The 51,907-nt window shown below is 44.7% G+C and overlaps 2 long non-coding RNA genes across 3 annotated transcripts, besides 5 other annotated features; one reads left to right on the top strand and one right to left on the bottom strand.

Annotated features, from left to right (window-relative positions):
- Positions 1 to 18,879: 18,879 nt before the first annotated feature.
- LOC105379352 (uncharacterized) lies at positions 18,880 to 26,215 on the bottom strand. 2 transcript variants are annotated; one of them, XR_001745862.3, is made up of 3 exons: positions 26,095 to 26,215; positions 25,136 to 25,478; positions 18,880 to 20,490 (listed from the first exon to the last, which is right to left on the bottom strand). It is a non-coding gene; the product is annotated as an uncharacterized LOC105379352 (long non-coding RNA). The 2 variants fall into 2 exon arrangements; XR_949626.4 differs by having other exon boundaries at positions 25,136 to 25,362.
- Positions 27,026 to 27,205: a silencer, noted in NCBI's record as "silent region_19073". NCBI's record gives its function as "represses an Ori minimal core promoter by ATAC-STARR-seq in GM12878 lymphoblastoid cells {active_cell/tissue: GM12878}" and the evidence as "EXISTENCE:reporter gene assay evidence [ECO:0000049][PMID:35858748]".
- Positions 28,947 to 30,146: an enhancer, noted in NCBI's record as "CDK7 strongly-dependent group 2 enhancer chr8:29449049-29450248 (GRCh37/hg19 assembly coordinates)". NCBI's record gives its function as "activates an origin of replication core promoter dependent on BRD2, BRD4, P300/CBP, MED14 and CDK7 cofactors, with strong dependence on CDK7, by STARR-seq in HCT116 cells {active_cell/tissue: HCT116}" and the evidence as "EXISTENCE:reporter gene assay evidence [ECO:0000049][PMID:35650434]".
- On the top strand, positions 30,363 to 34,711 carry LOC124901925 (uncharacterized). Its single transcript, XR_007060878.1, has 2 exons — positions 30,363 to 30,718; positions 31,530 to 34,711. It is a non-coding gene; the product is annotated as an uncharacterized LOC124901925 (long non-coding RNA).
- Positions 35,973 to 36,672: an enhancer, noted in NCBI's record as "OCT4-NANOG-H3K27ac hESC enhancer chr8:29442523-29443222 (GRCh37/hg19 assembly coordinates)". NCBI's record gives its function as "activates a minimal SCP1, AML or CMV promoter by ChIP-STARR-seq in naive and primed H9 embryonic stem cells {active_cell/tissue: H9 hESC(naive and primed)}" and the evidence as "EXISTENCE:reporter gene assay evidence [ECO:0000049][PMID:30033119]".
- Positions 48,225 to 48,744: an enhancer, noted in NCBI's record as "NANOG hESC enhancer chr8:29430452-29430971 (GRCh37/hg19 assembly coordinates)". NCBI's record gives its function as "activates a minimal SCP1, AML or CMV promoter by ChIP-STARR-seq in naive H9 embryonic stem cells {active_cell/tissue: H9 hESC(naive)}" and the evidence as "EXISTENCE:reporter gene assay evidence [ECO:0000049][PMID:30033119]".
- Positions 51,516 to 51,615: an enhancer, noted in NCBI's record as "active region_27202". NCBI's record gives its function as "activates an Ori minimal core promoter by ATAC-STARR-seq in GM12878 lymphoblastoid cells {active_cell/tissue: GM12878}" and the evidence as "EXISTENCE:reporter gene assay evidence [ECO:0000049][PMID:35858748]".

Here is a 51,907-nt window from a genome sequence, read left to right as displayed (position 1 = left end):
ACAAACGTTTATGCAGCATTTTTATAACGGAAATAACTCAAATGCCTACCATTATGGATCTTTTAAAAACAAATGACAGCAAATACAATCAATGGAACACTATGCAGCTGTTAAAAAAATAGGGAAGCATTTTATAAACAGTTATAAAAACAACCTCAAAAATAAGTTCTTATGTCACAAAATATCAGGGTGTGATTATCTTTTTAGCACCCCCATATATCTGCTTCTGTATGCACTGACCATTCCGAAAAGGTAAGTAAGGAATGGGTGATGCATATCTCCTCTGGAGATGGCTGGGGGTCAGGGACAGGAGGGAAATTACACCTTCAGCACCTTTTTGTGCCTTTTGCATTTTGAATCATATATGTGAATCAACAACGGAAAAAAATTAAAACGCGATTATGGTGTTTCTCTGTTAAGCACATGCACATGTGTGTGCTCTCTCTCTCACACACACACACACACACACACACACACAAACACACACTTCTGTTAGATACCCCACAGCCTGCCAGATACATGACAAATTATTTAGAGTGCCTCACCAGGCCCTTCCCAGTACAACCCCAGCTGATCTCCCAGCCAATCTCAATTTCCCAACCTCTCTCCCTCCACCCTGAATTTCTCACCCTCTTTCCAACCCAGGCAGAGGGAGGGTGATGAGGTGTCATGAAAAAAATGAAGACATTGAATCAGAAAAACTTAGTTATTTCTTCATAACTGACAGGCTCTGTGACCGTAACCACTCTGAACTTCAGTTTCTTCATCTATCAAACGGGAAGAATGATGTCCACTTTCCTGAGGTTCTTGGAAACATGAAACGAGATAACGCTTGCAAAGCATTTGATACATACGGCGCATTCAACCAATGCTCCCTCCCTTCCACCTCCCTTTCCTATTTGTGCCTCTATCTTTGCTCAGTACTCTCCACCTGCCTGGAATCCCTTTCTCCTACTCCTCTTGGCAAACCCCACTCAGACTTTTTTTTTTTTTTTTGAGACGGAGTCTTGCTCTATTGCCCAGGCTGGAGTGCAGTGGCACTATCTCGGCTCACTGCAAGCTCTGCCTCCTGGGTTCACGTCATTCTCCTGCCTCAGCCTCCCGAGTAGCTGGGACTACAGGCGCCTGCCACCACGCCTGGCTAATTTTTTGTATTTTTAGTAGAGACAGGGTTTCACCGTGTTAGCCAGGATAGTCTCGATCTCCTGACCTCATGATCCTCCCGCCTCAGCCTCCCAAAGTGCTGGGATTACAGGCATGAGCCACCGTGCCCGGCCTCAGACTTTTAAGGTGAAATTCAATGTCATCACTGGTCCCTTGCTCTGCACTGTATCTCCTTTCTTATAGGATGTATCAAGCTAGATGTCATTTTCTGCTTCCATTTCTGTCTCTACTACCAGACTAGGAGCTCCACAAAAGCAAAAACTATTTTGCCTTTTTTTTTTTTTTTTTTTTTTTACCCCCAGAGCTTCGCAGAGCATCTAAGTTTAAAGAGCTGGTTCAAGTTCAGAAAACCACTAAAACAGAGAGTCCAGTTAGGGACTTCCTGCTTTCTTATCCATGCTCACCTGGCCCATTACTTTTGGCTGTTAACACTCTCATGGCATCTTGCTCCCTTGTATATTTTTCTACAAAAGGGAAATGGACTTTTAAACAGAAGGAAAGATTCATAAGATGAACACTTTCTTCATGACCATCCACCAGCTACCCATGCTGTGGAGAAAAGTTGCAGGTGGTAGAGTAATGGGAAGGTGAACATTTCTTTAGTGCATTTAACACCTGCTTGAAAAGCAAGAAGCCCTTGCCCAAGCTATTTCTTCATATCAAACCCTCATATAGCATGCTTGCATTTGTTAGCCATATAGCATTTTGTAATTTACTGTGGGGTTTAGCCTAAGCTTTTCTCAATTGATGAGAAAGCAAATGAAAGCAGAATTCTGAAGCCAAGAGGGGTCTAAAGTCAAGTCACCAGCATAGTGTTAAAGAATTCTTGGCCAAAGAGTGCAAGTGGTGTCAGAACATCTGACTCTGTCAAAATATGTGTCAAAATTCATGGCCCATTGCATCCCAAGGCAATCTGCACAGATGAGTTCCTGCTTTCCTTGATCTGAAATTCTTGTAGGAAGCTAACATATCATCCTGTAATAAATGCAATGAGAGGAGTGCTTATGGGAGCCTGACTCAGACTTGAGGGATCAAAGAGACTATGGCAGCTGTGATCTGAGGGTCTAGCAGGGTTGACCTAGGAGTGTGGACAGATGTGTGTGTGTGTGTGTTAGTGTTGGCAGGAGATAAGAATGGGCCTCACCATAAAGGGCCTTGGGAACCATGTCAGTTTATCCATTCAACAAATATTTATTGTGCTTTCATAATGCACTGTGATTGAAATATAACATAGGCTGGGTGCAGGCACCTTGGATGGGCCTGACTTAATCACATGAGCCCTTTAATTCTGGATAGAGAAGCCAGAGACAAAAGTTACCCGTGAAAGGGATTTGATGCAAGGGAGAGTCTGCATGGCTGGTTTTGAAGATGAATGATCTAGAAACAGCATGTAGGAGTTGAGAACGGTCCCCTAGTGGCAGCCAACAAGGAAACAAGCACCTCCGTCCTATACCCGCAAGGAATTCAACTCTGTCAACAACTTCCTTGAGCTTGGAATAGAACTCCAAGCTTCAGATAAGAACACAGTCTGGGCTACATGCTGATTTTTTCTTGTGATATCCTGAGCAGAGAATCCAGGCACACCATGTCCATATTTCTCACCTATAGAACTATGAGCTAATAAATGGGTTTTGTGGGAAGCTGCTAGGTTTGTGATAAATTGTTATACAGCAATCAAAAGCCTATATATGATATTTCACCACAAATTCAGATTTGACCAATATTTGGACATGTCCTCATAGGTTAGGGATGTTCATATGTGCCATATTTTTAAATGTTCCCTTTAATCCTTCATGAACAATGGTACTCTTAGTTGACATCGCCAACATACCCCTTCTCCACCATGAAGCAGTTGTGCTCTTTAGATGGTATGCTCAAAATCCCCAGCTGAAATCCATTAGCAATTCCATCCCACCTGCTATGGTGGTTGGTATAGAGAATGTGTGACTGAGGCCTAAGATGAACAGTGCCTGGTATCCGGGCCAAGCCAAAAAATTGGTTTAGGCGTGAGTACATGATGTAAGTCAGTCCAGTCAGGATGATGTACAATAATTTTGGCCAGTGATTGGAGAAGAGAAGTTCTCTATGCGATATGCCTCTGGGAGGCCTGGAACAGCTGCCACCATCTTTCTTCCAGGAGAAAAGCAAAAGAAGAAGGGCAGAAACCAGAGACTCAGAGAGAAATGCATCTGGAACCCTGATCAAACCATGCCTGAAGCTTATGCCACTTACAAAGTTTTTAGTAGCCACGAGCTAATCATTTCCTTCAGTATTTAAACCATTTTGAATTGGGTTTTCAGTTATTTGCAAATAAAGCCATCCTAACTGATACATTATTATTTTTATTAGGCAGATGAGAAACTGAAACTTAGGAATTATTTGCTAGAAGTTACAAAGCTAGTAAGTGGCAGAGTTGAGATCTAAAATCTAATCCTTTAGCCACAAGTTTATTGCTTGTTCTATTACACAAGTTGCTGCACCTAATTTACCTTTGTCCCTTCCTACTAGTAGATATGCTTTGCTCCCCCAGGAAAAGAAAATCACTCTAGCCTTAGGGATCCCCCCTTCTAGTCACTGCTAGAAAGGGACTCCCAGCTTTACAATCTACATGTTTTCACACCTCAACTTCTGGCACCATGCTATTTTCCCGACCACAATAATTTTACCAGAAAGGGGCCCCAATCCAGACCCCAAGTGATGTTCCTTGGATCTTGCACAAGAAAGAATTTGGGGCTAGTCCATAAGATGAAAGCAAGTTTATTAGGAAACTAAGGGAGTAAAGAATGAGTAGTCCATAGGCAGAGCAGCCCCAAGGGCTGCTAACTGGCTGTTTTTATGGGTATTTCTTGATCACATGCAAAACAAGGGGTGGATTATTCACGAGTTTTCTGGGAAAGGGGCGGGCAATTACCGGAACTGAGGGTTCCTCCCCTTTTGGACCATATAGGGTAACTTCCGGATGTTTCCATGGCATTTTTAAAGTGTCATGGCACTGGTGAAATTGTCTTGTAACCTGCTAATGCATTATAGTTAGTGTATAATGAGCAGCGAGGATGACCAGAGATAACTTTTCATTGCTATCTTTGTTTTGGCCGGCTTCTTTACCTCATCCTGTTTTATCAGCAGGGTCTTTATGACCTGTATCTTGTGATCTCCTATCTCATCCTGTGACTAAGAATATCTGATTTCCTGAGAATGCAGCCTAGTAGGCCTTCGCCTTATTTTACCCAGTCCCTATTCAAGATGGAGTTGCTCTGGTTCGAACATCTCTGACAATGTCAGCATATCTCTAAAGAGAAATTTCTGTTTTTACTCACTGCTTTTTCTCCAAAGGGTCATAACACGAAGTCCTGTGGGAATAGCACAGATCTTTCCAGTTAGGGGGAGAATGGGGGCTCAGGCCAGCACAGCCAGTGAGGAAGAGCTCCCCAAACACCCCGGGAGCCAGTCTCCGGAGAAAGCTTCAGGAGGTGGGCAGTGGGTAAACAAAAGAGAAAACTCAGAGATAAATGAGAAGGTGCCCCCGTCTTTAGCAAGAAAATATCCAATTCATCAATGTCCAGACACCCCCACCTCCTACAGGGCTGACATCTGAAACAAAATTAAGTAACCAAATACAAGTTCCTTCCTGTCAGTAGAAGGCAATATTATTAGCAAATTAGCAAACACATCCATCAGTGGTAAAAGAAAATCAATGGGTTTTGGAGTTTTAAAAAAACAGGAAAAAGGCTAGAACTAACAGCAGAAAGGTAATACACCCCTTAGAGAGCTTGACGTTTCTTCCATGGAGATTATGGTCCCAGCCAGCTTCACACCCCCACTCCCACTTCCTTACCCAGAAAAGAGGGGACCTCGCCCTCTTTCCAGACACTGCAATGGCTTCCCTCTGCTCCCTGCTTTCAGGAGCTAAGCTTTGGAGTTATTTCTTTGCTTGCACAATGGCTGGCCAAAGCCACAAGCCCCCCGGCCCTAAAGGAAGTCTGTTGGAGACATCTCCTTTGAAGACAGGGAGCAAGGGTCGACCTGGTGATTTTTTCTTCTGGTATTCCCCCTCCATGGCAATGAATGGATATGCAGTCAAGAAAGAGCCTTCAGATGGCTAAGCCGGCAGGAGGGATTGTACAGTTCCCTGCTTTTAGAAAAGTATGTAGGATAAGAAAAGTGACAGCAGAGACCTAACAAGGAATGGCTCCACCCTGCCCCTGAGCTGTGAAGCAGCTGGTGGACCTGGGAAAGCGGCTTGATCTCCCCTCCCCTCTTCTCCTCTCCTCTCTCCTCCCCTCCCATGTCTTTTTCTTTCTTCTTCCCTTCCCTTGCCTTTCCCTCCCTTCCCTTCCCCTTTCCCTTCCCCTTCCCTCCTTCCCTCCTTCCCTCTCCTTCCTTTCTTTCTTTCTTTTTCTTTCTCTCTCCTTCCTTCCTTTCTTCCTTCTCCTTTTCTTTTTTACTTTCTCTTTCTTTCTTTCTTTCTCTTTCTTTCTTTCTGTCTTTCTTTCTTTCTTTCTTTTCCTTCCTTCCTTCCTTTTCTTCTTTCTTTCTTTCTTTAAATCTGGTAAAAGCTACAAACACTATCCTCAAAAAAAAAAAAACACACACACACATTTTCTGAGGATTCACACACACAATGGGGGCTCAAGTACCCTTTGCTTTAAGAAAATTCACCATGCCCTGGAGTCAGACCCACCTGGCACCCTTCTGCACTGAAGTGCAGCTGAGGGCATGAACCTGGCACTTTCCATGAGGGCAGCAGAGGTTGCTTTGAACTAACCAAGGGGGGCTTAAGTCATGGGATGGAGCACAGCCTCCTTCCGACATCTGGAATTTTAATGAGCTTGGATCAGGCCGGCAGACCCAGAGAGCATGCTTTAGGGCCCACAGAAAAGTTTTTTTATAAGCATCTTTGTCCATTGTCCAAGCATTCAGTAGGCACTCAATAAAGATGTTTAAGAATGACCTTATTTTGTTGAAGAGCAGATTCCTTTAGCAATGGACATTGCTAAATGCCTTCGCCTCTAGGGATTTGGGCAATGTACTAAAACCCCCTCCCTCGTTCTACTCAATCATCTTATTTTTGCCTCATGTAAAGCCCAGCTTAACTTTCAGAGGAGCACATGACTATCAGAGGCTGAATGGCCCCCTCCACTTCCGGGGGTGCTGGCATAGGTAGAGTACAGCCAGGCACGCACACATCTCCAGCTGGGTTCACTTGTCTTTCTGGAATCCCATTAGGTCCCAGGGGACAAGTAGAGCGCCTGATACCACTTGCCCTAATCCAACCCTGATCCACCATGTGAGGAGAGAAGAAGGCAAAGACTCACAAGACCCCATCTTCCCCCACCTTCAATACAAGCATTCCCGAGTAATACCCATTTCCAAAGTCAGCCCTCCTTTCCACTTCTCTGCTGTGTTCCAGACACTGACTGCCCCTTTTCTTGGAGCCATGAACAGCACCCAGAAGGAGGCTATTTTTGGTTCCCCTTTAATTAACCTCCTCTCTGCTCAGAACAGGCTTCTCCCTCCCCTGTTACCCAACTCAATCCCCCCTCCAGGAGTTTCTCTTCCTTACAGGGATTAGGAGAGTGTGTGGGGAGCCCATTTTCTAATGGTGTCCTTGGGCATCCAGGAGTAGGGAGAACGTCTAAGGGACAGGTGCAGAAAAAGCTCAAGCACCTTCCCCACTTCTGTCCCCTGTACAGGATGGGCCCCTCATCCCTGGTTCAAGATGTGTCCTCCAGGGTGCAGTGTGCATGACTCATTTCCGGAGTCTCAGTCAAGAGAGCTCTTTTCCCTGCCTCCTTGACAAGCTGGGGACTCTGGGGGATTTTCAGTTTCTTCCCTGGTATAGGTATTGCCACAGCAAGAATTGCACCTGTTCCAACAGGAAGTACTGTTTATGATGATACAAAGCTTAGAGAGATTCGAGAACATCAGAATCTGAAAATAACTCTAGAAGATTCCTCCCTCAATATCTGCATTTGACACATAAGAACACTGAGGTCCAAGGGAGTGAGGAAGGAAAATGCATTTTCTCCATTTGACATCACCATCTACCTGACATTCAAGTGCTTTTCAACTCTAGGCCAAGTCGCTGCACCTAGGTCTTTCCATTTTAAAATATTATATTTTTTATTTTTTGTAGAGACAGGGTCTCACTACATTGCCCACGCTGGGCTCAAGCGATACACCTGCCTTGGCCTCCCAAAGTGCTGGGATTAACAGGTTTGAGCCACCACGCCCAGCCAGTAGCTATTTCCATTTAAGAAATGTCCATACCGAACAAGTTTGCTGGAATGACTGAGGGCATAGATATTGTGTCCAGAGTTGTTTCCTTCCAGTGGGTTCGCGGTCTCGCTGACTTCAGGAATGGAGCCACAGACCTTCAGGGTGAGTGTTACAGCTCTTAAAGGTGGTACGGGCCCAAAAAGTGAGCAGCAGCAAGATTTATTGTGAAGAGCAAAAGAACAAAGCTTCCACACAGTGGAAGGGGACCCAAGCGGGTAGCCGCTGCTGGCTGGGTGTGGCCAGCTTTTATTCCGTTATTTGTCTCCGCCCATGTCCTGCTGATTAGTACATTTTACAGAGTGCTGATTGGTCCATTTTACAAACCTCTAGCTAGACACAGAGCGCTGATTGGTGCATTTTTACAGAGCACTGATTGGCGCATTTTACAAACCTCTAGCTAGCCACAAAGTGCTGATTGGTGCGTTTTACAATCCTAACTACAGAGTGCTGATTGGTGCATTTTATAATCCTCTTGTAAGACAGAAAAGTTCTCCAAGTCCCCACTGGACCCTGGAAGTCCAACTGGCTTCACTTCTCAATAGAATAGTGCAAAAAGTTACCTAGCACAGACAGAAGCCAGGCTCAGAAAGAAGTGAGACTTCTGTCTCCATATCACAGATAATATGTGGTAGACAAAAGCTTATGACAACTGGGGCAATGTTAACAAGGACAGCCAGTTAAGCTAATTCCTCTTCCACATGCTGCGTCTCCAGTGGAGTTTGCCAATCCTGGGCAGTTACTGTGGACGTAGATACTTTTCAAATGGAAAGGACAACTCTTAACATGTGAGTAGGAAATGAATAAACAGGGAAACTAATCCATTCCAACAAGGACGATGCAGCTGGCTGTGGCCTTTGGGCCTTTTAAAATCTCTAGATAAATAAAACTAGTTCTAATGTACCAGTTAAGTATTAAAAACAAGCTTTAAAAAAATTCTTATGATTTAGCTAATAGAACAGTGCAATCAAGAACACAGAAGGCTCTGAGCAGCAGTCTCTTCTTTCAAAGATGGCCCCACCATCACCACGACCACCCAATCAGGAAGCAGGGCACATTTCTCTTTGCTCCGCACAGACAGTTCATCTTTTTCTTCTCACGCTACCCACAAATGTTTGCCTGGCTTCAGAATTTTCAAATAATTTTTGATTTTGGTCCACAGGTTCCCTGGTGAAGACTCTAGTCCAATATAAATCACCAGAAGTGCAAGGGAAGTTGGATCTCACTCGTCTGTCCCGTCAGGACTCAGCTTGGGGGTAGTCAAGGCTTCTCCACAGGATGATGTGGGCACTGGGATTCGCTGGGGGCAGTCCGCAGCCTCCGTTCTTCTCTAGCTTGGGAGAGAAGAAAGGCACAGCCATGGCCCTGGCCCTGGCCCTGCATGAGGCAGCCACATGCCTACCCTGGTGGTGACTGTCTACTCTTCTGACAGATTTTCTTTCTCATTCTCTTGATGAGGCAACCCTAAGGTTTTTACTAATAGTGACTCTTACAAATGAGGGGCTTCAAATGTAATCCGGAGGAGAAAAGGTGGTTTAGAGACAGCGTGAGGAGAGCTGTAGGGTACCCCAATGCCAGTCACTGCATTCAGCAAATATCAACATTGATTTAATGCCTGCCCTGTACCTGGTACTATGTCCACAAGTACATGAGTAGGACAAAGTCCCTGTTTTCTAAGAGCTTGAAAGCTACTGGAGAAGACAGGGAGGCAAGCATGTATTTTTAGCATATGATAATGGTTATAATAAAGGATGAACAAAACTTGATAGGGACCCAGAGTAAAGACCTCTTGTCTGTTCTGGATGAAAGGGAGTTTCTGAAGGGGTGACACTTGCCCCCAGAAGGAAAAGATGACCAAGAGATCAACGGGGAGAGGAGATGAGAATGTGGATACAGCAAGGTGTTGGGGGCTTTCCGAGCCCAGGAAACAGCACACAGAAACCAACAGGAAATCAACCTGGCATGCCAACAAGTGTGATCCCTAAATCCTCTCACCTTCAGGTTTTCCTCTAGACAACAGTTCTTCCTCCAAGCTGCCCTCTATGATTATCCCCACCCAACCTCTCAGGGATCCCTTCCTAATCACAGTCCCCCTTTCCTGCCTTTTTGCTGATCTGCATTTTCCACTTAGTGTGAGCTCCATGAAGCGAAATCAATGTTGGTTTTGTTCACAGTTTTAGCTCAAGGCACATTGGATGTAGGAAGTGGTATGTAATAATCTCTCAAGAAATAGTTTCTGTAGGATTAAGTCAAAATTTCTACCAAAATTATATTGCATACATTTTCTGTATATTGCATATTGCGGTGTTTTCTTGTGTACATATGTATATAAGCAGGAAAAAAATCTACAATGTGCTCAAGGAGTTAGTTAATTTTAACTAACATTGTTAGGAGTTAGTAATTGCAAATGAAATTATCCAGCATTTGCAATTCCCGTTATGTGAGATCTAGTTGGAAAAACAGGAGGCCTCGAGACTCAAGGTCTATCTCCGTCACTAAGAAGTTCTGTGACCTCGGATAAGGTACCTCACTTCTCTGGGACTAATTTTCCTTCTCTGCAAAATAAGGGGATTTCAGAATTGTGTTTAACACTTATTCTCATCCTTATCTATGACTCTTATTTCCAGAAGCCTAAAGCAAAACCTGCCTCCAGAATTTAATGCAGCTGAAATTACGTTCAACCACTAACACTCTTGAAATCTTCTCATTGAAACACCTCCTGAAACATAAGCTTTCTTTTTGCCTTTCAAATAAAAGCTTCCTATTGAGCCCGATTCTCTATGAGAACATAGGACTCTGGCTCAAGGAATGACAATGACGTGGCGTGGGTGAGGATGTGGAGAGAACAGAGCTGGTAGAGCTTACTTACTTAATTAGCTGAGAACAGAGGGACGTCTGTGACTGTGTCCTTCTGTTCCCGGGACCTTTAGGAACCACAAAAGTGTGGCACATGCTGAGTTGGAGGATGTAACCTACCAGCAAGCTCTGGACTGAAAGCACATTCTCTTAATTTCACTGTTGTTCAAGGAGTTCAGGTATATTTAAAATAAAACAAACAAAAACAAAACACTTTTATGTAACCACACAGTATCTCCTCCAACTTACTGGGGAAATTGCAGTTGTGTGTTCTAAAACTATAGAAATGACTTCTTTAGCTATAGAGCCTACTGATATTTTAAATTAGAACCAGATTCAACAGATGAAAATTACTAGCTGAATAGAAGGCATTGGCCTTCCAGTGAAACTAAGGTGCCAGCTATATTCACGGTTTTTGAAACTGTGAGATTCAAATGGGTAGTCTCTTGAGTATGGGGATGAAGGTTAGAATCTGTCACCATCACAACTTGAAACTAACAGGCATCCAGGAAAAACTGGGTATTTCCTATCTTCCACTCCCTAAAAAATTACACACCAAAGACAGATGTAAATGTGTTGCTAACGAGGCTAGAGCCTTTTCTAAACATTAGTCAAAGATTTAGAATACCTCTCCAAAAGGAAGACCTTCGTTTAGACAGCAAAATGAAAGATGTTATAATCTTGGAAACTGAAGCATATCTGTTTTGACAAGTAGTATCATTATAGAAGTTTTAATAACTTGGCAGGGTGCAGTGGCTCACGCCTGTAATCCCAGCACTTTGGGAGGCCGAAGCGGGCAGATCACGAGGTCAGGAGATCGAGACCATCCTGGCTAACACGGTGAAACCCCGTCTCTACTAAAAATACAAAAAAAAATCGGGCATGGTGGGGGGCGCCTGCAGTCCCAGCTACTTGGGAGGCTGAGGCAGAATGGCGTGAACCCGGGAGGCGGAGCTTGCAGTGAGCCAAGATTGCGCCACTGCACTCCAGCCTGGGCAACAGAGAGAGATTCTGTCTCAAAACAACAAAAACAAAAACAAAAAACAAAACAACAACAATAACAACAAAAACTGGCCAGGAATACTGGAAATGGAGAGAGAAATTATCAGAATGTGTTGGTGTCTCCAGTGCTGATGAGAGCAGAGCATCTGCCCCTTCTGGACTGCATTCCCTCTAGGGAGAATGGATATATCAAGCAATGATAGCTTGAAGGCCTAATTTCTTTATTAAACTCTATACCCACTAGGCAGCTTTCTCACATTGATTTGGCTTCTTAAGTACATTTCCATATGGAAAGAGAATGTGCAAACCTGCCAACAAGAGCCTTTCAGGACCTCCTTTGGAAATCTAGTTTTCACTAAAAATTGATGATTTGCTATTTTTGTTTCTGTAACTGGTTATAGGGAGAAGGCCTGGAAATTATCGCCAGGCCAATGCAAAATTACAATGGTTATCTGGAATGGTATATTTCCAGAGGTTATATATCTTCTAAGCTATATGTCTATGTGTAAATGTGCATTCTTCTAAAACCATAAGCGATTAACTTCTTTTAATCTATAACTAAGGTCTGAGTCCTGAAGACCTTCCTCTGGAGCCTCAGTAAATTTACTTAATCTAAATGGGTCCAGGCGCTGGGGTGATTACCCTTATCTTGTCTCCTGCTAAACCACGGACCTTTGAGGAGTTTCTTGTTTGTGGAGGCCTGGGGAGTTTCTTCGGACCCCCCATAAAACTTGTTTAATCCTAAATGGATCCTGTTAAGAGTTCCTCCATTATTTTGTCATGCTTTAAGGCACAGGAAAGGCCTAGGCAAAACTCTTGATGGGCTTTTGTTATATCCCAGCCTTTGCATGAGGGCACTGGCTTTCAATATTTAACATAACCACACAGTACTGAAACCGTTGTTAGTGAGACCTGGCCTGCCACACCTGAAGAAACTGACAATAGTTTCTGAACCTTGCAGCAATGCCACTAGGAAGCAGGCATCCTGGGAAGCTGACATTGAAGCTGACATTGACATATTTCCTTACTTCAATTTCGAGCTTTCTGTGCCCATGATATGAACTAGTTTTGGCAGGATGCACATCCCAATGTGTTTCCTCTGAAAGATTTTCTAGAACATTATCCAAAGGAATGATTGGAAATAAACAAATATTTATGGATAGGGAAGACAATACACATGATGCCCTTTTGAGTTATAGATTTGGTAACTTGCAATGAGAGGATCAAGCCAAAACAATTACCATGGAAAGCACTCAGTGGATATTTATTGCTCACGCCTGTAATCCCAGCACTTTGGGAGGCCAAGGCGGGCAGGTCACAAGGTCAGGAGATTGAGACCATCCTGGCTAATATGGTGAAACCCCATCTCTACTAAAAATACAAAAAATTGGCCAGGCCTGGTGGCATGCGCCTGCAGTCCCAGCCACTCCAGAGGCTGAGGAGGAAAATCTCTTGAACCCAGGAGGCTGAGGTTGCAGTGAGCCAAGATCGCGCCACTGCACTCCAGCCTGGGTGACAGAGTGAGACTCCATCTCAAAAAAAAAAAAAAAAAAAGAGATATTTATCTATGCAGTGTCTACCATGTGCGAGGTACTGTGAGGGATGTGAAAGGAAAATAAATCTTGAGGCCCCCAAATCACTAAGCTAAAGGGAAAAGCCAAGCTGGGAACTGCTTAGGGCAAACCTACCTCCGGTTTTATTCAAAGCCACCCCTCTGCTCACTGAGATAGAGGCATATCTGATTGCCTTTCTTGGAAAGGCTAATCAGAAACTCAGAAGAATGCAACTGTTTGCATCTCACCTGTGACCTGGAAGCTCACTCTGGCTTTGAGTCTTCCTGCCTTTGCTTCAAGTTGTCCCGTCTTTCCAGACCAAACTCGTGTACTTCTTACATATATTGATTGATGTCTCATGTCTCCCTAAAATGTGTAAAACTAAGCTCTGCCCTGATCTCCTTGGGCACATGTCCTCAGGACTTCCTGTGACTGTGTCACGGGCACATCCTCAACCTTGGCAAAATAAACTCTCTAAATTAACTGAGACCTTTCTCAAATTTTGAGGATTCACAAGGATATGGAGCTGAAACAAACACAGGTTTCCTTCCAGGAACTTTCAGGCTAGAAAAGGAGAGAAGATAATTTGTGTAATAGAAAGCAGACATTGATAAGCACTATAAAAGATAGGATTGAGACCGAGTGTGGTGGCTCATGCCTATAATCCCAGCACTTTGGGAGGCCAAGGCCAGTGGATCATGAGGTCAGGAGTTTGAGACCAGCCTGGCCAACATGGTGAAACCCCATCTCTACTTAAAATACAAAAATTAGCTAGGCATGGTGGTGGGCACCTGTAAACCCAGCTACTTGGGAGGCTCAGGCAGGAGAATCACCTGAACCCGGGAGGCGGAGTTTGCAGTGAGCAGAGATCACACCACTGCCCTCTAGCCTGGGCAACCAAGCAAGACTCTATCTCAAAAAAAAAAAAAAAAAAAGATATAATTGAAATGCTAACAGTTCAGAAAAGAAAATATGATTTATTTTAACAAACATTATGTATCCAGTATGGTTCTAAGCACTTACTATATATTAGCTCACTTAATCCTCCTAACAACCTATGAGATAAGTACTATTATTGTCCTCTTTTTACAGATGGGGAAACTATGGCACAGATACAGTAAGAAACATAGCCAAAGTCCCATGGCTAGGAGGTGGCAGAGCTGGGATGTGAATCGCATTGGTCTGGTTTCAGAATCCTTGCTCTCTGCTACTACCCACTGTCTTGCAACTGGCAGCTGGAGGGACCCAGGGAAGCTTTCAGGAAGGTAGGAATATTTACACAGAACCTCGAAGAGGGTGGGTGGCATTTGGATATGCAGACATGGAAGGAAGTACATTCCGGGCAAAGTAAACAGTGTGAAGGAAGGCAGGGAGTCTAGCATGCTTGGAATTATTGTTTCCTAGTAAGCCAACAATAGTCCTAAAGCCTTAGCACAAGTTCAAGTTCAGAAAGAATAACTTGTCAAAATAAAGAATCTGAATAAAAGGTCAAGCATGAGGGCCAAACAATGGATGAGAATCTAGCCTTTTGAACTTCAATTTCCACAATTTCCATTAATTCTCTCTATCCCAATCTTTAGCTGAGTAATTGACTCAAAAAGAAGGCATGACTTTGATAGGAGCAAACTATATTAGAGCCATTCAAATCATATCCTGACATGGCATGGAGCCAAAGGCAGGGCTAACCATTGCCCCAGAACCTTAGAGTTTGGTATTTCCTGATCTATGGGGAGGGGTAAACAGACCACATTTATTTTTATATATCCTACAGCAGAGGAGAAGGCAATACTAGGCAACCAGGGGTCGTGTTCTCTTTCTTAAGAAAAAGTCAACCCTATTTCAAAAGTAAGGTCTCTTCCAGTGTTACAAGGTCATCTCATGAGGCTTTAAAATCAACTGAATCACAATGGTTGCACTCTTCGTGAGCAACGAGATTACTTACTGAGTATTAGCATTGAGTACTGAGATTGAAGAAACAGTTAAAGGAAAATGCATATTATTACCTTTAACTGAATGCTGGGTTGCTTCATTTCTATCTCCTGAATTGGGATCACAATTAAAAACCAGGAAGACTGAATAACAGGTACGTGATCCCTCAAAAGTGGACTCGGGACAAATGAGTAAGAATGCTAAGCCTCTGGACCCAGACTGTTCCCTTCCAGGGCAATGTGTGTATGGTTTTAGCTGCTTCTTCTTTCTTTTTTTATTTTTTATTTTTCTTGAGATGGAGTCTCTCTCTGTCACCCAGACTGGAGTGCAGTGGCACGATCTCGGCTCACCACAACCTCCGCCTCCCGGGTTCCAGCAATCCTTCTGCCAGAGCCTCCCAAGTAGCTGGAACTATAGGTGCATACGACCACGCCCGGCTAATTTTTGTATTTTTAATACAGACGTGGTTTTGCCATGTTGGCCAGGCTGGTCTCGAACTTCTGACCTCAAGTGATCCACCCTCCTCCGCCTCCCAAAGTGCTGGGATTACAGGTGTGAGCCACTGCGCCCTGCCTGCTGTAGCTTCCTTTGACGCATGCACCAGCCTCTGGCTCATGGCTTCAGATTCTTGCAGAAGACACGGAAGGTGCATGAGGATGATGCCAGTAGATCACATTTGACTGAATGTGGTCCAGATGTCAGGCCCTCAGGTTTGCCATCCACGTCCCTAGAGCCTGCCTGATGTGAGGAGAAGCCTGTGAGCTTTGGCTCCAAATTGACCTTGGTGCAAATCCCAGCTCTGCCACATACTTGCTGTGCAGCCTACAGGAGGTGACTGATTGACTTCGCTTGGGTGAATCTCAATTTGCTCACATGGAAAGTGGGGATTAGAACATTTTATTTAAGAGGTGATTTGAAAAAATCAAATGAGGCAATCTGATACGTAACAGATGTTCAAACTCTTCACTCCCTTGCCTTTCTTCTCTGACTCGATAAAGTCACCACATCCTCACAGCACCATGCATTCAGGGCATACAACATTATAATCACTTCTCGTGTCATTCAACAAGAGCCAAAACCTTGAAAATCAGAGACTCAACCCTTGCAAAGTAGAAAAGAAGCAGAGCTAAGCCCTAAAAGTAGAAGTGAAATTGGAGAGTGCATGGGAAATACCAGTAAGAGAAAGCCACCAAGATGTAGTTGTTAGCATCTTACTCATTATTTTCTGCATCTATTCACATAGATGTATTTACATAATTTAGATTAAATTATGCATAAAATATTATCACTTGAAATTTTCAGTTAATTTATCATTAATTTTTCATGATGTTGATTATTATAATATGTATTCAAATGGAAAATAACTGCTTTTCCTCCCAAAGTGCTGGGATTACAGGCATGAGCCACTGCGTCCAGCCTGCTGTAGCTTATAACAGTGCATTCAAAAATAAAAACATGTATAATAAATTCAAGTAAAAATCATGCCATCAATTCATACTTGACAAAGGTGATAGTCCAAATGAGAAAATAGAAAATATTTTCACTTAATGGTGTTAGAGCAATTGGTTATTGACTTGGGAATGTTTTTCAGTTAAATTTTTATTTCACAACATAAACACAAAGAAATAATAGATGTATTATAGTGCTAAATATGAAAAGCAAAACTAACAACCATTAGAAGAACACATAGATACATATTTTCCGGATCTTGAGAAAGAGGAGGTTTTAAATATGTAAGATAATATCAATAATCGAAGTATTTGTTGTTAAAAATCTTGTAAACCATTAATCAAAAGATAAACAACCAAAGAAGAAAATGGACGAAGCTTATGAACATGAATTTTCCAGAAGAAATGTCTTAAAAGCGTAGGTAAAAGTGATCAACTTTGTTAGTGATCGGAGAAATGCAGACTAAAACAACATAAAGAGAAACTCCTTGAGCTCAGGAGTTTGAGACCAGCCTCGTTGGTATAAAAATTTTTTTTAATTTAAAAAAATTATAACAAAAAACATAAAGATATAGTCCTTCCCTGTCAAACCAGCAAAACATTAGAAGATTTGTGATATGATTCTATGTTGACAAGAGGGTAGAGAAATGGCTTTCTCACCTAAGATGAGGGGAGAGGTAAGTTAGTGTCACGTTTGTGAAAGACAGTTCGGCAGAAACTATCAATACTTAAAATGAATGCATTATTTTACCTGGCGATTCCACTTCAAAACATGTATTCAGAGAATACACACAACGTTTACAAAGGGAACCAAACAAGGTGTTCACTGGTGCACCATGGCTTGCGATTGCAAAAGACTGGATGCTGACTAAATGCACATAAAACAAACCAGAATGCATCTATATTTGGTAATACATGCATATTAATGGTGACCATGCAGCAGCTAAAAAGGACAGGAGGCCAGGCGCGGTGGCTCACGCCTGTAATCCCAGCAGTTTGGGAGACCAAGATGGGTGGATCACAAGGTCAGGAGGTCGAGACCAGCCTGGCCAACATGGGAAACCCCATCTCTACTAAAAATACAAAAATTAGCTGGGCATGGTGGCAGGCGCCTGTAAATCCCAGCTACTTGGGAGGCTGAGGCAGTGGAATCGTTTGAACCAGGGAAGCGGAGGTTGCTGTGAGCTGAGATCGTGCCATTGCATTCCAGCCTGGGTGACAGGGCGAGACTCTGTCTCAAACAAACAAAAAAAAAAAGGACAGGAAAGTTATATGTACTGGCACAGAAAGAATTTCAATATTGCCAAATGAAAAAAGCAAATTGCAGAATAATATACATGGACTAGTCTCACTTAATTTAAAGAATACATACAACTAAAACTGTCAGTCTAGATGTGTCTTTAAAGTCTGGAAGGACACAAACAAAACTGAAAATGATAGTTATCTCTGGGGAGGAAGATAGGATTTGGTGGGGTGGGCAGAAGAGAGAAATAAAAAGAACTTCTGTGTTTTCATCTATGCAGTTTATTCCATATTGCTGGGAGTTAAAAGATTGAGAATCTATTCAGGCTGAGTGAGGTGGCTCACACCTGTAACCTCAGATCTTTGGGAGGCCAAGGCAGATGAATCACTTGAGGCCAGGAGTTCGAGATCAGCCCGGCCAACATGGCGAAACCCCATTTATACCAAAAAGTACAAAAATTAGCCAAGTGCGGTGGCTCACACCTGTAGTTCCAGCTATTCAGGAGGCTGAGGCACCAGAATTGCTTGAACCCAGGAGGTAGAGTGCCAAGATTGTGCCACTGTACTCCAGCTTAGGCAAGAGAGCGAGGTCATCTCAAAAAAAAAAAAAAAAGAATGAGGAGAATACATTCCTGTATTATTTTTGTATTTATGGGTATGTAGACAGAGCCAGGATTGAGGGGTGAGGGAGACAGAGAATTCCAACACATAGAGCCAACCAATGCCAGCCTTTGGGTGAATTATCTTTTCAGACATCCCTCTATATCATGTATATATAGAGAAATTGAGATACATAATGTGCAGAAGTGGAATTTATTCATAATTTATGCAACAAATACTCATGATGTTCAAGGTTCTGGTGTGCAACAGTAAACTTACATTCCCTCACTTTAGGTTAGTGAGAATGAAAGATAATAAAAAACAAAAAATATATATAATTCAAGTGGATGTAAGTGTTGTGAAGAAAATACACCAGTGATCATAATAGAAATGCAATCTATTCTCGGCTTGTCATTATATTTTAATCTTTTTATGGCCTTTTGTTCTGATATTGGTACATAAAAGTTTAAATCCTAATGTATTAAAAAAGTTTAATATCACTATAATTTCAGAACTTTATATCATGCTTATCATACCATCCCATAGTATGGGAATCTTTCCATTTCAGTAAATGTAGATCCACAGTAATATTTTTAAGGGCTATGCATTCCATTGTCTAGATGAACCACAGTTCATTGAAACAACTGTCCGATGATGAACGCTGAAGTTGATTTTACGACTGTATCTTTGTGCACTTATTATTTTCTCAGATGATTTCTAAAAGTGGAATTTCTGGATGTTTCAGTGGTGATCATTTGTGTCTAAAGACATTAATTTTGCATTTAAAAAAATCTGTCAACCTTACGGAATTCAGTATTTCCAATAATTTTATTTTCTTGCACATTTCAATGATGTGATCAGATCCCTTACAAACAATGAGTTTCCTTCCTTTTTAAAATGTTGAAATTATATTTCTTCACTCTTTTGTCTAATATATATATTAGACAAAATATATTTGTATTTCTATTAGACAAAAATATATATATTTATATTAGACAAAATATATATATTTACATTAGACAAAATGTATATAATATATACTTATATTAGACAAAATATATATTTATATTAGACTATATATATATACATATTTTTATATTAGACAAACTGGAGTCTCACTCGGTCACCGAGGCTGGAGTGCAGTGGCGTGATCTTGGCTCACTGCAACCTCCGCCTCCCAGGTTCAAGCGATTCTCCTGCCTCAGCCTCCCGAGTAGCTGAGATTACAGGTTTCTGCCACCATGCCCAGCTAATTGTTGTATTTTTAGTAGAGACAGGGTTTCACCATGTTGCCCAGGCTGGTCTTGAACTGCTGACCTCAGGAGATCTGCCTGTCTCAGCCTCCCAAAGTGCTGGGATTACAGGCATGAGCCACTGCACCTGGCCTTGTGTAAATATATTGACTAGCACTTTCAGAGCAATGTTTAAGAAAGTAGTGGTGCCTGGGACATTGTTTTACTCCCAATTTGGGAGGGCATGTGCCTCATGCTTCACCAGTCCTATGCCTTGATTTCTCATGGCCGCACTGAACATACGGGGTGTGACGGCAGATACAATGCTGTGGCACTGTGCACATGATACTGAAGAGCCTCCTTCCATGCAGTAAATCATCCTTTGGGTCGGGAGGGGAGCTGTTCTAAATGCCTCAAACTTCAGCAGAGAACTGGGATTTTTCAGTCTCAGAACTAGAGCCCCATATCCAACGTGCTCCAGGTAGTTTCTTTTTGCCTTCTGGGGAAGTGCTGGGAACGCAACTTAAGGTGTTTGTAGACACTGCCCCTCTTAGAGCCTGAAATGCCACAATTTAAGCTCTAAGCCTTTTTGTTCTCTGAGTGTCCTCTAGAAAAGATAACATCTTCAACCCTTTTGGTTTTCAGGGATTCTCTGCCAGTAGCCCTGGGGGTGAAAGGAGGTCAGCAAAGGGACTTGCCGGATGTCCGAGTAGGAAGAAGATTGCTATAAGGAGTCCAATCCAAACCTCACTCATTTCACAATTTTACCGGAGGCTCCTCTTGCTCTCCCCAGGGCCCTAGAACATTATCAAACCTTGGTGAAGAAAGCTGACACCTTTGATTGTCTGCTGGGTAACTTGATGAAAGAGGGCAGTCCTTGGTGCCAGAAAAGTCTGGCCAATTTGTCACAGGTGTGAGCCTGGAGGTCTTCAGCTCTATAGTGGAGATCGTAAAATCCATTTCACAAGAAAGGCATGTTCTTTCTTACACGCCTTCTCACAGTTCAATAACACACAGAAGACTCCTAACCCAGTGCTAGAGAAATGTTTATTGACTTGTCCTCCCCTTGTTGTATCCTCATTTTGTGGCAGTGGAGATTCTTGGGTGAATCAGGGCTACTGTGGTCCTGTGTATATGTGTAATTTGCTCCCTTGGAGGTCCCAGAATTTCATACTGCATTGGAGTAGGCTGGAAACAGCAGAAAGTAATTTTATTATTATTATTATTATTATTATTATTATTATTATTATTATACTTTAAGTTTTAGGGTACATGTGCACATTGTGCAGGTTAGTTACATATGTATACATGTGCCATGCTGGTGTGCTGCACCCACTAACTCGTCATCTAGCATTAGGTATATCCCCCAATGCTATCCCTCCCCCCTCCCCCCACCCCACAACAGTCCCCAGAGTGTGATGTTCCCCTTCCTGTGTCCATGTGATCTCATTGTTCAATTCCCACCTATGAGTGAGAATATGCGGTGTTTGGTTTTTTGTTCTTGCGATAGTTTACTGAGAATGATGGTTTCCAATTTCATCCATGTCCCTACAAAGGACATGAACTCATCATTTTTTATGGCTGCATAGTATTCCATGGTGTATATGTGCCACGTTTTCTTAATCCAGTCTATCATTGTTGGACATTTGGGTTGGTTCCAAGTCTTTGCTATTGTGAATAATGCCACAATAAACATACGTGTGCATGTGTCTTTACAGCAGCATGATTTATAGTTCTTTGGGTATATACCCAGTAATGGGATGACTGGGTCAAATGGTATTTCTAGTTCTAGATCCCTGAGGAATCGCCACACTGACTTCCACAATGGTTGAACTAGTTTACAGTCCCACCAACAGTGTAAAAGTGTTCCTATTTCTCCACATCCTCTCCAGCACCTGTTGTTTCCTGACTTTTTAATGATTGCCATTCTAACTGGTGTGAGATGATATCTCATTGTGGTTTTGATTTGCATTTCTCTGATGGCCAGTGATGGTGAGCATTTTTTCATGTGTTTTTTGGCTGCATAAATGTCTTCTTTTGAGAAGTGTCTGTTAGGTATTGATGGGACATATTTCAAAATAATAAGAGCTATCTATGACAAACCCACAGCCAATATCATACTGAATGGGCAAAAACTGGAAGCATTCCCTTTGAAAACTGGCACAAGACAGGGATGCCCTCTCTCACCACTCCTATTCAACATAGTGTTGGAAGTTCTGGCCAGGGCAATTAGGCAGGAGAAGGAAATAAAGGGTATTCAATTAGGAAAAGAGGAAGTCAAATTGTCCCTGTTTGCAGATGACATGATTGTATATCTAGAAAACCCCATTGTCTCAGCCCAAAATCTCCTTAAGCTGATAAGCAACTTCAGCAAAGTCTCAGGATACAAAATCGATGTGCAAAAATCACAAGCATTCCTATACACCAACAACAGACAAACAGAGAGCCAAATCATGAGTGAACTCCCATTCACAATTGCTTCAAAGAGAATAAAATACCTAGGAATCCAACTTACAAGGGATATGAAGGACCTCTTCAAGGAGAACTACAAACCGCTGCTCAAGGAAATAAAAGAGGATACAAACAAATGGAAGAACATTCCATGCTCATGGGTAGGAAGAATCAATATCGTGAAAATGGCCATACTGCCCAAGGTAATTTACAGATTCAATGCCATCCCCATCAAGCTACCAACGCCTTTCTTCACAGAATTGGAAAAAGCTACTTTAAAGTTCATATGGAACCAAAAAAGAGCCCACATCACCAAGTCAATCCTAAGCCAAAAGAACAAAGCTGGAGGCATAATGCTACCTGACTTCAAACTATACTACAAGCCTACAGTAACCAAAACAGCATGGTACTGGTACCAAAACAGAGATATAGATCAATGGAACAGAACAGAGCCCTCAGAAATAACGCCGCATATCTACAACTATCTGATCTTTGACAAACCTGACAAAAACAAGCAATGGGGAAAGGATTCCCTATTTAATAAATGGTGCTGGGAAAACTGGCTAGCCATATGTAGAAAGCTGAGACTGGATCCCTTCCTTACACCTTATACAAAAATCAATTCAAGACAGATTAAAGACTTAAACGTTAGACCTAAAACCATAAAAACCCTAGAAGAAAACCTAGGCATTACCATTCAGGACATAGGCATGGGCAAGGACTTCATGTCTAAAACACCAAAAGCAATGGCAACAAAAGACAAAATTGACAAATGGGATCTAATTAAACTAAAGAGCTTCTGCACAGCAAAAGAAACTACCATCAGAGTGAACAGGCAACCTACAAAATGGGAGAAAATTTTCACAACCTACTCATCTGACAAAGGGCTAATATCCAGAATCTACAATGAACTCAAACAAATTTACAAGAAAAAAACAAACAACCCCATCAAAAAGTGGGCGAAGGACATGAACAGACACTTCTCAAAAGAAAGTAATTTCTATAATAATAAAGGAGTACTAGGAAACACCTGCTGTTTTTGGCCTCTTTCATTGTTACCTAATGCAACAGAGACTGTGACCAGGACACTGTGGGCAAATCAAGTCAGTGAGGCAGTGGGAGGACACTGAATCCCACCTTCATGTTTCCCTCTTAATTTACCATGCTACCCAGAAGGTTTCTGGGGCAGATTCTCTTTCTCTACCCTATTGACATCAGAGATGAAGGGCCGAATGGGAAAATATGCATATTGTGAGTCAAGCAATTGCTGTGTCAGGCCTTGGCCACTGCTTGTTTATGATGATGGCACTCAAATGTCCTAGGAAAGAACAGTCACAGTTGCTGCCCCCCGGGTGATGACATGGGGTCTAGAACAGGGTAGTAAACATCACTCCCATCTTCTGTCTAAGGAACTTTTTCTTATGAGGGAAGCTATTATTAACTCAAAGACTGAGATCACTCAAACGGGAGAATCACTAGGAGTACTGAATCAAATGGTAGGGATGGCCGTCCCATTTTGGGTCCTAATAATAGAATTGTAGCCCCATGAGGGAAAATGTTCCCTTTGGTCATCTCCTTGTACTGTGGCTGATGCAGCAGAGAAAGGGCTGGAACGAGGTCAGAAGGATGGCCTCAGTGCAGAGGCTCTCATGAGTGCTGACCAGGAGAGGAGACCTCAGTCTAGTAACTGGAGTGCAAAGGAGCGGAGATGGTGAGGTTGCAAAGAAGAGCATCGTGCTGTGCTCTCAGGAGGAGCCTTGAGCCATCCTAGGAGCCCAGATGTCCCAGGAGGGGACAACTTGTAGGGTTAGGGTCTGGTGTTTCAGCTCACAGGGGAAGAGCCAAAGACATCATCACTGAACATCCCTCGAGGTCAATCACACTCAAGAAATGCCTGCCTTACACCCCTTCCAGGAAAAGACAACTTAAGCTTCCCAATGGCATCCATAAATTATCAGTTTCAGAACTTCCCAGTGAAATGAGCCCCCTTGGAAGTCACTGTTACTGTTTGTTCTTCCCTGAGTTAAATGTCGGGTGGGCTATGTTTGAAGGGACACAAACCTTCAAATTTTGCTTTCATACCAGAAATCATGAACACAAGGAAAGTAAAATCCCCAACCGGCCAAGATATCCTGTGACACTGGGACACACTTTCCTAATTTGGTTTCTTCAGTAGTTGATTTCCAGAGTGGGAATCTGTGGGGTCAGTAGGTGTCCCCTCCACCAAGTAACAAAAATGGTGGTGAAAGGAGACCAAGCATATAAATCACAGTGTTCTAAACGTGTCTTGAGGCAGAGGGACCCTGCCACTCGCTGTCCTTATCTCTATTCCTGCGGCAAAGCCTCCCTTAACAGATACCAGGGAATGGCTGTTCTAACACATGGAGAAAATCGATCACTTTGGAGCACTAGGTAGGTGTTCCATCGGGAAAGATGACTTTTCCTTTTTACAGAAAGCAGCCACCTCTATTCTATGCCTGGGGTGAGAGCTGCCCTCAGGGTGGATTGTAAAAACAAGGCTGGAATGGAAGGAAAAACTTACTCCTTTTGAAACAATAAATAGAACACAGAATAAGCTAGCCCTCCTCCACATGCAAACCGTTTTCCCCTATAGTTTAGCCAAAAGGCCTTTCTTGCATTTGATCACTTTTCTGCTTCGTCTGAAGGGCAGGCCCCGTGAAGGCCCCCATGAGCACTTCAGAAGAACAGGGAAAGCCAATCTAGCCACAGTGAGTGTGGAGGTTTCTGATTAGGCCAAGTTCTTTCTGCTGCAAATTCCGAATTACAAACCAGAGAAGTTAACCTTGGCCTCCGCTTTTATTTGAAACTGGGGTGAAGCAGATTCTGGAGGTGCAGGCAACCAGGAGGCCAGAGAAGGAGGCCAGCCAGCCCACAAAGAGTGAGAGAGAGGGCAAGTGGGCAGCAGGAGGCAGAAGACCACACCTGTCCGAGTCAACATCCCAGGGGTTTCCAGTCCCTGGTTCCAGGTCATTCTTTGACCTGGATTCTGGGAGACACCCCGAACCCTTATAACAAATTGGCCCTGTTTAGTGCTGAAGTGAATTTGAACTGGGCTTCCGTTGTTTACCACCAAGAGGGTTTTTGCTAAGACAGAGGCCAAGGCCATTCTTTACCTGGGCTGCTTGCCCACACCTGCATCTACAGTGCTGACCTCATTGCCCTCATTCTTGGTGCTGGCCACATCCCCCGGCCACTTCTACCTTACAGTGGTTGGGGTTCCTCGTATCTGAGTCACCTCTGAGTCTCTGTGACCTGGGAAGGCCTTCTGGCCTCTCTCTTGCCATAAGATTGCAGGTGGCTCATTGTCATGCAAGGATGGTGGGAATACTTAAGACCTCAGGATCCTTGAAACGCATCTCACCTGGACAGGATTGTTGTATGAATGAACCCAGCACTTGCTCAGCAGTCCATGGAAGCTGTTCTTTCACTAACATGTGTTTGGGACCCTCTGCCACCGGGGCCCTTTCTCAGCACTTCAGCCCAGCTAAACAAAAGCCTCCCTGTAGGAGGGAAGTCTCATGACTGGAGATGTAGGTGAAGGGTCCAGTATCTTCTGGCAGAATCAGGCAATTTACAGGGGTGATGGGGCTGAAAAAGAAGGAGTCTTGGAATGAGGAGTCCTGGATTTCAGAGCTGGCTTCATCATTTGCTAGAAGCATGGCTGTGGTCCAGCCATCAAACTCACTGAACTTCAGTTTCTAGATCTGTGAATGAAGGGTAGACATGATCTCCCCTCTCCCACATTGTTGAGAGAATTCAAGGGCACAATTTTTAAAAGTGCTTTGTAAGCCACAAATCCCTACTCAAATAGTGTCGCTATTAAGTAATATGGTATCAAAATGTTTTCACACTGCACTCAGATGTGCAATATCAATGTAACCTCTTATTTTTCATATCTGACCTAGTCTTCCCAGGTGTCCCCCACCCATCTGGGAGAGAAGACCAACAGCAGCTACAGCATTGATTTCAACTGGTCAGGTGAGACTCTAAATGCTTTATATATTTATTTCTCCTGCACAGCAACCTACAAAGTAGGTGCAAATATCATCTCCAATTTAAAGAGCAGAAAGGAAACTCAAACATGGGAGCGAGAAATGTGTGAGTCTCTCCCTGCTCCTATAGTTTCTTTTCAGTTTAAGATTGTCTTTTTCACAAAAACACCCGGAGTTCTGCCCTGCTCCGTCCTCCTCTCCCAGATGGCCTCTGGGTAGTAGTGGGAGAGCTTGCTGTGCCCTTGTGGTTGCAGAGGTGGCCTCCCCTCATCATGTGCCCCTGAGCCCCTCTCTGTTCTTGGGGGGCACTGTAGGGCATGGTACTCACTGTCTGGCAGACTCCGCAGATCTTAGGCAGAAGGTTCGCCGAGCACTCCTAAGGCTGACTCAGCCCCCGCTGTCTCTAACTGATGTTGAATGTCTGCCTGTGACTGTCCCAGAGCACTGCTGCCCTCCAGCCCAAAAGGTCCTCCTTGAAGCTTCCACTGTGGCAACACCCAGCGTTAGCTCACCCAACCAGTCCCCTCTGGTCATCCAGCTCTCCACACGCAGGGACTCCTGGAATCCTTTGAAACCACGTGGGGGAACTCTGCACAAAGGCAGATCCCATCCATTTTACTCTGATGTAGTCAACCCAGAACTATATATTGAGCCCCTAGTATGTCCCAGGCACTGTTCTGGATGCTCATGATCAGGGAACAAAACTAAGATCCCTGCCTTGGTGAAGCTGATGTGCCAGCAGCTCCATGACAATGAAGGGGGCACCCTTTGAGGTGGTCTCCCCACCCCAGGGTCCCAACAAGGAGTGCACCAAAAGCCTCCCTCTCAACCTGGCACCTCTCTTCTCCTGGAGAAGGAATTCTGGGTATACTGATATTAGACCCACAGTGCTTCCCACGTTGCAGAGAGCCAGAAGGTGCTGGCATTTCACCTTATTATGCTCTTTGGCAAGGACTGCCTCTGCCCCAAATCCTCCCTCTTCCAGACTGTCTGTTCTCTCCACTGCTCTTTGATAGAGGCACAGCAGGGCTTGGTTCCTAACATGCTCAAGGGAAATATTTGAGATTTGGAAAAATTTCCTCTCTGCACAAAGCCTGACTTTCAGGATGATTGTCCTGATAGACAAAGAAAGTCAACTTTGAGACTTAAAGTCAAGTGAGACAGTGGGAACTCTTTGCTCCAGAGGTCCTGTCCTGTACTTCCCTGGGTATGTTCAGTCTCAGAGCCCAGTGTTGAAAGTTGAATGTTGACAGAGAACAAAATATGTCAAGAGGAAGTGAAAATGTCAAGGCTACATCAGCAGCCTCATCAACTAGCCAAGACAGGAACAAATCAAGTAATAGCGTCTCCTATTCCAACATCTGTGCTGAAGGTGCATTACTTTGTACTGTGTTCCCTGCAGCTTTCACTGTTGCTTTTTATAACAATGACATCCAGTGAATCAATCTCCTGTTGAATGAAAAAATTATCTATTAGAGAACATACTTCATGTTATTCATGTCAAGGAATAGAATCTGGGGGCCATAGACTGTACTCAGCACACACAAACACACACACACACACACACACACACACACACACACACACACACACTATATCTATCTATCTATCTATCTATCTATCTATCTCCTGCTTTATACCAAGCATTGAGGAATATACACAAAGACGGTTCTTGCCCTTGAGAAGGAAGAGAAAACAAGCACAAATGAAACAATTACTGATCTATGAATTCAGTGAAGAGAGAGAGGTGTGTGGGGCAGAATTATCTGAGAATCTTCCTGGAAGGGTTAGAGATTGAGATCAGCAAAGGAAAGAGGTAGAGGGCAGGAGAACCAGGAAGCTTGAGCAGGAAGTCAAGAGTGAGCCTTCTCAGGGCTGGGAGAGAGGCAAGGATGACCAGGATGGAGAGAAGAGAGCAGTGGAAAATGAAACCAGACAGGGGAAGGGATAACTTATAGAAGACCTTAAAGATCAGATCGAGGAGTTTGGATTTGAAATGGGTTTTCTTAGGCTAGGCTAGGCTGTGGTAATAAAGAGACCCAGATATTTTCAAACACAATGCAGGTTAATTTCTTGCTGATGTAGCTCAACGTCTGATGTCATTGGTGGGTTGCTTTCTTCCTCTCAGGAATTCAGGGACCCCGGGGCCTTCATTTCCAAAGCTGTCATCTCCTAAGCTGCACTGTTGTCTGCTTATAGCTGGTGTTTTTCTTTAAGTGTTGCTCATTTCACTCACATTCCACTTCCTGGAACTCAATTAACTGTTACATCTGAATACCTAGGAGACCAGGAAATGTAGGAGAGCCATGAACCCAAGACGAGGAAATGGATCTTTGGTGCCCATGCCCTAAGGAGCTGTGATAGCTGTTCTTGGCACTCAGCTCATCACTTCATCATTTTAGCAGGACTCGGGAAGGTTTAGAGAAGAGAAATACCCATTGCACATCGACAACTAGGAGACCATGCATGATGTTCGGAGACCTGAAGCTGTCCGATGGCAAAAGAATACAGAAGAAAAGAGGGTTCAGAAAAGAACCATGGAACTGGGGCAGGGGAGATTGACTTGGGGGAGTGAGTAAAGGGATGTTTAGTGAATTTACTAAATCCAAAGTGACTGCAGGGTCTGTGACATCAGAGCCTGGAGAGGGGTGAGAGCTATGACAGAGGTGTTGGTGGTCAACACTAGACTGGGGCAGTCAGTCTGGGGAGAAAGAACAATCAGGAAGGTGATTGTTCTCACAAAAGTCTCACAAAAGCAGTAAGAGGGAACTTCAACAAAACGGGTCAATGCCAAAGCATCTCAACTTTCTTTTCTTTTCTTTTTTTTTTTTTTTTGAGATGGAGTCTTGCTCTGTTGCCCAGGCCGGAGTGTAGTGCAGTGACATGATCTCAGCCCCCTGCAGCCTCTGCCTTCTGAGTTCAAGCAATTCTTGTGCCTCAGTCTCCCAAGTAGCTGGGATTACAGACATGCATCACCACACCTGGCCAATTTTTGTATTTTTAGTAGAGATGGGGCTTCACCATGTTGGCCAGGCTGGTCTCGAACTCCTGACCTCAAGTGATCTGCACACCTTAGCCTCCCAAAGTGCTAGGATTACAGGCATGAGCCACTGCACCTGGCCCATCTCAACTTTCTTACAGGAACTATGACCTCAACTCCTCAGGACTATGTCTCCCTGTCCTCAGATGATGAATTGAGAGACCACAGATCCACAGATCCTCAAGGGTTTTACCAGATAAACTAGTGCTATCCTAACCTTCAGATTGGCCCTTGACCATTTTAGACCTGGAGGAACCCATGCTCTGTTTGAAAAAGACTCCAGAAAAAGAGATGCTCCTACCACCATGAAGTCTATACCACTGCCCCCAGCTGCAAATTTTAGCCACTTTCCATTAATCGTTTCCAAAGGCAATGGTTCTATAAACCAGCCACGGGGTAAGGTGCGCAGGATCTCCCACACAATAGGCCCTCAGTGATGCATATTTATGACGTCCCATGAATCTAAGTGACCCACAGTTGACTCTTGAACTATACCTAATAAACGACCCTATTAGGTGGCAAGTCCTGTGGCTCTCTCAGATCTGTTGTTCCTAACAAAATCCCTACCACCACCCTTATACACACACGGCCTCTCTCAGAGAGGGCATCCTTTTCCCGGGGTTCTGTGACTAATGTTTGATTCAGCTGCATGCTTAGCTTCAAAGTCATTTATTCCTAAAAGCACATCCACCCGTTCTTTTCTCCCCACATCAGCCTGGGGGAATGACTCACCTGATGTTTGCTGTACCCCAACTCTTCCAACCTCCTCAACCTCCGGAGGCTGAATGGACGGTAGTGAGGAGCAGAGACGAACTCCCTAGGGGTAACAGAGCCCACAGCCACACCCTGGATGGAGAGCTGCATGATCCGAGGCACAATGGCAGACCTGAGGGGAGGGTCTGGGAGCAGGAGTGGGCTGCAAGGAGAGGGGGAGCTGGAGGGGAGTGAGGCGAGGTGGGGGACCATAGCCTGCCTAAACCCTGAGTACACGGAGATGGCACGACGTCCTTCTATCCCTGCCAGGGCCTCTCCATGACACCCAGAACACCCTGGTGGGCTCAGTCCATGATTCATGGTGTGCAGTCCCACGGTGGCATCCAAGATGTACTGGAACAAAGGAAAAACCAAAGGGAGAATGTTTTTTGTTTGTTTGTTTGTTTTTTGGTGTTTGTTTGTTTGTTTTTGAGACAGAGTCTTGCTCTGTTGCCCAGGCTGGAGTGCAGTGGTGAGATCTCGGCTCACCACAACCTCTGCCTCCTGGGTTCAAGCAATTCTCCCACCTCAGCCTCCCGAGTAACTGGGATCACAGGCATGTGCCACTATGCCCAGCTAATTTCTTTTTTTGTATTTTTAGTAGAGACAGGGTTTCACCATGTTGGCCAGGCTGGTCTGGAGCTCCTGACCTCAGGTGATTCGTCCACCCCAGCCTCCCAGACGGCTGGGATTATAGGTGTGAGCCACCATGCCCCGCCCAAAGGGAGAATGTTCTAATGCAGCCCTGTGGGATGACTTGGCTGCAGGAAGTTACATAAAGGTGACTTAGGTGTTACAGTGACATGAGAGACCTAAAGGCTGTCAAAGACTGTGACCTCTACCCCATGGAGGATGCCCATCGCCTGAGGATGAACCCCCACTCCAGATCAAAATATAAAGGAGCAGGGTTGCAGCTCACCTGGGCTGGGGATTACCCGGACTCTTCAGAAAACAAAACTTACACTTTGTCATGGAGCAGCTAGAAATTCACCTCAACATACTCAATAATTCAGCATGTTTGAGCACATATTCCATGCCAGGCACAGTGCTGGAACAGGGACAGCTGGAACAAAGTGGGAGACCCTCTAGCCACCAGGATCCCAGAGAAGAAGCGAAGTGACTTGCCTAGAACACCAACCAAAAATGACGGAGCCAAAAGGTGAGCTCCTATTTCCTGTTTCTCGTTACCATCCACTGTATCCCACCTTCTCCCAGGGAATTATTTTACAACATAGGAAACATGTTTGCTTAGGAAATCTCAAAATTAAAGGCAGGAGCAAGAAAATGTCCAGCCACTGTGCTATGATTTCTGAGCCAGTGAGGGCTGACCATCACTGTGGGGAGAGCCCAGTGTTCTTGGTCCAGACCCTTTCTTTTGTCACTGGACGCAAGTGGACCTGTTTCCCCATTTTCTCTGCAAAACCATCTCCTACTCAAATTCATTCATAGCCCTAGAATCAGGCAGCCTCCTCTACCTGCTCGTCTCTTAAATGTGAACAACCATTAAGAAATGCAGGAAGGAAATCTGGTGGATCCATTTCCATAGCCCTTAATCCCTCTGTTCGTCCTTCCTTGTATCAATATCACTTCCCCATTCTCCATTGCCTCCCCCCAGCTAAAGGAAATCTGACAAAGCAATGAGTCTATAGTGGAAGAAATTATTAGCCTCAGGTGGACATCATTTGGATCCAACCTACATCACCTACTGGCTGTAGGACCATGAGCAAGTTATTTAAGCTCTCTGTCCCAGTGTCTTCATTCACAAATTGAAATGGACCATGCCCACCCCTCGGGGGGTTTGTGACAGTTAAGCGAAATAACACATAAATGGCGCTCAATACATACGTGTAGCATGTAAGTAGAACTCAATAAAGACTCATTCCTTTAGTTGACAGCTTATTCAAATCTATCATAGTTTTTGTTGTTGTTGTTGTTGTTGCTCTTGCTTTGTTTTGTTTTTTAAACCACAGGGCCAGAGCTGGGTCAAGGAGGAAGGAGGAGAAGGAAGAGCATCCTTTAGCCGCCCTCTGACTCTGCCTTTTCGGGTCTCGCTCCTGGCCTCACTGTAGACATCATCCCCAGGCACACCTCCTCCGCACCTCCTTCCTGCTATAGAGTACAGTCCCACAGGCGAGCCAACCCGGTCACAAATGCCCTGAGACTTGCACCTTTCTCCTGAAACGGAGTGCTCTGGCCGGCTTTCGTATCCCCCTTAGCCCTGCTCCTCATCTCTGGGGCTGCTTTACCTGCAAAGTCTAATCAAGAAAGGGATGGGGACGCTGAGAAGGAGGAGTCTTTACCCGAATCCTGTTCCCATTTCTACCACCAGCAGCACCCCTTAGGCGAGTTAAGCTTTGGGACCAAAGGGGTCCACTCGGTTTCTCTGAGAAACTGGCAGATCCTATTTTTCAGAGTCATCTGCAACAATGTCTCCTTGCAAGGTGGCTTTGACTCCCCCACGGGGAGGTGGGGCCTAGGTTCCCTCCCTCTGAACCTGGCAGTCACAGAAAGAACACTCTCGTGACCGCCAAGGCCAGGTCATAAAAGGTGCTACCACTTCTGCCTGGATGCCTTCTATAATTGTCATCCTCACTGACCTGACACAGAGAAGTTCAACGTCCAAAGGTCCAAGAAAGGTGGAGGCGAGACAGGGACTAGGACTTGGCCGCACTGTGCCCTGAGTCGGGATGCAGGGCTGGTTGTGGCTGATTCCCATGCCCCACAGCTGAGCCCTTTTCCCCACTGGCACTTTGATCCACCTCCAGGCACGTGACCTAAGTCCCTATGGGGCACAATGCTAAACAGGTGACATGCACCCAGAGGCAAAAGGGGAAATGGACCATCTCCCTGGGACAAGGCAGCTGGTATAGCTACTGTTGGGTGACAGTCGCCCTGCAGGAAGGAGGGCTTGGTCCTGGGGCTAGGTCCTCCCACCTCCACTTTCACTTCCATGACTCCTACTGGCTTCAGAGCATGAAGGATCCTCTGACCCTGGAATCTTACCTCGAGCACCTCTGCCAAGGAAAGGGGAGAGAAGTTGCCTTTCCACTGTAGGCCACCTTTTATGTCTTAGTAGAGTGCTGGGGCATTTTGATCCAGGGAGGCAGAAGGAGGCACAAGAGGAGACAGACACAGACAAAGGGAGGCAGAGACTGCTGAGAGCTCAGGAGATGAGTCTGGCTCAGCAGGGCCTGTGGTTTGCCCACTCTGTGCTCTGCACCAAGGGTTAAAAGGTGCCCTGTCCTCAGGATACTTGAAATCTAGTGGGGATTTGGACACCGACATAAACAAAGTCATGTACTAAGGAAGCTGAGCTTGGTAAAGAAAGCAGAAGTAAAGAGCTGGGCCCCACAAACTCTGAGCTCCAGAGAAGGCTGCAAAGAGAAGGCTGAGTTCTGAAGGCTCTGTCCAGTGCCTTTCACCCCAAGGCCTTCGTAGTGTTAACACAGCATTTACGTGTTTAAGTCCTCCCTACGTGTCAGGCATGATTTTACGCCCTTGACTTGTTTGACTTCATTTAATCATCGACAAGTCTAGGTGGCTGATACTCTTACCTGTTTGTTTGTTTATTTATTTATTTTTGAGACAGTGTCGCTTGCCCCAGGCTAGAGTGCAGCAGTGTGATCATAGCTCACTGCCATCTTGAATTCCTCTGCTCAAGTCATCCTCCCACATCAGCCTCCCAAGCAGCTGGGACTACAGGTGTGCACCATCATGGCCAGCTAACTTTGTACTGTCTGTAGAGACGGAATTTTGCTATGTTACCCAGGCTGGTCTCAAACCCGAGGGCTCAAGCAATCCTCCTGCCTCAGCCTCCCAAAGTCCTGGGATTAAAGGCATGAGTCACCATGCCCAGCCAGTGGTTGAAACTCTTATTATGGCCATTCTGCGGATGAGAAGACTGAGTCATCAGGAGGCAGGGCTTGCCAAGGTCACTGTGTTGGGGAAACACAGTCAGGATATGAACTCAGGCTCTTGGGGTCCCTGCTGGTCACTGTCACCCCGTGGCCCTTCTGAAGAATGTCACAGGAAAGCAAAGCTGAGAGGGCCTCGTGAACTCATCCATGCCTGTCTCCCACACTGACCTGCACCTTTGGTCCCAGAGGTGCTTATGAAAGACAGATGCTCAGATCCCTCCTTAGAGAGTCAGATTCAGGAGGTCTGATGTGAATCCCAGAGACCTGGAATTTTACTGATGGCCCAGATAATTTTTATGGTCAGATACTGACCTAATTCCACCCAGTTTCCCACTAAATTTTGTAAGTGAGGAAAGCAATGCAGAAGAGTTACAGGAAGGCCCAGTGTTACATGCCCAGGTCATGGCCCAGGGCCAAGCCAGCCCCAAAGGTGGGACCCTGGTTCTCTTAGCCTTCCCTGACACCTGTCACCCTGGCTGCTGCTCCAGGGAACCCTCTCTCGGGAGAAGCTTGAGCAAATGTTGATCTTCCCAGAACAGGGGTCTACAGAATCCAGAGGTGTGGAAACAGTGGGATGCTAATAGCTGTTAGAATTTTGGTTCATCCATAGATCCAAACTTTGAAGCATTGAGACAAAAGATAGCTGTGCTTTGATAGAGAAAATAGATAAGAAAAGGGTGTGAAATCTGAGTGTCACAACAGAGGCAGAAGCAGATGGAAACTAGGTTTCTGGAGTAGGGGAGGTGGGGACCAACTTTGTTTCTCCTGCTTTTACCTTGTCCTAGTTGGAATCATCTCTCCTCATCCCAGTTACAAAGCCAGAGAGGATTTACAGTCAAAGCATCTACACCAGCAGTCCCTCTTACTGACACTGATCAGACAGGGAGGTAGAACTGATGGAAAACACAGCACAGCATCAGAAGCATAGCTTGGGAGCTTATTAGCAGCAAAGTGCTGTTCTCTGCGGCATTTTCTGGTGCTCCAGAAATACATCCCCTTGGATGGAGATACTACCGGGCCATCTAATGTGAAATTTTCTGCTGGAGTGGTTAACGCTGGAGATTTCCTTGAAAAACATCGCCACTGAGAGAGGCTGGCTTCAAGTTTCATATATATGTATATGTATCTGTGTGTGTGTGTGTGTATGTGTGTGTCCATGTGTGTGTATATATATTTTTATATATAAATACATGTGTATTTATATATATAAATAAATTTATAATGTAATATATAAATATTTATATATAAATAAGTATATATATTTTATTTTTTTCAAAGTCAGGGTCTTGCCTGTCACCTAAGCTGAAGTGCAGTGGTGTGATCACAACTCACTGCAGCCTCAAACTTCTGGGCTCAAGCCACCCTCCTGCCTTAGTCTCCTGAGTAGCCAGGACTACAGCCCGGCTAATTATTTTATTTTTTATAGAGATGGGATCTAACCCTGTTATCCCGGCTGATTTCAGACTCCTTGCCTCAAGTAATCATCCCACCTCAGCCTCCCAAAGTGCTGGAATTACAGGCATGAGCCGCTGCACCAGGCTGATGTATTTTTCCAGTGCAGAACTTGGGGGCAATTCCAAACAACCACACCTGCCTCCCACATGGGTAATAGTGACCCGTAGCTATGACACCCCCACTGCAGGCCTGTGTTTATTTCTTCTGTTATGTAGGAAAGGGCCTTCTCACCCACAGTCACCAGACACTAATTTTCCAAACTCACAGCCTCCCACCTTCTGGAAGGAATGACAGAAACCCAGCCATGAGACAATAATTTTTTTTATTAAAAATCACTAGAGTGGCTGGTTCTGAAAAAGGCATCACACTACATCTCAAGAAGAAATTTCTTTCTTCCTCAATGGTAAATCAGCCAAGCTATTCAAAGGATGGTAGACTACATCATCCCCAAACATTGCTCCAAAGATTTGAGGTAATCCACCTTCCCCACCCCCCTTGCTGGAATAATAAGATGTCAAAGGTGGAGAAGACTGGAGAGGTGAAGTTACCCAGAGGATACAAAGCTAAGATGCTCATAGGAGGCAGATAGCTAAAGTAATGAGGGACTCAAGCCACGTGGGGACTGCTGTGACTCAGAGTTCACATCCCACCCTAGGGAGTAACATTCAAAAAGTTCAAGACACCAGTCTGTCTGTCTTCAAATCCCATGCCTCTTCCCTTAAGCCAGGTATATTAATTTCCTAGAGCTGCTATAATAAATCACCACAAATTTGGTGGCTTAAAGCAATAGTAATTTATTTTCTTTCATTTCTGGAGGTCAGAAGTCCAAAAATCAAGGTGTTAGCAGGGCCATGCCTCCTCTGAAGGCTCTGCGGGACAATCCCGCCTTACCTCTTCCCACTGCTGGTGACTACAGGCATTCCCTTTATGTCTACATGTTTATGGATGTGTCACTCCAATTCCTGCCTCCATCTTCCCATCACCTTCTCCTCTGCATATCTCTCTTTTCCTCCTCTTTCATCTCTTATAAATTTGGATGTCATTGGATTTAAGACCCACTCAGATAATCCAGGATGATCTCATCTGGATATCCTTCATTTTTTGGAGATGGAAGGGGTCTCTTGCTATGTTGCCTAGGCCGGTCTCGAACCTCTGGCCTCAAGAAATCCTCCCCCTTCAGCTTCCAGAGTAGCTTGGATTACAGGCCTGCTGCCACAATAAGATCACGTTCACAGATTCTAGGGGTTAGGATATCTATGGGGGCGGGGGGCTACCATTCAACCCACTACTCCAGAGAACAAATGAGCCATGCTGGGACCTGCAGGTGAATCTCAGCAATGCAACTTCCCTTTGTCTGACTTCTAAGAGCCATTTGCATCCACATTTGTTCTTCACTGTTGTTAGCAGAGGCGGTCCTTCCAGCTTCAGCGTGACACCAGTGGCGGGTGTGTGCTTATCAAGAATCCAGGCTACCTTGAGCTGCAGCCGTTGTGACTAGTAGTTTTTTATTGTAGCTCTCATCACCTTTTTTTCTTATGGAGAAGAACTTCTTTCTACTTTTCAGTTCACTCTCCTTGTCCCCCTGTGCTTTCAGGGCCATCTCCTCCTCATTCTAGAAGTTTCCCTAATCCTGCCGTCTTTTTTTTTTTTTTTTTTGAGATGGGGTCTTGCTCTATCACCCAGGCTGTAGCCCAGAGGTGTGATCTCAGCTCACTGCAACCTCCATCTCCCAGGCTCAAGTGATCCTCCCGAGTAGTTAGGACTGCAGGTGGCTACCACCATGCCTGGCCAATTTTGTGTTCTTTGTAGAGTCAGGGTTTCACTATGTTGCCCAGGCTAGTCTTGAACTCCTGGGCTCAAGCCATTCTCCTGCCTCAGCCTCTCAAAGTGCTGGGATTACAGGTGTGAGCCACCGCGCCTGGCCCCTGGCCCAGCCCCTAATTCCTCTCTTGCAGTTCCTTAGCAATTGCCTCCCTTGGGGTTCCCTGACTCAGTGGTTCTTAAACTTTAGTGTCCATCAGACTCACTGGAGGACTTATTCAAGTACCGCTGGTTGGGCTTCACCACCTGAGTTTCTGATTCAGTGGGTTTCCGAGTGGAGTTAAGAGTTGACATCTACATCGTGGGTGCTGCTGCCGCCGCTAGTCCAGAAACCACAATGAGAACCACTGCTCTTGCTTGGCCCTTCTTCCTGCTCCTCTAGTGGTGTTCATTTCTGACTGGGACCCCATTTCCACATCCGCCTCCCATCTGCCACCCTCTGCAACCTGTGGTCGCTTACTCAATCCCATCTGCTGGCATCATCTCCAAACAGCTGGGGCTACAACTGATTTAGTTTCTCTCCTATACCTTTAGACTCCCACCTAACCATTTCAGACCTCTGAGGCCCATCCAAAAACCTTTCCTCTGATTCTTGACCTTGTTTCTTCATTAAGTCAAAGTTGTGGAAACCCAAGGAACTTCCAACTTACTTGGAAGCCCTCAGAAAACAGGAAAATCTGGTCCCAAGCAGGGGAAATGGCAGCTGTGCTGAGAAGCCTGACTTTAGATATTCTCAATGGACTAATAAAGTGGGTAGTCTGGTTCGGGCTCCAGCCTGGCCGGAGACGATTACAGAGAAAACATCCACCCTCATCTCCACCCACCCATCCACCCATGCTTCTCTGTCCTCACCAGACCCATGTGCCCTGGAGTACAACCACTCTTCTCTAGGGTGAGCCCTCAGATGCCAGCAGACCGTCTTCCCAGGACATTGAGTAACTCTTGGTGAAGCATTTCCAGCATTCACGCACTCCCCAGCAGCCTGCAAGACATTTTCTTTAAGGAATTTCAACACACATAACTAGCGCTTTGTTCTGATGTGAATGAGGGTTTGTCTGGGTGCCAGTGTTTCACCATACAGGAGATTAGCAAACATGAGCTGAAGCCTCTTAGCAGACACATTTCAGCCTTGATGATCTTTCTTCATACTATGCACAAATGTCAAACCACTCTAGAAAAAAGAAAGAGAGACGATGTCAGTCCGATTTGAAGATCTAATTAATCTGGACAATCTGCTGTTACAAACCCTTTTAATGTCAAGTATCTGCTGTCAGTTTCGCTAAAGATGGTATGAGCTAAGCATGGCCAGGTACTGTCGTCAGAGTTCTGCTAATAGTGTGTCAACACTCAAGAGCTTCTCATACTTTCTGCTTATGCCCTCATAAATTTCAGTTTAAAAAAAAAAAAAGAGGTCGAGTGCTAATGGTGATAGTTCACATGTAGCTGTTATGTCCCAAGTGAATGGTGGACTTCTCCACAAATGGCCCAGGGACCTAAGTGGAAGGGAAGGTCTAACTTGGTGCTGGAATTGGATACAAGGTACGGCTGGGGTTGGGTTGGCAGGTCTCTTGTTAAGGCATGATGGTCCCTTATCTCAATTCCTTGCTCTGTGGTTTTTGAAAGTTTTAGTAAGAGGTCTATATAAGTTTTCTAGAGCTGACATAACAAAGAACAACAGACAACATGGCTTAGGCAACAGAAATTTATTTCTTCACAGTTCTGGAAGCTAGAAGTCTGAGATGAAGGTGCAGGCAAGGTTGGTTTCTTCTGAGGCCTCTCTCCCTGGCTTGCAGATGGCCACCTTCATCTCCCAGTGTCTTCACATGGCCTTCCCTCTGTGTCTGGGTCTGGGTCTAAATTTTATCTTCTTCTAAGGATGTCAGTCATATTGGATTAAGGTCTACCCATATGACCTCATTTAACCTTAGTTACCTTCCTAAAGATCCTGTCTGCAAATGTAATTACATTCTGAGGTACTGGGGGTTAGGACTTCAACATATAAATTAGGGGAAGAGACACAATTCTGCCTGTACTGCTATGATCATTCATTTAAAATAATACTACCCATGCAAAGGGTTTCATTATGTCTAAGATGCATGTTATTCCCCATTCTAACATCTGGGAAGTCAGGCTTTATCTAACAATCTATGATGTGGTGTTCATCAGTGGTATGTAAAGTAGTGATGCGCCTTTCAAGGGGTGGCATCTTGGATTTAATAAATTATGGTAGTCCTTGCAATACCCCACTGAATTAGGTACTATTTTTATCATCATTTTACATGTTAGAAAACTGAAGTATACAGGATAAGCACCTTGCCCAAGGACACCATCCAGTAAGCAATGGCGGTGGGTTTCAGGCCCACTCAGCTCACCACTGTGCGCTGGGTTCACGGTGTTGATCTGAGGCTAAATGAGTTAGCATCTACAAGGCACTTAGAACAGTGCCCAGAACAGAGTGTGTGTGCAACAAATGTCAGAAATTATTATTCCTTCTTTGGAGAAATCTAAATGGCATGGCTTTACCTTATCATCACAGCACACTGAGCGTGTGCTCCTGAGAGCAGGGCCCCTCCACAGTCATGTGTCACCCTAATGCCTTCTTTCTTCATGAGTGAAAATATTTGGTCTAACAAAATATAATGGAAGTTTATTTATTTGTTCCTTCCACCGGAATGTGTGTTTTCCAATTATCTTCCGTACACAAGATTTGATGAGCTTTGAAGGATTAAAGACAATGAAGAAGGAAGGTCCCTATTTTTGAAGGACTTAGTATCAAGTAGGGGAAGAAGGCAGGTAGCAAGTCAGTACATGCCAAGGCAATGACAATTGCCATGCAGACGATAAAAGGGAGGCATTGTAGGAGTGGAGAGGAGGGACTTTACTTCTGGCTGGGTGACCGGGTAAATGGCATCTAAGAAGTGAAAGCATTATTTCAAAAGGTTAAGAATGGGTCAGGAAGGTAGTTGTGCTAAACAATAACAGGGACAAAGGCCCAGAAGTGACCAGGTCCTATGGGAAGAGCTAGCTCAGTTTGAAAAAGGCAATGTGCAGGGGAATCATGGAAGATGCACCCAGTAAGGCAGTGGTATCGAGTGAATGTTTGTATCCCCAAAAATTCCTAAGTGGAGGCCCTCACGTGATGGTATTTGGAGGTGGGACATTCGGGAGGTGAGTAGATTTAGCTGAGACTATGAGATAGTTCCCCTTGGTGGGATGAGTGCCTTTATAAGATGAGGAAGAGAGACCAGAGCTCTCACTGCCATATGAGAATGAGAAGGCAGCCATCTGCAAGCCAGGAAGAGAGCCCTCACTGGGAACCAAATCTGCTGGCACCTTGATTTTTGCCTTGCATCCTCCTGAACTGTGAGAAGTAAATGCTTGTTATCTAAGCCACCTAGTCTGTGATATTTTTTTAGGGTAGCCTGAGCTGACTCAGGCAGTTTAAGGCCAGATTGTTGGGGGGCCTTGGATGCTGCAGAAATTAATTTAAACTAAGGAGAAAGCAAATTAAGTTCTTGAAGCATGAAAGTTTTGGAGGCAGGAGCAATGACTTCTTCAAAATTATGAATGGTGAAATTCAGTGAGAGACAGTGTGGGAAGGGATGGCTTGTGGAGAGAGGAGATTACAAGCCGGGAGGCCAAGGAGGAACTCACTGCAGTGGTCTAGGATAGACAACCAACTCGTTCTGGTTTGCCTAGGGCCTTTCTAGTTTTAGCATGGAAAGTCCTGCTTCTCTCAGTCCTAGGCAACCAGGATGGTTGGAGTCCCCACCCACAGGAGGGAAGGATGCCCTAAACCCAGCTTCAGGAAATGGAGAGGGAGGAACCCCATAAAAGTGAGAGACACTGTGAAGGAAGAGCCCATCCCCATGGGAGCTAGTTAGATGGAGGCAGGGCTAAAGGACAAGGGGAGTTAAGAATATGTCAGAGGTTTGGGGCATGGCTATTCAGAAAAAGGAAGGGGTATGTCAGGGAAGGAAGCTGGCTGTGGGGAACCAGATGAAGAATCTCATTTTTTACTCCATGAGTTTAGGTGGTCTAGAGCCAACCAGTTGGGCTGTGAGTGTGTGGATGTGAGGATAGTCAGAGCTTCTGAGGACTGACTCCATAGCCATCCCCTGGAATGAACGGACCAAGGGAAGCCTGGCATGGGGACAGCAGAAGAAGAGACCACTCCTCAAAGGAAAGATGGTCCATGGCCTAGACAACAGTACTCTTTACCACGGGAAAGAGTCACCAGGGGAATATGTATAAATGCAGATCTCTAGGTCATACTCCATTCCAAGTCAGAATTTAAGGCTCAGGACTCTACACTTAAAAAAAAAAAAGTAAAGACAATGTCTCACTGTGTCACCCAGGCTAAAGTGCAGGGGCACGATCATAACTCTCTGCAGCCTTGAACTCCTAGGCTCAAATGATCCTCTCATCTCAGCCTCTCTAGTCACTGAGATTACAGGCATGAACCACTGTACCCAGCACAGGATCGTATATTTTTAACACATTCTCCAAGTGATTCTTTTTCAATTAGTCCAAAGACTCCAATTTGAGAAAAGGTGGCGCATGGGCATGGGGTTCAGAGAGCAGACAGTGTCTATGCCAAGTCACCACCAGTGGGGTGTCCTCTCCCACTTCCCCAATTCCTTTGGTGGACATATTGCATGCATCTTGGCTGCTGTGCTGTTTGTAAGCTCTGGCTGGCTGTGCCGCCTCCTTCTCTCCTTGGCTGCCCTGTTCCCACAGGCCTCCTAGGTCTGGATGTGCCCAACACCCTACTTCCTGTCCCTGGTGTTTAGGGCCAGGAATAGCAGTTTGCTTCCATGAACAACTCCCCTCCACTCTTCCATCCGACGCCTAATTTTCCAAAATCCTTTTCCCTGCCCTCCAAAGACTGCTCCTTGTGTGTTCTGGATTGTATCCAGAGGGTCACTGTAACCTACCATCAGTCACCACCGCCAAACAGAAAGGGATGGCTGAGAAAGAGCCACAGTCAAACAAAGGTAAATCATATCTCTGTAGTTCTCCAGGGCGCCTGTGCTCAGACCACCAGAACAGGTTCAGTTACCAGCTGAGAGCCACAGCCTGGAACAGACCATAAACAACCTGTGTGGAGGAAGGAGCAAACTGGCTCCACTCTGTCACCTCTTCACCAGCCCGAGAGATTCAACCAAAGCTGTAGTGCACTTCTGGAACACTCTCATAGTATCCATGCATTCTACATTAGAAAAGGGCAGGGAGGGAGATCAGAGCCATCGCTGCTTGCCCCAGGCTCCTGACAGAGCAACAAACCCATAGTACAATGCTCAGCATACTACTCAGTATACACTAATAATCTCATAAATGCCTGGGAGTATTACAAGGCCCAAGAACAACAGAGTGTTTGTTACTTCCAATGAACACAAGATAAGGAAGCTAAGCTCTGCCCTTTTCACTGAACTTAAGGTTGAATTTATTCAACTTCACTTAAAAGAATCACAGAAACGGCCAGGCACAGTGGCTCACGCCTATAATCCCAGCACTTTGGGAGGCCAAGGGGGGTGGATCACGAGGTCAGGAGATCGAGACCATCCTGGCTAACACGGTGAAACCCCATCTCTACTAAAAATACAAAAAATTAACCGAGTATTGTGGCAGGCACCTGTAGTCCCAGCTACTCGGGAGGCTGAGGCAGGAGAATGGCGTGAACCCAGGAGGCAGAGCTTGCAGTGAGCCGAGATCATGCCTCTGAACTCCAGCCTGGGTGACAGAGCAAGACTCCATTTCAAAAAAAAAAAAAAATCACAGAAACTTTCCTATTAACAAACATCAACATTCATGCTCTTATGTACAAAGCATCATACCTAGTGACTTCATGTTACTGTGTGCCACAAACAGATGACCTGAGTGACCATATTCAGTTATTTCATTTCCTGCCATTGGCTCTAGGCTCTATGACTTAATTTTCTTATTTTGTTCATTTAACAAAGATACATTGAGCACACACTGCATGCCAGGCATTTGGGATACATCAATAAGGAACACAAACAAAATTCCTGCCCTGGGGGAGTCATAATCTATCTAGGCAGGGGTGAGGGTGAGAGTGGGGAGACAGGTGATGAACAACTGACACGATAAATAAATTATAAAGTATGTTAAAATGAGGTAGGGGCTGTGGAAATAAAATAGAACAAGTGAGGATGGGGTAAGCAGGGAAATAGCATGCAGCTCTAAATAATGGTGTCAAGTAGGCCTCATAGGAAGGCAACGTGTGAGTAAAAACTTAGGTTTTCTGGCCTGAGCAAGTGGAAAGATAGGATTGCTGCCAACTGAAGGAGCCTGAAGCAAAGCTGGCTTGGAGAAAGAAGTCAAGAGCTCAAGTGTGAGACATGTTCCACCAAATTCTAAGTAGAGGTGTCAAGAAAGCAGTTGGATTTTTTTAGTTTGGGGTCCCGGAGCAAGGACTAAGATATACTTTGATTTCGGGTGCCTTTGGCGTATAAATGGAGTTTAAAGCTTTGGTACTTACTGAGATTGCCAAGGGAGGGAGTGTGGAAAGAAAAGAAAGGAGGAACAGGAAGTAGGCAGGAGAAGCCAGCAGAGAGGACCAAGACAGAGCATGAGCATGAGCCACGTAGGAGGAAAGGCAAGGGCACAAGTCCCTGGAAACCAACCCAGGAGCTTGTTTCCTGGAGGAGGAAGTGACCAACTGACCGAATGCTGTGGATAAGTCAACTAGAGGAGGAGGACCATTGGCCATGATCAGAGTCAATAATGGGGCCTCACCAGCAGCCCCTGGTGATGAATAAGGGACGTGAAAGCCTGTTTAGAGAGAATGAAAGAGGGACGGGAAAAATTGAACACAGTTAAGTTCAAACAGCTCTTTCAAGGAATTCTCTTGGCAAAACACAGGGCAATAGCTGGTGAGGGAAGTGGAGTTAAAATAAGACTTTTGTTTGTTTTTATAAGAGGGAGAATGATGCAAAAGGGAGAAGTGAACAGTTGTAGAACAATAACTTTAGGAAAACAAAAGGGGGAAAAGATCTAGTTGAAAAACTAAGAGATTAACTTAAGATGGGGACACAGAGAGTCCTTCTGCAGTAGGTGGGAAGGCAGGGGTGTGGGCACAGATGGGGGTGGGAGGCGATGGGGCCATGCCATCTGCAGACGTTCTCTCTCAACTGCTTATGTTTCTTAGGAAGGAAGAAGCAAATCATTGGCTAAGAGTGAGGCCAGATAGCAAGGGTTTGAGGAGGCAAGAGAAATCGTGAGCTAATTGTTTGGGATTGTGGGAGAGGAATTGGGAACATGCTGTGTTCTGTTTTCTGACAGCATTAAAGACCTAACCGAGGATTGTAGTTGTGACTTCAAGGTGAGCCCAGTGAGTGAGGCAGAGGGCTTTCCTCCAGCCATGTTCAGCTACTCAGCTGCACATGCCTAATCAGGGCTGTGATTCTGGCCAAAGGAGCTAAGGATTTTTGCAAAGGAGTGATCATAACAATTAGCCATGGGGTGTAAGCTGGGCAAGGAGGGGAAAGAAGGCCCAAAGGGATGCGGAATAATGAACAAATGGTAGGATAGAGGGAATGGGAGCTTCCAGTGGGGTCATTAACTCTTGGAGTCAGGCTCTCGGAGAGACCAAGCTGTACAGAGAGGAGGTGGTGGCCTGAGATTGGGATGCACAAGCCTGAAATATAGGGGAGGTGCAATTGTTGAGGACTGATCTGGAATAGGACACGGGAGTGAGCAAGGGAAGGAGCAGAGGACAAATCATCAGAGGAGAGGTCAAGATACGGAGAGTCCTGGGTGTTGGAAAGATCATCTATGAGAATTCCAAAATCACCAAACATTAAAAGGAGAGGAAAAGTGGAGAGACCAACAGCAAATCAGAAGCTAAAATCTCGAAGAAATCAGAGAGGGACCCCCTTCATCCATGGCAGCAACAGTGAAGAGTATTGATAGTGTGATATAATCTGATGGGGGATTCAAAGCTGGTGCTGTTTGCAGGGGAGAGTGGGGAGAGGCCTTTAGGAGGCAGTGAGGTTCGGGGAGAACACTTAGCTCTCCTCCAGGCAGGCCCAGGGGTACAAAGGCTAGGAGAGAAACATCCTCACCCTGAGGGGCTGCAGGGTAAGCATTGTCCTGGGGAGAGATTTGGAGGGAAGAGAAGAGATTAAAGATGTATGGGATTTTGTTCATAATGTAACAGGAATTACAGAGGCACAGAAGAAGGGGTTCAGGAGATAGGAATGGGAAAGAGGACAGAATCGTGGGGATGCAGAACCATAGAGGGATTAGAAGGTGTGAGAGGAGGGTGACCTGCCAGGCTGGCACTCCCATGATAACTGAAATATACAGAGGGCATAATGAGATTAGTCCTGCTAAACTCAAAACAAATATTGGTGTTAACACTGTAAGTATGGAAAGGTAGAGAGAAGTAGGTACCTCAGGCCTCCTCTTGAGCCCCCAAAATGGAGGGATAGATGGCCAAGAGTGGCAAGGTCATAATTCCTGAGCTCAGGGACTATTCTTCATGCCTGTAAGTGACTCGGAGATACAACTATCCTCCTTGAATCTTGTATATGAGGCTACAGACATTTAGGAAAACCCAGAGTGCCCTCTGCCTCACCAAGACCAAGTCTCCACTTGACTTCAGTCAATGAAGGGTAGAAATTTTGTTGGTTTTTTAAGGTATTTTGTAAATATTGTTAACTTCCTCATATCTAATATAATAAAAATAATGAGACTATCCTAGTAACAAGAGAAAGAACTCTTATGGAAACAGACATAAAAATTAAAGGGAAAATTGAGAGTGGTGAAAAAGGCCAAGTATCACTTCTTTGGAGAAACTTTGAACTTGCAAACAACTTAATTTAAGAAGAACCTTAAGGACCTAACCTGTTTACGAGTAAAGGAGCTTCATAAATTCACTAGCCAATATTCAGAACATCATGTGTCCCAGATAATAACACATTGCTATATTGCAGATAACTGATCTATAATTCACATCATTGTTACTCTTTTGAATGATTTTCTGATGTTACTGCAATCAGAGGAAGAGAAGAAAGCCTGTTTGGAAGATAAAGCTCTGACCTTAAGGTATTTATTGTCAGACTCACAGAATGATGGATGTAAAAACACGGTCAAGGGAAATCATCTAGTCCCAGTGGCCCTTTTCTTCCATTTCAGAGGCGATCCTACCACTCAATACTTGGGAGGTCTCGGTTTACACTTGCATTGAAATTTCCTTTTTCATGTATCTGTTTCTTTACTTTGAACCTGCTCACAAGCTTCTGGAGAGGAGGCTGTCCTGTGTATAATTCATGATGCACAAACACTTCATGGTCAATTGTATTGATTCTATCCCAATCCACAAATTCCAAGGGACTGCCTGAGTTTTCCTACATTACTGCTTTACCTATAGTATTACTTTCTTTTACCTATAGAGCTATGTACAGAGAGCCTTTCTCTTGCGACTCTGCATTGGTGTTGACATAGACAGCATTTTTGCCAGTTTGACGCCAAGGTCCTGGAGCTTAGCTCTTCTGGCCATTTCAAAGGAGATCCTTACTGAACATGAGTAGCCTGAAACACCAGCAGGAGGAAGGTAGGTGAGAGCCCTGGGCAAGCCTCTGAAAGTTTGGAAAGTTTGTATGTCCTGAGGGGGGTTGGAGGTACATGCCCTAATAGGACTTTCCTTTGCCCTTGACACAGTGCCTCTTATTCATGGTAAGGAGATGTTCAGACCTCTGCCACCTGGCTTGGAGTGTCTAGGCAAGTATCATGGAGGCAGTGACATTTAAGAGATGAACAGAACTTTCTTAAGCAAACAATGAGGGTGGCTGTCATTCAAACAAGTGAATAACAGAACATAAAGGATCTGTGCATGGGACAGAGTACAGGGGATAAGCACAAGGGACAGAGAATAATTCTGAAGGCACGAAGGGTCCCTGGCAAGCACAGAAGGAGAGATGGATGTCCACTATTCTTTGACTTCTGAAGTCTCCCTCACCCTTCATGCCCTGCCCAAAGAGAACTCCTGCACATAAGGTATGCCTCCCTCATCTCTCTGCCCCCAGTCTCTCAGAGTATTCCTCCTGGTGCACAGATCATATTCGGCCTTCATTGTACCAATGCATCACTCGCAATTTTTGTCCTCCTTCTTTAGATGACAGGGATTACATCCCCTGGGTTCAGTATGCAGCCCTCTGTAAGCTCTGCTCCTAGCTAAGGCTGTTTTCTACTTTTTAGAATGATAAACGTGTGTGTGTGTGTGCGCGCTCGCGCGCTACTATAGACTGCAAACTCCTCGAGCACAGATACTTTACCCTTTGTATTGAATGACAGCCTTCCTTCATTGTTTGCTTAAGAAAATCCTATTTGTCTCTTTTTTTTTTTTTTTTTTGAGACAGAATCTCGCTCTGTCACCCAGGCTGGAATGCAGTGGCATGATCTCTGCCCACTGAAACTTCCACCTCCTGGATTCAAGTGATTCGCCTGCCTCAGCATCCTGAGTAGCTGGGATTACAGGCTCGCAACACTGTGCCTTGCTAATTTTTGTATTTTTTGTAGAGATGGGGTTTCACCATGTTGGCCAGGCTGGTCTTGAACTCCTGACCTTAGGTGATCTGCCTGCCTCGGCCTCCCAAAGTGCTGGGATTACAGGCATGAGCCACTGCGCCCAGCCCCTATTTATCTCTTAAATGTCACTGCCTCTGTAATACCTGCCCAGATACTCTGTGTCCCCAAGCCCTCTGGTTCACATATCTCATAAATAAACTGATTATACGTTAACGGTGTTCTAATTTCATCAGTTACAAATCTATTATTGTCTTTTACTGAAAGGGCGAGACTTTGATATTACTCATCTTTACATCTCTAGCTCTTTGCCTAGTGTCTGGAACATATTAGGGCAAAAAAAAAAAAAACACCTTGTTGACCTGAACTGGAGGGATTTCATGGGCAGAAGCCCATGTAAATAAGGTAAAAATTACATGATATGACTTTAGGATGCAGAAAGATCTTTCCTTCCCCCAACAAGTTTTTTCTTAACCTCTGATCAGGGCAGGAAATTGTACCAGGAGGCCTCTGCCTCTTTAGTCTTGGGCTTTAATTACATTGCAGAGTGGCTGTCCTAGGAACAGTTTCCATTTAAAGCCTCCCTATCCCTGGAGGGTCATGACTCCGAGCTTCCCAAGGTTGTGGGGTAACACACACTGGGCCCACTACACATCTTTTCATGGTATCAGTGCCATTATCATGGTTCCCTAGAAGCTGCCCTGACCATGAACAGCAAGGGGAACAGGAGCATAGACAACTCAAACAGGGAAAATCTTTGGAGGAAGGAAATGGGCTACAAAGGAGATAAGAGAGAGGAGAACCCTTGGTTGGAAAAAACTGATTTACAACTCATTTTACACCATCATCACTACCACCCTCTCACCCACTCTGTTATTTAAGTCCATTGCCCTGTCACTTAAAAAATTCAAGGACTTTTCACCTTGCAGTGCATTTAACATACATTTAGAGGAGCAACTTAAGGCTCTCCAATGCCAACTCTCCTTACACAATCTGTAGATAAGAATCAGAAACTGATCTCACCCTTGACAGAGTAATGCCGATTGCTTTGGGCAGGACAAGAGTAGGCTGACACACCAGTGCCAAAGTGAAGCCAACCTAGGAAGAGGCTAGGAGGAAAATGAAATTCCACGCTGTTCATGTAAAGGCAAGAGCCATGGGTGCTCCATGAGGCTGATTCACCATTCAAATGGTAATGACAAAAACCATTCAAAAGGCAGTAACTTCTCTTTGAGTAGGTTAATTTTATTGTTAGAGATCATGGGCTGATAACCTGACCATAGATGAAGATGCGGGATTTTCCTTGATATCTTTGCCTGCTCTGAGAATCGAGCACTGTAAATAAAACATGGGAATAGGTGCTTTCCCATTTTTTGTGTGTTTTCCAGTAAAAGTTTATTTTTTTAATTATTATTTTAAAAAAATTCTTTTAGGGACAGAATTGCCCTATTGCCCAGGCTGGTATGCAATGGTGTGATTATAACTCACTGCAGCCTCCAACTCCTAGGCTCATGTGATCCTCCCATCTCAGCCTCCCAAGTAGCTGGGACTACAGGCATGCACCACCATTACTTGCTAATTTTATAAAGTTTTGTAGGGACGAGGTCTCACTTTGTTGCCCAGACTGGTCTTGAGCTCCTGGCCTCAAGGGATCCTATCACCTTGGCCTACCAAACTGCTGGGATTACAGGCGTGAATCACCACATATGCGGTCTAAAATTCCATTATAAATGAATGCCTTTCAATTAGTTTTACAAAAGAAAAAAAATCCACAAGTATTGATAGGACATTTTCTCCTCTTTTCTCCTTTTCTTTACCAAGTCCCCAACCTCAGCCGTTCCCTAATTCTAATGACAAATTTAATTGGCTCAGTGGAAAGAACAAAGAGGATTGCAGGTGCTGGGGATATAATCGACACAATTACTTGGTCAGCTCTTTTCAAATATTATTTATTGAAGCCTCTCTATGTGTCTAGTACACTCAGGTGCTGAAGGAGTTACAAAAAATGCAAGTGCCATGATATTTGACCTCAAAGGGTTGCATACTCTTTGGTGATTTTAGGCTTCCATACAGAAAATATTGCAATAGCTGGTAAGTTTCAGTAGCCTTTCCCCCTGGCCCAGCCTTTCTAAGAAAGTTTCAGGAAAAAGGATCTAGCATATTGAGTGTTGGCTATTCACATTATTGAACTTAACTGGAACCCTGGCATGGTAAATTTTGTGCAGTCATGTAAGTACCAAGCTTCACCCTTTTTTTTTTTTTTTTTTTTGAGACAAGAGTCTTGCTCTGTCACCCAGGCTGGAGTGCAGTGGCACCCTCTCGGCTCACTGCAACCTCAGCCTCCTGGGTTCAAGCAATTCTCCTGCCTCGGCCTCCCGAGTAGCTGGAAGTACAGGCGTGTGCCACCATGCCCAGGTGATTTTTGTATTTTTAGTAGAGTTATTTTACCATGTTGTCCAGGATGGTCTCAATCTCTTGACCTCATGATCCACCTGCCTCGGCCTCCCAAAGTGCTGGGATTACAGGTGTGAACCACCTCACCCAGCCCAAGATTCCCCCTTTCAACAGTGCACAGTGTTTACCCCTTCACCAATATCCAATGCCTCCCTCATTCTGCCAGATGACTTCCTGGGCACTGCTCCTGCAGTTCACTAAATCAATCATCTCTGCTCTAGGACAGAAGCCACTGCTCTGCTCTTTTCCCCAGAGTCTCATCCTCAGTTGTAGCCTAGACCTCCGTCCCCTCTACAAGTTCTTCTTGACTTATAACTCTTCTGGCCTCTGTGTTTTACAGGTTGTGTCTTCGAGTCTGTGTCCTTTAAACTGTGTGTTCAAGCCTGTGTGCTTGTACCTGCATCCTCTAGCCTGTGTCCCCAAGTCTCTGTCCTCTAGGCTGTGTCCTCTAGACTGTTGTTTCTCTTTAAACCAAACCTCCCTCATCTTGCTTTCCCCCCCTACAAACTTTCTACACTTCAATATAAACTGTAATTTCTTCCCTCTCAACATCATTTTCATTAGTAGGCTAGGGAGCAGATTTAGGGGAAGTGGTTTCAGTTTGAAACATTGATTTGGGGTGCCTATGCAGTATTAATCTGGAGATGCCTCATATGCAATTGAATGTGTGGATCTGAAACTCACAAATAAAGTCAGTGCCAAGGGCATAAGATTGGAGAGTTGGCAACATGTAGAAATTTCTTTCTTTCTTTTTTTTTTAATGCACAACAAAAACTCTGGAATGGATGGAGATTGCTCGGTGACTACAAGAAGAAGAGAAGTCTGAGAGTGGTAGTACCTAAAAAATACATTTAAAAGATAGATAGTCAGGCCAGGCGTGGTGGCTTACTTTTGTAATCCCAGCACTCTGGGAAGTGAAGGCTGGTGGATCACTTGAGGTCTGGAGTTTGAGACCAGCCTGGGCAACATGGCAGAACCCCTTCTCTACTAAAAATATAAAAATTAGCTGGGCATGGTGGCATGCATCAGTTGTCCCAGATACAAAGGAAGCTGAAGCACAAGAATCACTTAAGGCTAGGCACGGTGGCTCACACCTGTAATCCCAGCACTTTGGGAGGCTGAGGCGGGTGGATCACGAGGTCAGGAGATTGAGACCATCCTGGCTAACATGGTGAAACTCCATCTCTACTAAAAATACAAAAAGTAAGCCGGGTTTGGGGGCAGGTGCCTGTAGCCCCACCTACTCAGGAGGCTGAGGCAGGAGAATGGCATGAACCCAGGAGGTGGAGCTTGCAGTGAGCCAAGATCACGCCACTGCACTCCAGCCTGGGCGACAAAGCAAGACTCCATCTCAAAAAAAAAAGAATCACTTAAACTCGGGAGGTGGGGGTTGCAGTGAGCCAAGATCCCACCACTGCGCTCCAGCCTGGGAGACAGAGTAAGACCCTGTCTCAAAAATATAAATAAAATAAAATATATGTAATCAGAGGAGAAACCAGAAGGACCAAGAGAAATAAGAGAAAAATGAGATGGATGTGGAGTCACAGAAGCAATGGGGGGGAGAGAGAAGGAAGCAATGGGAGGAGAGAGATAAGGATGAATATGCCATTGACTTCAGGCACTACATTGTGGGTCTGAAATTCATGACCCAAGAAGTTTCAGAGAAAAGAGGAATCAAGAATCTAAGTATTGAATAGATAGACTGAGAAGTAACAGAAAGGTGAGACATTGGTTACAGACCCTTTGATATGGTTTGGCTGTGTCCCCACCCAAATCTCACTTTAAATTGTAATAATCCCCACATGTCAAGGGCAAGGCCAGGTGGAGATAAATGAATCATGGGGGCAGTTTCCCCCATACTGTTCTCATCGTAGTGAATAAATTTCATGAGGTCTTATGGTTTTATAAATGGGAGTTCCCCTGCACAAGCTGTCTTACCTGCTGCCATGTAAGAAGTGACTTTGCTTTTCATTCACCTTCTGCCATGATTGTGAGGCCTCCCCAGCCATGTGGTACTGTGAGTCAATTAAACCTCTTTCTTTTATAAATTACCCAGTCTCAGGTTTGCTTATTACCAGCGTGAGAACAGATGAATATATTCTTCTTCTGAAAAGCTTTAACTGGAGCGAAGGAGTCATGTGGTAGCCTAG

The sequence above is a fragment of the Homo sapiens genome, chromosome 8 (assembly GCF_000001405.40).
Source record: "Homo sapiens chromosome 8, GRCh38.p14 Primary Assembly".
In the NCBI taxonomy this organism is placed as follows: Eukaryota; Metazoa; Chordata; class Mammalia; order Primates; family Hominidae; genus Homo; species Homo sapiens.
This window is presented reverse-complemented; position numbering and strand designations above follow the sequence as displayed.